Below are 61,987 nucleotides of genomic sequence, written 5' to 3'. Positions count from 1 at the left end.
ATCATTTTTGACCTGCAGTAAGAAGATCCGACAAGCTCAGACTCAATAAAGAAGTTGCTTTCCTCTTAGCGGTGTCTCAGGAAATCAATCATGCATTCTTTCAATTAGTTACCCCTTCATCCCATGATTCTTCAAGTCTGATATCTTAATGAAAACATTATGCGCATACAATGTAGATGTAGACCTTAATATTACTGGGCGTGCTTTGTGTGACAGGACTCTTTGTTCTCTTTTTATATTTTATCTTCAGTTTGATTGTTTTTTTTATATCTTTTTTTTTATATCTCAGAAGACCCTGACTTGGACTTGTGTCAAACTTAAAGCTGCTGTAATCAATGTTTTTATATTATCAATGGATCAAATGACTATGTGTAACATGTTGCTCATGCTGACAAACCCATAGAGCATCATTACGCAACTCTTCAGTTCCCTTCAGCTCTAGAAAGCGTTTTAGCATTATTCAGTCCATTGTTTTGGTTTTACAACTGGCAACTGGTGAAAAAGTCTGGAACATTGGTAGAGCATTCACTTGCTAAAGCGCCTGATATTTCAGGAGTTGGTGGAGATGATACATAGAGCTAAAGGGAGATTATTGAGTTAGGCAAGTGAGCATGACTCCAAATGAATGCTCATGTTGCTGTCAATTAGCAACTGCATGCTACCACGTTGATGATGTGGCTTGATGATATGTGATAATTTGTCAATGTTGTGTTCACAGTGCAAGTTTGTGAAAAAGCATATTGTTGAATATAATCTTGAATAGATTTCTGTAAAATCACATCTTTTCCATTTGTGTCTGCAGTTGCAGTTAAATTACATTCTGTCTCTTGACAAATCAAATCACAGTTTGCAATGAAGATCCAAAAGTTAACTGTAAACTACCTTATTTGGGGTAACACCTCTTTGAATGCCATTTCTAGAAAGACCCAACGAACAGGAGGTAAACAGTCTAGAGTTTGAACAAACCCTCCTGTAACACTCTTGGTGTGAACACACCTTCAGCTTTTGTGTTTCACAGCGGGGGTGCCGCCCTGTGTATGAGCAGGAAGAGAGAGGCAGGTGTGATGAAAGCAGGGGCGGCTTCTGGTGGTGGTGGGGGTGGGAGGTGGGTTCGGTGGGGGCTGATCAGGAAATGGTGTAGGGAAATCTAATTTATTTTTCATACGCTGCTGAGATGGAATGTCATATATCATGCTATGCAGCAATTTTGTGCCGCTCTCAGGCCCACAAAAGATGAAAGAATAGTGATCAAAGATACAGAGGGAGAAGTCAGCTGCTGGAGTTGCTAAAGGATCCACCTCCACTGAGAACAATATAAACTGTGTTGAAATAGTCATCCAGTATACTGTCACTGCTGGTTTTCAGTGTAGGACAACTCACTTCAAACATCTAAGACATGAGGCAACAGAAATGAACTGTAGCCCTTTTTTTCTCTTTTTTTTTTATCTTTCTGGTCATGAACGCACAGTGGAAGTGACAGACTTTGGGCTGAGTGGATACGGCTTGAATCCCTGGACTGACTGCAAATTTACACAAAGATAGAATATCTTGTGTCCCTAAAATGCAACTTAACCAAGCCAACTTTTTTTAAAATTGCATATACCCAATGAATGTGGATTTCAGGAAGCCATCGTGTAGGTTAAAAGACAGAACACCGCCCACTGTCCAAGTTGTACTATTAGGAATATTAAGAGTTAGAGACAGATATTGCTTCTGATTTCTTGAATTGATTCCATTCCGATTCATAAGGTCCCAATTCAATGCGATTTCCGATTCAATGTTCATTCGGTTGGAGATATTTCAGTTACAAAACCAATTTTGATTAGATATGAATGAGATTCCCTGAGAACTAATGCTGTAAATTCTATTTCTAACGTGGTTTTCAGGGTTTTAGCTTCAGACATTCACAGGAAAAGGCCATAGACTGTAAAAGGTATATAATAAAAGATCAATTTCATGAATCAATGTCAGATTATTCAAATGAAGATCGATTTAAATTATTAAATACATTTTTTGAGATTAAGAGGTCGTCTGCGGTTGAGACTAGTTGTGACAGTTGGACAGTGTGTGAGAGTCTTTCTTTTGTCATAACTACTACTACTACTCTTAACAATTCAGCTAGCTTGCTAAAGTCCCAATCATTAATACCTCGATTTGATATAATCTAAAAAGACATCAAATGTGACTCGAGTCCACTTTTTGCAAAAGACCATAACACAGTTCACATATAGTTGCAGGGACTTGCTTATTTGAGAGACTTTGCAAAAACAACCACATACCATCATGACAACCAGCTGATCTCTTCGTCTAGGGCTATACGTATCTCTGGTTCTAATGGTTTCCCTGTATTGCATGTTGGCCAATGCTTGGAACTAAACTGTTCTCCAAGAGCTGAAACCACCACCACCATAAAGTGCTGAAAACCCCAGTGCAATTAAAACATTATTACTCTGTGTATGTAAGTTGCAAATGAAGAAACATAATTGTATATCTGCAAACATCAATAAACGGGGCTGAGCACATGCAGAAACTGTCTGGGGAATTGTGTGAGAAATAGCTTCATTTATTTAGAAGTCAACTGCTGTACTTCTGCAGGTATAAGATGTAGATACTCTACACATCTGAGAAGTGAGAAAGAGTAGAAAGTAGCATTTGCAATACAAACAAAAATATGAAATTTGAATTTTTAAGAGCCATTTAACAGTTCTAAACTTTTGCCTTTATATCACATCTCATCCTGGGTTAAAATAGTCACACAGCAACCATTCAGCTATTTACACCCGCGCAACATAAACACTGCATTAAAGGCACGGGTACAAGTCATTTCATGACGTAAGTCTATGGATACTTTCTTAATGAATGAAGGCACCAAAGTGGGGTGCAAATGTAAAAGGTAGGATACATTAAACACTTAATTAATGCTATGTTTTCACTTTATAATTGAAAGATGAAAATGATCCAATGTCCAGACTTGCTCTGTGGTGAGCGATTACAGCTAGTAGCACAGCTCCTTTTAGGAATAGTTCAAAATGTAGGTTCTTAGTGGGTTGATAGCCGAGAGTGTGTAGACTTAGTAGAAGTTAGCAGTATAACATGACAGCGCCATGTATGTGCAGTAGAACTCCTTAAGACCCAAGTTCCCACTTCTAAACTACAGTCTGGACGATGAGCCAGTAAAGATTAACAACATGGAGGCAGGAAAATACAGAATTCTGCATTGTCACTGGCATGTGAAGATTGAAGATTACAATAGAAGGGATTCTGAGTTGTATTTCCTCTAACCTATACTGCACATCCGATATGTTAAGTGTTAAGGAAAGATCCTCTTCAGCCAGGAAGGAGTTCAGAAAGGTGAAGACGTCCAATGCAGAGTGCAGCAAGATGCAGGAGAGAGACTTTCAGCACAGGAAAGACAGGCAGCACGAAGTCATGAGACAGGCCAGACCCTGAGTTTAAGAGAGGTTTGGTACTGCTACTACTGTCTTGAAAAGGTATGTTTCGGTGTGGTCCATATTTTTCTCGTTGGCTGAATCGCACACTGAGATAGTGTGTGTGTGTGTGTGTGTGTGTGTGGGGGGGGGGGGGGGGGGGGGGGGGGTGATGGTCATTTAGTAGGAGGACTCAACATCTGACCAGGTTAACTGCTTAGATTAGGTTTAAAATGCAGCCATGTGTTAAGTTGAAGCTGAGACACAGCTCAGCCCGAAGTCCAATAAGGTCTATCATTATATGGAAATTTATTACCTTTAACCTCATATGTGATGACCTCTTGTAGCATTTATGTAATTTTCTACAGGACAAAGCAGCTGGACTAAGACTAGACCACAGATAAAGACCACAGATGAAGTTTAAACAGCAGTTTCTGAGAGCACAGCAATGGGGTTTTAGAGACCATGAAACTAGTTTTAAACCTTAAACGGCAGCTAAGCTACTGGCTGAAAATAGCCACAGTGGGTTTATAGTGTTTAGTCCGGAAATTAGGTTGGAAATGCTGGAATTTAGAGCTGTAAGTATAAAGCTAAAACTCAAAATGTTTTTAGAATACCAAATAGTAAAATTCATTATTAGACTTTTAACATAAACATGAATATATTTTCTTTTACTTTTGCCCACATCAGTGGATCTGTCTCTACCAAGCTATTAACTGAGACAATGTGGTGACAGTGATTAAAACAGAGAGAAAAAAAAAATCATTTTCTGCTTCATTTATGTTCCATCAAGCACACACATTGTCTGTATCATAAACTATCTCTTAGATAAAATGTGTTGTTGTTTTTGCATCATTCATTAAACCGTGACTGCTTTTGAGATCCACCAGAAGCTTTCAGAGCTATACAGATTTTATGGAGTTGGCTGTGAATGTTCATAGACAAACACATCATAGTTTTTGTCCCTACTCAGTGTTTCATCTGTCCTGCCAGTTTGTTTGTTTGTTTGTTTTTCTACTTTCAGCTCCTATAAAAACACTCTGTTAAAGGATTGTATCCATTACAGTTTTACCACTATTGAGTCCTCAACTTTACACTTCCTAGAGCATGTACTTATGTATGATTAGAAAAGCATAAATCATGCATATTAAAATGCGTAAGTCAGAGAATTCCCTTATTCCCTTTCAATTACTATTTGATTTATTTCTCCATTCAGCCAGCCTGTCACTGATTGGCTACACCAACATGGCAGTTGTCCTTTTTTTTTTTTGCTTTAAGATGTGTAAATTTCCACCATCTTGTTACACATCAGAGATCAACCAATTACAGTGTCTATATCAGGCTTAGAAGCTGTTTCTACTTCACCGGTGCCATAGAAAAGTGTTCTGATCTGTACCATTTTGCACTTTATATTATTTCCAGAGGAGATATCGAGCAACATAAGCAGCATATTCATTGCAGAAATATCTTTTTTTTTTTTATGGCCATTTGTTCTCCAAAATATTGTTACTTTTTCTTTTATATAATTTGCTGGTGGGTGTGTGTCCTTATCTTCAAACAAGAGATGTTGATTTGCATTGAGAACAAGCAAAATCTTATCCCACTGACAGATACGATATATCACTGAAGATTTTAATACTCAGCACTAGATTAATTGACTAGCTTGGATTTTTTTTGCAGTGCACCATACAATTATAGATCTAATTATCAAGATACAACACTCAGCAAACCCACACAGCACTTGTCTTTTGCTTTATGAAGATGAATACATACTAAATTGGTGAGGACAGTGGGTGGATGTAATGCTTGTTTTTGCCTTCTCAGTCATTACTACATTAATTTTGAGCTACTTCATAGAGTTGAACATTACCCACGTCTGAGTGCTACACAATCAAAACCCCTGAGTCTCTTTGAGCAAGGGTGGGGGGGCTCTATTTAACAATCTAAGCACATGATCTAAAGTGCATGGAGCCCATGCGCTTAGGGCGTGTTCAAATCCACAGGTGCATAGTTCAAATGGGTTGTAGTTAATCTCTTAGTTAATATGGCTATGTTTTGGGCGTAACAATAAACCAATCAGAGTGCCAGGTAGTTAAAAAAAGACCGCCCCCACCTATGTAGGTACATTTTCCTATCTTGAATATGTGCCCTTAAATTAACAGTGAAATACTGCGCGATTGACTTAAGATCATTGTCCGCTGCTTTAAGATAGCAATGTGCCAACAATGCACCTGACCACGCCTTGTTTTAAGACCAACATGCCAATTGCCGCTCCGTTGGGCACAAGTACATTTACACTGGATAGGAAAATGACAACTGCATCGGTCTGAAAGGAGAAAAGACACTCATGTTCACTTGGCACTACTTTGCACCTGGTGTAAAATGGGGCCCGCGGTGTGCTTCACATCAGTTTGGATAAAGTTGAGATTGGTGATTCAAAATAATATCTTGACATGAATACCAATAAACATAAACTACTGGGATTGATTCAAGATTACTTAAGGTGCCTTTTCTGCTTTGTTCCATGGTCAATTATTTAAAAAAAATGTGTGGAAAAAACAAGAGGGAAATGGCATGCAGCAAAGATCGTATTTGTAGTATCCACCAATTTTACATGTCGAAGTCAATTTATCAGTCCCAGACAGGACCACTTAACACCTTCTGTCACGTCTGTGAACTCACGTAAGGTTAGAGAACACACAGCGATCAAAAAAGTGTGCGTTATACACTGAGGGCAAGAAGCTTCTAATACATACACCTAAAAGGAAGGAAATATCTAAGAAAAGACACTGTTGAGTTATAAGATCCAATGTTTTTGGAGTTTGAACCATTCTAAAGACAAAAAGTCAATATACTTCAGCCTCTGCTGCATCAGTGTTGACCATTCACTTTTCAGTCTGGCTCTTGCAAGTTTCAACTTAATAAAAGTGCAATACGGTTAGATACATACAATACATTAGGCATTTGATACTATAAGCAACAATCAGATAAACAAAGCAAAAATAAAATCTTATTTCAAACATGTTGACAAAAACCATAATCAGTGGGCTTTAATATTTAATGAAGTGCTAAAAGTAAATGTAAATCCAGTAATTTATACGAGATGTGTGTTGTATTTCCACTAAAAGGGCTTTTTCTTGAATCTTTATTTGAAGTTTGACATTTGAAAATGGGACTTTATAGTTCAAACTGTCAGATTAGAGAGGCTGAAGGAACGAGAGCTCATGATCAATGTTGCTAAAATTAGTATCATTTGCTGACAGATAAAAGACATTCTGTGCATTGCACTAATGTTCATGTAGCGTTTTGAGCTCTCGATAAAAAGAAAAGCTAATTTGCTGCTGCCATTGATATGTAAACAACCCCAGGTTCCAGGTGTCTACTTTTAACAGCATTGAAATATTTATGACAAACCGCCCATAACTTAGTAAGACTTCACATAAGTGTGGGAGGACTCATAAAATTAAAGATCCATTAAAGAGATTTAAACTAACTTGTATGCTATAAATGATGTGGGCCAAAAAAACAAAACAATGAGCTGAAAAAGGATCAAATGGTCCTTAAAGTCTCCAGTCCTCAATGTAGTTTTACATCTCCTCTCTCAGGCTTCCCTCTGGAGCTCTAGTAACAACAGGTCAGTGAGCCAGTCAGAAGAGAGGAGGCTCTGAGCCTTTCCTCTGATTGGCTGACTGTTTTCTGATCAAATAAAATATAGCAGTTTTCAGGTAAACACTTAGAGAAACCAAATCCTGCAAGGTTGGAAGGTGAGTCCAGGTGGGCGGGGTTTGGGGCATTGCTGAGAGCGGTGACCGCTTCGCTGTGATATCACAAAGTGGCAGAAGTCCTGGCGGCTCATTCTAAAGCTCAATTTCTGAATGTGCATTTCTTGGTGGACTGAGCGCTTTGATACATTCACAGTATTAACACAGAACCCAGACCTGCTTTAAAAAAACATGGACATCTCACTTTATACAATATGGGACTTTTAAAGCCAAGGGAAACTGCTTCGTTGGTTGATAACTTTCTTTGGGTTTTTCACTTTGAGTGACCCCTTTTACATTACACATAACCAAGGGCAACTGTTGATGTGCAAATATTGAGTAGTGCAGCCTTAAGTGGTGCCTTTAAAAATGCAGAGCCACAGTTGTGAACCCAACATCAGGTCTCATGTGTAACAGCGTGTGTAATTATCATAATTACAAAGCAGTAATTAAGCAAAATTGCATCTATAATGACCTGACTGTAGTTTAGCTCCAGCCTGGAGGAGCCAGCGAGGTGTTTCAACCGAGCCTGTGTTGCAATCATGCCCACACATCTTAAAATCAGTGAGTCTGCGGAGGTGCTGAGAACATGATGCAGGTATTTTGTAAACACTCCCACACAATGGTTCTATGTGTTATGACATTTTTATGTTGCATGCTGACATTAACTGTACGCACCAGGCGGTGTGATATATCTGCGCGTTATGTAAGTGCGAATCGAAAATCTCCCACATTGATTTTTTTTATTTTATTTTTATTTTGAGCCCAGCGGGGATCCCTCAGCCCGGTGATGGAGAAACCACGACCCCGGTCTTAAATTCATTAGATCAGAAACATCAGATAATCTCAATGAAACACTGATAGGTTGTTTCCATCGCTGCCGTTGAACATTTTCATTGTAGCATTCCACTAGAACAACAACAAATATATGTCTTTATTCGCCTGCTTTAATTGCCTATTAGCTTGGGATTACTTTGTGTTTCTGCTGAGTGATTTCACATGATAATTAATCAGTTTCAGAGCACAAATGGAACTCCTCTCCAGCAGAGCCCATCAGCTAAACAAGCTTATATGAAGCATCGCAAACTAGGCCACATCTGATGCATGTTGCGCACAATGCACAGTTCCTTAGAAAGGAGGAGCATTGATCTGCGCTAAGGTTTCCTATCCCCAACCAATCTGATGTGACCGACCCACTGGAGCTGAACTAAAGCTGTAAAAAAAAAAGTGGCACCAGCTTCCATGTTGCTTTTGTCTATTGTGTTTTCCTTTTTTTCTTTGCTGAAACTATGGAGGTAAGAGACATAGTGAACACAGAGCTGAGTCAAAAATCTGAGAAGCTCAACCTTGCCAAGAAAGATCTCGTTGATCTCTTTTGTGATGCTTTTTTTTTTTTTTGAAATCCCACCTGTAGAAGCAAATCCATTTTGCTCCTCCATCTGTTTGCTTTATCATGTCGTGACCTTTACCTCTTTTTTTTCCTTCACCTGTCTGCCCTCTGTTATTAGCTGTTTCACTTTTATTACAGCATCAAGGGTAAAGCTTTTGTGGAAGTATGAGGATAGAAGTACATTGCCTCTCATTGCATCATGACATCAGCATTATTTTCAGGCCTTGGAAATGTTTTCAGAGGGATTCATCAGTGCAAGGTCCTCTGTTATCCCCCAGAATGCATTTTTTTAAACAAGTATGCAGCGGGGAAACACGAGCACTTAGAAAAAGCCTGTGATTGAAGTGATCGATGGAGTAAAAGGAAAAGGTAGAACTGTTTTTTTTTATTTTTGAAAAAACCTGGCTTCGATTTGAAGCTTAGTGGCAAACCACTTCTTCGTGTATGAAGGCATTCTTCTGTCTGTCAAACTGTATGATTATGAGATTTGCTTTCTTGATCCAGCTAGACAGGTGCGATTACTAGTTACTGCGCATTATCCCACAGCTGCTGTAGACATGCAACATGAATGTTTTTGGAGCAGGATGCAGCCATTAGCATTGTCATTGCTGGCTGTGTGCAGGCTGAAATGTGTCGGTACAGTGATTCACTTTACAATAGAGCATAAGAAGAGTATGTCCATTTGGTGCTGGTCAGGCCATGTCCACCTTATGATTTTATATTTGAACCTGTTTACACCCAGGATTAACACACTAGTTGCAAAGTGTAAACGCAAACAGAATGAATGCAATCTGTGTAGCGGGACGGCATAAGAGAAAAACCCATGCAGCAAGTTGAAAGGTCAGCTTAACCCTGCAATAGCACAGGTGCATCCACTTCCATAATAATTGACATTTGTAAAAAAAAAAAAAGCATGTTTTTTATATTTTTGTGTGTACACAGATTTTTTTGTCGTAAATCACCGGCTCCTGGTCAGAATTTCTTCTGGAAAAAAAAAACAATTATCCCTTCCAGACATAAGGTAAAGAAACCGCTTTGTATTTACTGCCACTCTTCATTGACCTTTCAGCATCTGCTTCATGTCCATTGCTATGGGAGATAACTTAGAGAAAGAAGGACACTATGACAGACTCTATGAACCACTGCCATGGCAAAAATCTGTAAGGGCTACATGAGTCTTATTTTCTCAGAAAAAAATAGTCACATGTGATCGGCATCATTGTATCGTAAGAACATGTGGGGTAAAATCAAATCATGTCAGAGTGAATGGGGATGCAATCTTGAAAAAAACAGTTCTATGCCAACCATTAATATACATCTTAACATGGCATGCATTATGATTACATTCTTAAAGGTGCTATATGTACGTTTTTCCTATCACTACATAGCCTGCCCTTAAACAGACATGAAAAAGTTTGTGTTTTCATCTTAAACCAGAAAACGAAAAAAAAAACATGGTATTTCTGTTTCTTTTTTTTTAAACTGTTTTTGTTGCCAGAATTAAAAAAACAAAAACAAGGACATCTAATTGGAAGAAACAGTCCAATTTTAGTGTTTGCTCATTTCTTTTTTTTCATTTTTCCTTGTTGAATTGAGGAATGAAGAAAGGTAGTCAGGTGACACAAAGGTACACTTCCATTTCCATTTACTACATTTGGCAGACGCTTTTATCCAAAGCAACTTACAAGTGAAGGTCAGTAAGCTTCAGTGCAGCGGGAACCTTAGTGTTAACATCAAGTACTACATCTATTTTATAATTGCAAGGAGATCGTATTAAGGAAAATGCATCGAAAGTGCATAGTAAGCGCAATGAGACATGTAAGGGTTTTAGGAAAGGAGGTGTTCTCCGAAGAGATGAGTTTTCAAGAGAGATTCTTGAATATAGGGAGGGATGCCCTGCGGTAGTTCGTTCCACCATCGAGGAACCACAGATGAGAGCAGTCCGGACCGTGGCTGCCTCGTGTGCCGGGGCGGCAGCACCAAATAACATTCCTGGGAGGAACGCAGAAGCCAAGAAGGAGCATAAGGCTGTATGATTGAATTCAAGTAGATGAGTGCACACCCAGAAGTCACTCTGAAGGCAAGTAAAAGTAAGTATTTCAAAATAAATGCCAAGAGGAAAGAAAGGCCATTCTATCAAAGTGTAACACTATACAAGCACAGATAGAATTGGACCTTTTATTCCAGTTGGATGTTCTTGTTTTTTAATTGTTACATCAAAAACAGAAACACGGCTCTGTTTCTTTCATTTCTGGTTTCAAACAAAAAAAATGAAAATACGATGTTTTTTTTTTTTTTTTTTGTCTTTTGATTTAAAACCAAAAAAAAACAAACTGCCTGAATATACACTAATTCTATACGGGGTAATTTATCACAACAATGGCTGAAGCTTTTCGCAAGCAGCCAATGTTTGCTGGCAGAGAAAACTTACATATCGCACCTTTAAAGAAATGGACCTCTCCCTCAAAGAGTAAGATTTGAAATTACAGGAGACACAGAGAAGAGAGGCTGTTATAGTTCCTCCTATGGTGGACTGAGCGTAAGATGTACATAACTTTTGAAGCAAAATGCGTCACCGATGTTCTGAGGATCTCACCTTGTCAGAGAAAAGCAGTGAGCAGCCAGTGATGATCGATAAATGGATTTCAGGAGCCTGCGGAGACACAGGGCTGAGTTTGACCGTACTCACATTCCTTTCTCTCACACTCCTCTTGACTGTTATGTTTCAATCAATGGACTCCACAGACAGGACTTCTCTGGTCAGTGCAGCCGTCCCAGTGACCTCATACCGAGATCAAGTTGCTGTGAGCAGTATGAATTCTGCAGCTAGGATCCCTAAGCAGAATTTTCATGTACATTGAAAATACCCAGTACCACTGTGCATGACATTGAATGATTGATATTTGGGCATGGGTCAACATTCCCTATATTGTCGGTCAGCAATATGTGGATCTATAGCACCGACATGCACAATCAATGAGCTTACTGTGCAGTTTGCATTCATTTTTCTATCATATTCAGCTTGAAAATATTTTTTTATAATGCATAATATGAAAAGGGTCGCTCATTACTCACTCAAAGAGTATAATCATCCAACTCTGCAGTTTCCCTTCAATGCTACAGAGCCATTTAGCATCGTTGTGTTCATTGTTTTGGTTTTACAGTAGCAGCCTACAAACGACCAGCAGACGAGCTGTTGACAGTGAATCGTGGAGCATTTAGCAGCTAAAAGTCCAGATATTTTTGCCAGGAATTGTTGGAGAGTTCCATCAACAGAGCAAAAAAAAAACGGATGTAAGTTCATCAGATTGAACACAGCTCCAACTGAATTCAAATGTGTCTGCTGGATGTGTTGATAGGCAACCATTCACTAAAATATTCACTATTGTAAGGCTTGTTGTGCTGCTCCCAGGTAACCAAAAAGTAAGCGAATTCAGCTTTAAACGTCTTCCTCGACATTTGAATGCTTCATTCTGTCTAAACTTAAAAAACCATCAGTCATGTGGTTACAACTAGACAAGTGACAAATGGGACATTTCAGGAAATTTTGAAGCAGAGCAACAGTGCAGTAACCAGAGCTATAGTCAAGACCAGCCACAGAAAGTTGAATTCAGGAGTTAAAGGTGATTGGAGCGTTCTTGTAAACCAAGTTTCTGTGTACATTCCATTATTCTCCAAAATTATAATTTTTTTTAAATAAATGTTTTCTTCTTTTTTTAAACAGAATTGTGTACATCCATATTTACTTATCAGCCATCTTCTTTTCTCCTGCCTTTGCTGGCATTGACCAGCCCGCTTGTGTGCACGCAAAGAAAGGTCTTATAGTGGTCAAAAACTTTGACTATGAAACAGCGTGACCCACTGTGGACAGCCCGTTGGATCGATGATGAGTAAATGACATGAGGAGTCGTCGTCTATCCTAGTGGTACTGTTGCTTTACATGACCAGATTTTTCTGGTGATCTGATCAGCTTGGCCACGCAGCAGCCGACTACACCTCCAGAGATTATACAGCTATTTCTAAACATGACTGGAGGCAGGGGTTTAAAAGTGAGCTCCTCATCTCCTCTGATTGTTTTGTCTACTGCAACATTGGGAGAACCGAGGGCAGACAGGGCTGGATTTTAATGAGTGACGAGACAGAGACAAGTCTGACACTGGTGTTCATCTTTTTTAAAGTTTTTTTTTTTTGGGGGGGGGCTTTTGTGCCTTTATTGGACAGGATAGTAGAGAGAGACAGGAAATGGGGAGGCAGCGAGAGGGGGAATGACATGCATCTTTAACTGGTTTTCGGGGCCCATTCCTAACCCCACAGGGGTTAGGAATGCTGTTTCCAGTGTCACCAATGGGTGAAGGAAACCGGGAGAGGTCGAAAGGAAAGGACTCTAGCACTGAGCTTTAGTGAACAGCTTCAGTGGCCTCAGCGTGCACTGAAGAGCTTCACTAAGCTCTATAAATTACCAGCTGCCTTTGTTGTACAAGCCTCTGCTGATGGGAGATTATTATTTTTTTTTTTTTTCTCGACTTTGGGTGAGTCGAACGACAGCATCTGCTCTGTGACAGCGATGGTTACTGTACAGAACATGCAGCAAAGTGCATCTCACATCAAAGGGAGCATTCAGTATCTCCAAATCACTGCCTGCTTTAATCATGCATCACTGTGAGTACTTTTATTATCAGAATTTCTGAAACTAATTAAAAGGCGCCCTTATCAGGCTTTGAAAGCAAATCACGTATTGAGCAGGAAACAAAAGTTAATCCTATTATTGTAACCGGAATATTGGCTGACTGAATCACATGCAGATTATTTTTTGATTTGATTTGAATCTTCTCTATCGGCTCATCTTCAGACAAATTTGAAACACAGTGCTTTCGGTCCACAAGGGAAGCCTCACATCACACATGTTCCTGTTCGACAAAAAGGTGGCTGACAGTCGGCTGATTGGTTTTCTGCCCTTCACATTCCCTTCCCGGTGTGTATCCCCGTACTGGGCATATTTCTCCTGAATGACTCTTTCCTGTCAGCCATTTTGTGAACATGCCGGCACACTGTATACGAGGCCACTATTTCAAAGCTGCTTGTCTCTCATTCAGGAAGCATAAGCTCTTTAACACCTGCAATATGAATTATATAACAGTCCTCCATATGGACGCTCTCCTGCATAAACACTCACACATCTTGCTGGCGTTCGCACACTGCAAATGGAGACTAATCACTCAGTATCATATCTGACCCCCCCGGTAGCTGTATCTCAGGCTGTGGACAGACTCGGGTTCAATTTATATTTGCCAACACTTGCCTGTGTTTGTTTTATTCTTCTTGGAGTGGCAGATGGGTGGAGTGCTTTCTTTACATGCGTCAGATCACACGTCGCAAGAGCTAGCCCCCGAGTTCAGTTCACAAAGATTCAAATGAACTAGTGCGCGTTCATTGAGTTGCTGTATGATACTATAGAGTGCAGAAATTACGTATTTTTGAAAGCCAACACAGATGTTAGTGTCACATTGTTTTTTTGGATTATTGTAAAAAAAAATAATAATAAGTTTACAATATACGTGCAGGTTTTGTTCAGCACGATAATCTTCACTAATGAACACAGCTTTTATGAATTTTGAAGTCCAAATACTAATGTTTGGCAGTAAACGGAGTACACCACCGTCCCATGACTTCAGTGTCACCATCACTAAATTTACAACTACTAGCTTACCAACAGTTCGCTAAGGTGTGAGTATAATCAGAACAACGCTGTAAAGGTGGTGTTTGACACAATGGCGTTTTACGTCCCCAACAACCTCTGTAGTCTCATTTAGCCATGAGCTAACTTTTTACTAGAGATTCCATGACAAAAAACAGTTTTATGTGTTCATGCTTTGCGGCTGTTGGCTTATGGTCTCACCCTTTCTTAATGATTTATTGTGATCATCATTCAACTCTGGTCGGATGCTTCAATTCCATGTGTCGTTTTAAATTTGTTACTGTTATGGCTGTTTTATTCAAAATTAAAATATGACAGTATTTTTCCTTTGGAATACGTACTGATTTATTCAATTAAATATTAAATATATCAAATATTCAACAGTCATTCAAACGTTTGTTCGAACTGGCTTCAGCAGAACCAGTAGCTGAGCTGTTTCTACTGTCAGCGACACCTACTACTGTCGACACCGCACCAAACACACACACCGGGTGCTGCTGTAAAACAAGAACGCAATTCTTAATCTTCCAATGTTCCTTTAGCGGTTTGCAAACAGCTTTTTGGTTCACTACCGCCATCTTCCTGTGTGCGAGTGACGTTAGCTCTCGCCAGACACTCGCATTCAAGTTTGTTAGTTGCAAACAGATTCAGAGTTCATCGTTCACCAAAAAATTTGTGATTGATTTTATGAATTTATTTTTATTTTTTTGGTTGAATTAAAAACTTGTGCAGTTGCATCTTTGCCTCATTTTGCAGCACTGTCACAAACCGGGCCGCACGGCCATGACAAAAAGAGGGAGATGCACGCAATGAAACAAATTAACAAATATAAAAGAAGAACCGAAACTAAGAATGGCATGTGTAATCTGTAGGATCAGCAGTGTAAGTGAATGCATGAGTGAAGAAGTGTGTGAATGCAATGTTGTACTTTGCAACAACAGAAACAACACAAACCAAATGCAGACCAAACCAAACATGGTTTTAAAAGCACCAGCACACAAGGCCCAGGTGTGTCAGGTCTGCTGACGAGCCCAGGTACTGACAACCCTTGGCCACACCCACCTCTAATACCTGTAAAAGGAAGCAGCCACACACAGGAAGCAACAGGTACACAGGTGGAGAGGGTTGTCACACCACCTACAATTGTATACAACACAATATGTAGTCACAGCACCTCTCTAATAGTCTCTTTGCATATTTTAGCTAATGAATTACTAATGAAGTGAAACCTGCAGATGAGTTCAGGCTTTCACTTTAATGGCATTCTCTTCTCACATCCAATCCAGTGCTCCTTTTTTACATTATGGCAGTGCACTAACACAGTCAGTGCTTTGCTCACTTATTTGCTGCCACACCAGTCCCATGCTGTCCCCCGCTGGTTCCCCTACTCCACACGGTGGGGAGTGTTGCGTCCGAACCTTGACGTAAATCACAAACACTGTAAAGATCTACGTTCACATAAACGATCTATTGAGTTCGTTCTGAGCAAGTGTTTAGGTTTAATGTCATTTCACTTATGGCTAATGTAGTGCTCATACGGTGAGATGCTTAATACATTAGTCAGCTGACAGAAAATGAATCATCGATGATTAAATCATTCATGTGAAGTGTGAATGCAAAAAGCTCATGTACCAGGGTCTTTGCTGATTTCTCTCTTGTATATCATTGTAAATTTAATATGTTGGAGTTTGGAGTGTCGGCCTGAGAAAAAGGCTATTTGAACATGTCACTTTTACCTCTTACAAACTAATTATCATTAATCAGCCCTGGATTGATGGTTCTACCAGTTCAATTTCTTTTCGCTCTCTCCCCTTCAAACAACCACATTAAGCTCTCTCTCTCCGTTTCCTTGCTTTTCTATTTGAAAATTATGTTTTCATATGAGGCTCAGTGCTTTTCATGATGGTTTCTTGTCCGTCCTTGTCCTCTCTCTGTTTTTCTCTAAAGCTCAAACGTTATGCTGCTCACTCCCTCCGCCCGCTCTCCGCTGTTTGTTTGGAGGAAGACTGCTGCTGGTAATCAGCTTTCACTGGCAGCCCCCCCCCCCCAAAAAAAAACAAGTTAAAGCAGTGAGCAGCTGCCAGCCATCGTGTGTGTTTAAGTGCGCCCGTCTCAATGTCATCACGGATAGTTGTCTTCACGCAGAGCACGTGAGAAAGGGAAACAAAACAGTCTGAACCTGATCACCGATGGCTCGATCGGACAGTGCATCTCACTCTGGTGAAAGTGCTTCTGCTTTCCACATGTAAAATTTAGCTTCCACCCACAGTGATAGACAGCCTGTGGGCTTTTGCATACAATGTGTGCATGAGTGGCTTCGCTGCCGGGCCTTTGCTCTACATTGAAGCTGTAACAAGGGTGATGGATGGAGATTGTTACTCACAAGTGATTTGCATCATCTTTACTGCTGCCGCAAAGCTGCCGTGGGAACCATCATAAAGCACATTTTTTTTCCTCCTTTCTCTTTGTAACAGATCACACTCTGTCAGAGCCCATCTAAAGTTGTTTCTCCTTTCTTTCCTCTTTAGCCTCTCAGGCACGGTGGGGAAAATAGAGATTGGCCTTCGAGGCTACCGATCCACTTTTCTTTTTTTTTTTTTTCAGGCCTCCCTCCGCTCCAATTGACCCTCCTCCGCATAGTGATCCACTTTTCCTTTCTGAATGTTCCCAGGCTATACGTCTCTTTTTCCCTTTTCCTCCCTCTTTACTCTATCTCACTCTCTCTCCCTCGCTCTCCCTCCCCAATGCAATGTCTTCGTGTTGCGATGCGCCTTCAGGCTGTATGTGGGTTGGTGTTGTGGGCTGGCATCTGGCAGCCTCTGATAAGAGAGCGAATGAGCTGCTATTCCTTTTGAGATGTTTTTAATTTTTTTTTTCTTTTTGGTTGTCCACTGGGGACCATTGGCCAAGGTTTTTCCCTGTGTCTGAAAGACCTTGAAGAAAAAATATTATATAATGGACACAGACCACAAAGCTAACACAATGACCATCTGTGGCCCCCAGTAAGAAATGTCTACATATGGGACTGTCATTACTTGCTCTTTTCTCATTTGCTGCAACAAATTTTAAAGCTGCATTAACTGATTTTCTGCAGAAGCAGAACACGTTGAAAACACAGCTTATGACATACGACCATATAAACTGTAACAAGCTAGCAAACAACTGACGATTGAAATCCAGCAAAACAAAGCAATGTTAGCATTCATCTGGAGATGTGTTTCTTTCTGAATTTAAGCACAATATTCACTGTCTTTATAGCTCTGTTTTAATCTCTACTCTCTAATTAGATCTCATATCTGGCACTTGGGGCACTCATTCAGCAGCTAGTTGCTAACATTATGTGTGGTGACTGTGTAGTATGATTGTTTTATATGAGCTTTTCTTCTAATAACATCTGTCTGCTGAGGTTGTTTAAAGCAGGATTTAAGGGCTGGAAAACCAAAATATTGATCTAAAAGAGACTAAAGTTTGGTAGAGCTAAGGGGAATTGCACAGTTAATAATTATCTGTGGGTTAGTCATTATGAGTCAATAATATTACACATCATTTGGTCCATTGTTTAAAGTTCCTCCCCAGACATGTTTTAAAAACCATCTGCTATGATTAATATTTTGTTTACTTTGGTTTTTCCACATAAAAAGTGAAAATAAATCAAAAACTGGGGCCGGACGCTCGTCTACTCTTACTTCCTCATTGAGACATTCTTGATCAGGACATGTGCCCCGCCCACCACCACTGCTTGCGCTAGGTTGACAGGGTGACGAGAAGACTCTTGTCTGAATCTGTTTTTGGTTCATTAGAGTTCAAGGTGAAAATACTCAGTCATCATGTTGACAGATTAATTTGCTCATGATATATCTTGTATTATATGGATGTTAACGAGGTTAAAAACTTGATTTTCATTGGAGGGGGTCTTAAATATTAATATATTAATTAATGCAGAGGTTGAAAAAATAAATGGCTAAACTTTAATTGATTTTAGTTTTTAGCCACTCATCAACACTGACATATTACCACCACATAAAGTTTCTATGGAGAACATGATAGTAACTAGTATTTCTTTACACATACGAAGCAGCACTAGCAGTTATTTGAAGTCTTATTTCTGGCTAAATCCAATACTCCCCACTTTAGCTCTTTGTGTCTCCACCGACTCCTGATGGAAACATTTGTCTATTTAGCTGCTAAGTGCTAAATTCCAGGAAATGTATTGCTTCACCATAGCTTAATTATGTGTTTGACCTGGGGGTGTGGGAGCAGAATATATAGGACTAACATTATTTCACACTGTGCAATTAATTCCAAATGTGACTCTGGGGAAAGAGCCAGACACACCTAAATGCTATAATCCTCCTCCCAATTCATAAAACCCTATAGCATTTTCTAAGCTCGTCACCAGTGGAGTCTGTGGTTGGTGGTTTTGGTCGCGCTCAATTTAATCACTCAAAACAGTTGTTCAAGTATTCACCCATGCACCTTCACAACATTACTGTCTGGGTTCCAATGGCTGTATTTATTAGTGACATCATATCTTTCTATAATCAAGCAGTTATAGGGGAATGTGTCTATAGGTGCCTGGTCATATATCTCAATTCTGCATCCTGCAACGCACCTGCAGCTCTGTAAGGGCATGTCACGGATGACTTCAGGTGAAAGGACATCAAGCGATGAGGTCATCAAGAGATGAGTGCCTTGGCAGCCAGGTCATTTTATTTATAGCTAAATTATTAATAATTGTTAAATGTTCCAATTGACAAGGCCCATGAGCAGGCCTTTAAAAAAAAGAAAGAGTAATGATAAAGAAAAGAAAAGAAAACATAAAATACGCCTTGACAAAAGGTCCCGCTCTGCATTTAAGTCGGAATATGTGACTTTAAACTATCTTTCTGTGCTCCGCATGAACTTAAACCCTGACTTTTAATGGAGTTACTCTGTGAATAAATGCTTTTCTTGTTTTGTTTTAAAAGTAAATTGGTATGTTACTGCATTTTTCCAGAGGTGACCCCCCCACACACAGGCCACCACTTACCTCATTATGGAAGTTGCGCAATAAATACAGTATATAGGCTGCAGCTTAATTTCGGTCTGATGTTTCATTTACCATTTAAACCTTTGGGCTTCCAATTCATTCTTAGTCGAACCACCATAAAAGGCATTATCACTTCACGCATACACTTGCAGGATCTTTACCCATCTCTCATCCTCAGGGCTCCTCTGTTTCTCCAGTTAGACATGAGATCAAGCACTTCATGGAGCACAAAAACACACCATCACACACACACACAAACACACACATAGTCCTGGCCCTGCGTATCTCACCCTTTGCTCCATCTCACGCTTGAAAGGTTCAGAGGCTCTGGCCGGAAAGTTCAGCAGTCATGAGCGATACAGTGTGCCGGGGCGGCAGCCAACCAAATATTAAATGAATAAGAAACACAAGTGAGATGCTTTGACTGGGTAAAGGGAGCAAAGGCGTGAGGCGTAGGCAATGACTTGTCTGTTGCCCATTTATGTCTGATGTAGCACAGAACCTGTGACTTGCCTAAGGGGGTGTGAGCGGTACCATGTGATGGATCCACCGCTGGAACTATACGTGCTCATCTTTAAACTCCTTTTGAGTGGGAGCTGTCTGAAACTGTACAGGAAGTGAGTCATCCCCACATTTTTCCTCTTGTCTTATACTGTGTGCTGGTTACATATCAGAGCATGTACAGCCCTTACTGAGCAGTTATAAGCTAAGTTATTCAAGTAGCCATTTTCCTTATACACTAGGAACCTTTTTCTTAGGCACCCAGAAACCTTATTCACATTTTGGAGGAACTGGAGCGAATCAGGAAAAATGTAGTTCCTGGCTCCTTAAAATACAAAATACACCTGCTCCGGTTGCAGTGGTTGAAAACAAGCCACAAGGTTGCTACAACTCGTGGCCAAAAAAAAAAAAAAAAATCATTGCTTCTTTGGAGATTGACTTTTTTTTGTCAATTTCATGCGCGTTACCACTGCTTCTTTTTCCAAATCTGAACCGCTCTTCAAACATTTGGAAATGATTAAATATTCATTCTTCAGTGATTCAACTTTTTCAGCGTTTGCAGTGCATGCTGTGCTAACTCCGGCCTCACCGCTATAGATAGAGAAAGTTGAGCGTGCATGGTACTGGTAGGTAGGAAATGTATGTTTGTTTTCACCTTCTGTTTGAAACCTGAGTCCTGACCAGAGTTGAATCGACCAATCAATCATGATGTGCATTTTTGTTCATCAAGAACTTGGCTGAACTAACCTGTGAGGCCGTCCTGGTGCTTTCCCCCCTTTACTTCATTCCTAAAGTATCCTACACATTGTAGCATTAAATATCCAGCAACACGTGGGGTCACTGAGTGGTTGCGTTCACCACAACCTTAGAAATTTAAGTGTCATTTCCGACCAGTCTCTGTTCATTGATAATCATGTAAACCATCCCCTGCGTTCATTTTTTCCCCATTTGAGGAACATCGCCAAACTAAGATCGGTGGTAACTACGGCTGAGTTGGAGATGATTAGTCATGCTTTTATTTCTGCTCGCTTAGACTATTGTAGTGCTCTGTTTCCCTGTCTGAATCAAACCTCTTTGACTCGTCTCCAAACCATCCAGAATTCATCTGCCCGGCTTTTAGCCCCGAAAAAACAGGAGACCACTCATCAAACCAATTTATCCTCCTTCCACTGGCTCCCAATCAAATTTCATTTTAAAATACTGATGCTCACCTTTAGAGCCTCTCATGGTCAAACACCTCAATATATCGCTGATCTCCTCCTCCCTTACACAACAAATCCGGCTCTCAGGTCTTCCCACCCAATTTTTATTCAGACAGGATTTTGGTTAGTCTATTTGAATACCTCCCCCTTTTTATTGTGCTCCTCTTTATTTACTTTACTGCTTTTATTGTCATATTTCTTCAACTTGTGTATGTTTTATGATGGAAAGCACTTTGTGATCTGTGAAAGGTGCTACATAAATACATTTTTACTAACTAACTTTAGTTTTCTCACTTACACACAACAGCCTCATTATTTGCTCAGAGTTGCATGAAATAACCGGCACTCCTTGGTCAAACACAGCTTGAGCAAAAATGTGAGCGCAAAATAAAATGAAGTATTAAAGGTGTTTAGGAGAACAGAGAATTGAGATGCGAGGCACAGTCAACAGACTTTATCACCTCCGGATAGTGCTGCTCAGGGATGAAGGGGTGGGGGGAGGGGAGGGTTTTCCTACTCAGCTTCTTCTTTCTTTGTTTTTTTTGCGTGTGTGTGGGTGTGTGCATAAACGCGTTCATATTGCTGTGGTTGTTTTTCTTTGTTGTCGGCGTTGCTATTTGTTTATGGGTCAAATGAAGCACTTTGCCTGTTCGATGATCTGTGCATGATAACTTTGCTCATGCTTCACTATGAAAATATTTGAAACAGCGAACAATGCAGGGCCTGCCTCACTCGGTCGGTACATTTATGGCGCAAAGTCTCGGACAAATTGGCAATTAATCGAATTATGAAACAGCAGTTAACACTGATTGACCGAGGCTTTGCACCTGTTTGACACAATGAGCCGTGTGTATTCAACAGTCGCAGCGGGCCGGAGTGAGTGGGTGCACCTCGCAGGATTGTGCAAACAATGGGAGAGGACATTTTAACAGAGGATGATTATGCATTCGGCCGCATTTACTGGGGTCGTGCTCTTTGCCACCGTGGTGGTGGAAATGAATTTGCATTAAGCACAAGCTTATAGCAAAGCGTGATGATTAGAAACAAAAGTGAAGCCATAGGGCAACACATCATTAATGAGCACTTAAGATATTTTAAGTGCAGGTTTGGCTGCGTTTACCTCAGTGTTAACATCCATATCAACACCATCTCCACCTCCACCTGCTCTGATCTGCTGGACCTGCTCCATCTGCCTCTCTCTCCTCTGGTTTCACTGCTGCGTGTAATGTGCATAATTTTCTGTGTCTTTGATTTTCTCCTGTATTTATTAGATGGAATGTATTACAAATTAGACATATGCTAAAGATGATATACAGTATAATACATTTTATGAGTAATAATGACAGTTTTTCTCCGGTGGGGTTGAACCATGGCCAATGTAAATATTTTGTAATTGAGAACACCACATTATGATTTCTTTTTTTTTTGAGCTTAGTGATGATATAGAAATGCTCTTTTCACAATGTGGGGAAGCTACAGTATGTGATGCTGCCTAAAAACATGCTTGTAAAATGGATTTAGGTAAAAAAAAAAAGTACATGCAGTTTTCAGTCGTCGTGTTCGTTCCTCAGTGTCAGTAGCAGTTACACTTTAGGTTGTTTTGAGGAACTGGCAGATACTAAAACTTTTTATTTTTTTTCCTCCTTCTGTTGGCTTGTTCTCTGCCTGCTATCAGTTACAAGTGTTGACAGCCAGTTTGTTGCAACGGCAAAGCAACACACATGCTGTAATGTGATGTCAGCGGACAGCCTGCTAATAGTCAAACTGTTAGCATTCAGCGAAATGATCTGATTAGTTAAAACAAGCAAAATCCTTTTTAGAAAATGTCAGTGACCAACAATTGACTCGAATCCCAGCAACAGCCATTCACACCACCGGGGCGAGTTCCGTCAACGTGCGACAAACTCCAGATGGTTCGAGCAACCTGCATCATTATCGGTGGTTGAAGAGAAAATAAAACCCCGTCAAAGCCTGATTCTCCATCTGCAGGATCCACATCTTAATCACGCTCCTGGCATCTTTATTGCAGAATATCCCTGACAATTCAGTGCAACCTGCTCTGCTCAGATGACTCAGGTTACCTCCACTGGCACATTTGCTGCTGAATATGAATTAAGCTCAAGTCCCAGACATCCCAGACTACCAGTCCACATTGTAATATCATCACAATGAAACTTCCTCTTTCTTTGCTATTAACCTTAAATTTTGCCAACTCATGTATCTTAATTTCTCTTATGAATTATTAAACTCCTTTTAATTTTTTTTTTTGCGTCTTTATTTTTCATCTGAAGGCCACGAGTATCCCCAGATAACTCCTCTGACCTTAACATCTCCATCCTAAATAGCTTTAGAAATCATTATAGTGTAATTTCAGCAGGAAATTGATAAGAAGCATCGGATGAATGTAAGGAATGAGGTGCATTCAGGGACATAACAGCCACAGCAAGCTAAATATTATGCCAGGCGAAACAAGAAAGATAAATAGACACAGTATAATGCGATAAAGGTTAATCAGGTCGGCATTGGTTTAAAAAAAAACAAAAAAAACAACAACAATAAAAAAACAAAAGAGAGAGAGAGAGAACATTGTAATTTCTTAACTCTTGGCCTCAAGCAGCATCAATTAATTTGATCCTGTTCCGGGCTACATTATTATGCAAGGCAGGCTTTTCTCAAATACCAAGCAGGGTTTTTGAAGTGACGTTCGGTTAATCAGCGAATGTGACAGTGTGTGTTTGCAGTCGGATGTCAGAGGCATGTAAGTAATTAGCACGAGACAAAGGTAAACGAGAATGAAGAGGGTACACAATCTTAATATGTCTGACCTTTCCCTCCATGACGGCTTGTGAAAAGAACAGCTGTCTCGTTTCATTAATGGAAACATCACAGATGAACAATGAAACAAAGTGTTAATTATTAGTTCATCCATAATTCGTACATATTCCATCTCACACCATGCAAATGATTTATCATGAACATGCCCGTGCACACACACACACACAGATTTGGTTCACAGTTTTAGATTCAGTGATTTATGAGTAAATGTCCTTCAACCTGCTTAGAAACAGGAGGATGAAAAACACCCTATGAATGATCACATTTTTAAGCTTTTTTCAGTATCAAATAAATCCACTCAAAGTTGTCTGTTCATCCCTTTGGTACATTGCAAACAGGAGTTGCTAATAGCTTATTCAGTATAATTTTAATTGTGGCAAATGCGGCTCAAGTTGCAGCCCACAGCTAAACCACTAAAACGGAGCTCTCTGGTGTTATGAAGGATATCTGATGTCAAAAGTTCAGCTCCTTTCCCGAAAAGCTACTTTACTCCACAAAGAGTATAACCGTGGCCTCGGTTTCATCAAGTTCTCTTGTTAAAAAAAAAAAAAAAAAAAGGAGACAACGTTACAGCTGCACGTTGCTCAGCACCACTCATCCATTTCAAGACTGTGCAACCCGGGGCCGCCGAGGCTATAAGACTGTCAAAGACAAAATGTATTTACCAGTGAACTCAAGGCTGATTGTAGAGTTTTCAAATGTCTCGTGGAAAAAAACAAACTCTGCTGTTGTGGGTTTTTTCTTTGATAGCCGAACATTTTTGTCTCTTTCAGTGATATTACATAACAGAGAGACTATGGATTCTTCTGAATAAAATCTGACTGTGACAGAGAAAGACAAAGAAAATGTGCTGCTGCAGGTTGAGAGTTTGCAACCTCCAACCCGCCTACAGTCGGTGATAATGTCTGAAAGCCGAATCGGTGGCAGCCTGAACTGGGCAACAAAAACATCAAACTGTGGACTTTTGGCGAATGCAGTGGATTTGTCGGGGAGACCAGGGGTGCTTGTAACAAAGGGATGGTTGTAATTAATTCTGTGATATAGTTGGATAAATTGGAACCATTGCTAATTGTAGCAGATAAACAAAGGTATTTCTTGTCCAAATTTGAGAGCTCTATCACAAAGATTCTGTGAGTTATAGCCGCTGAGACAAAAAGTGTTACAACCGTCCCCGGTGTCCCCTACTCAAGACTCAACTGGGAGACTTCACATTGTCTATATGTGGAAAATGAATTGTCATTTACTCCTGCAACTGTGGGCGCCTGTAATAACTGCAGCCCATGCTGCTGAACCTTGGTGAACAGCACCTTTGTTGCACAGGAGTGAGAGGCTAGAACATAGACTAGTGTTAAAGTTTTGATAATGACCTGCCTGTGTACTACCCAGAAACCACCGTGCCGTGATGAAACCTCAAATGCAGTAACATCAGTTTATGTGAGCAGCCCTCAGAATTCTAGATTTCTCTCTCTATATAAACACCAGTGCAAACTCCAATGCCTGTAGACAGCCTGTCCTTTGTAGTAACAGAGTAAGGCTGAGTTATCCTCTGAGCTTCAAACTGATAAAAGTCTGCATCAGTTTCAGAGCTTCTGAGAAGCTTGTCAGGAAAGGTAGCAAAGAGACAAAGAGACAAGCTCACAGCTGGTTGATGTTCTAGAAAGGCAGAGCCATTCAGGTCTTTTCTGATCCAGCAGAAGAGAGGCAGCATTGTGCAGTGTGTGTGTGTGTGTACGTGTGTGTGTGTGTGTGTGTGATTGAACAGAAAGATTACTTTGGTTATTATCCAGGGAAGCGTCAGGTTTCCACCACAATGTGCTGCCTCCATTTCCCACTCTGATAATCTCCATCTTTTGTGGAGATTTTCCATGTTGGCAAGATCCATCTTCTAAATCCTGCGAGCGATTTCCCACGTACACTTACTTAAAGATGCCAGATTGTAGGTGAATCATATGAAAGGAGAAGAACTGTCTTTGTCAGTTTAAAGCTGCATGAGGCAACTTTATGCGCGCCGCCTCCTCCAAATAGCAGTGAGAGGTAACTGTTGTTACCACTTTGAGCGTCAGCGCCTGCGTATGATGCAACATGACATCAGTGGATTGCACACAGCACACTTACGGTCACCAGGCTGTCATCCTGTGACACGTTTTTATCAAAGCCTAGCAGAAGAAAAGACAAAGATGTGACGTCGGTGAGTCCAGCTCTCTGTGCTCGATGCCGGCTCCGTGTTGTTTAGCAGACAACTGTAGAGTATTTCATTGTGTGTGAGTGTGTGTGTGTGTGTGTGTGTGTGTGTGTGTGTGTGTGTGTGTGTGTGTGTGTGTTGGATATACGCACCTCACTTCTGGGATTTTGGACACTGGAAAGATCCAAACAATTCACTGGAGTCTGGGCGACATGACATTTTCACATTAATGCCTGAGACTGATAAAAAGAAGCTACTGCTTTGTTGGTGCCACAGAAAGAAGAAGCCGTCGCTCTGACTGTCCTCTCCCTCAGGGCCCACACTACATGTAGTACACTTTTTTTGTCGAACAGATGGCAACACAGCTGTGCAGGCATGTTCATGTGAAGGTTATCCTTGTACAACAGACTCCCAATCATAAAACACACCTTATTTTTTGACATTATCTCACTGTCTCTCTGCTGCGACCGTCTGCCTGTCTTTCTGTTTCTCTTTCTCTTTTTCACTCATGGTGTGTTACAGGAAGTTCTCTCAGCTAAACACCAAAACCACTTGTTTGTCGTCACCTTCCAAAATGTTATGTTTTCTGATCTGCCCGGCAAGTGAAAGTTAAGGTTTGGCCTTTGCTTCTCAGATCAACCCTGACCCTCACATATAACATTTCTATAGTACTAATTTGCAACAACAAATACGTAATGGCACCAGGATTATTATTAATGTTGGGGCAGTTGTTGCTCACTAATCGGATGGTTGGTGGTTTGATTCCCGGCTCTTCCTGTCTCTGTGCCAAAGGGTTGTTGGGCAAGATAATGAAGCCCAAATTGCCCCAATGTAACATCAGTGTTTGAATGTGTGTGTGAATGTGGCTTGTAGTGTAAGAAGCTTATGAGATCAATAAGGCTATATAAGTGAATCCATTTACCTATTATCATTATTATTATTATTGAGGACATTTTATTAAAGGTCCATATTTGACACTTTTCCAGTGTTTTATTTGAAGTGTTGATCCATAAGAAGGTATATATGTGGTTTTAAGAAACAAAAACCGTCTCAATTTAGTTTAACATCTCCTCTCTCAGGCTTCTCTCTGGAGCTCTAGTAACAACAGGTCAGTGAGCCAATCAGAAGAGAGGAGGCTCTGAGTCTCTCTTCTTATTGGCCGACTGTTTTCTGAGTGATTAAATAAAAATATGGCAAATTTTTGCTAAACACTAGAAACTAAATCCTGCAAGGTTGGATGGTGGGTCCGGGTGGGCGGGGCTTGGGGCATGGCTGAAAGCTGTGACTGCTTCTTTGCGACATCACAAATTCACAGAAGTCCCGACGGCTGGTTTTAAGGCTCAGGGTCTGAATACAGGCTGTGTGCATTTCTCTGTGGACTGAGCGCTTTGATACTTTCACTGTATTGATATAGAACCTAGACCTGCTTTATAATCAAAATAAGATAAGACATGGAAATCTCACTTACACTTACACTTACATTATGACACCTTTAATTAATGTTGATACTTTACACGGCTGTTGGACACTTATAGCAGGTTGATAAGGTTAGGAAAAACTTGTAGTCCTGGTTAAATATTCATAAAGCCAACACTGACTTGAAGCATGAGACACATCATCAAACACAGCATCATTTTATTAAGATCCAACTAGCACCACAATCCTTTACTAACTTTACCCACAATGCTTCTGTTGGCTAAATCGAACTACGTGTGGATCTCAGGATGTGAACCCTGGTCTTTAGGGTTAAAGTCCTGCACTTTGTACGCCCACCATCCATATACTCACCACTTCCCTACAACTTGCGTGCTGTACATAAATATAGTGCTTCCTACACTATCAAAAAATGTTGCCAGGAGACATAAACCAGGCAAAAATTACATTTCCTTACAAAACACAGTTGTAACTCTTTATGAGATTGCCCAGACAGTACAGTCATATTCACATTGCCTCAATCTGGGCACTTAAACAAATGCCCAATGCTGTCTTTTTACTGGAGAGGGCAATCTCATATGTGAAATAACATGGAGGTCTCAGATCCCTTAATTAATACTGAGGAACTAAAAACCTTGAAATATAAAATATAAATGTATAGTACTGTTATGGGCTCTATTACAGAGTCGACAGTGGCAGAGGACAGGAAATGAGAGAGATGGGGGATGACATGGATCAGAGGTATCTGTCTGGACTGAAGCCCCAGATATAGACCAATTAATATGTTAAACATTTTAGAAATCCCCCTTCAAGCTTTTAAAGTGCAATAAATAAAAAACAGTCTCTATGCAATATAATGCACAAAGTCCTAAAGCAGTTCTACTATCACAGACAAAAAGAATATAAATAATAAAAGAAACAGAAAATATAATAAAAATGTGACTGTGCTTGGCCCACACATCATTTCAGAAAAGATCCTCACATTTCAAATCTCTTGTTTTTGAATGTTTTTAGTAATCTTTCTCATTCTCTTTTTCATGTCATATAGTTTGGTTTTTACTACTAACTACTCTGTTTTGGAATTACTGCCCAGAGCTCCCAGCTGTCACATGCTATCCTGCCCACTGGTTTAGACTCGTTGGAAGTCCACACAGACTCAGCAGAGCAGTCAATCTGACAAACCACACTGGTCCACTCACACCAGTTGACCAATCAATGTCCATCAACAGTCAACAGTCAATAAGATATGTCTGCTCCGCTCCTACTGACAGGAAATCAGTTCCATAAATACATGTTCCCTTTCAGGAAATGGACAAAGAAAAATTGATCACTGTATTCTAGAGTTTCTCCATGCTCCTGTGTGTAATATGTGTTTAATATACATTAATAAAATCTGCAAAAACTCATGTGAAGATTGATCTGTGAGCCTAAAGTCAGGAACTCCAACAATCCCTAAAATGTTAAGTGGCACTGGTGTGATATCAGTCTATATCATAAAGCTTTAAAGAAACGAACAGCTTTTATTACTCCAGACTTTTTTTTTTCTGCTGCTGCTATTGGCTGCGGAACCTAGAAAGAAAAGATGTCAGCTGGTCTTCCAAAGAATCAAAGTGTTCCTGAATAATATCTCTATTTGGAAAAGACAATAAAAAGCTTTGCTGGAGAGTATTATGATGATAATCCATAGATGTGGAATATAAACAAATGTCTGTTTACTCTTTTTTATATTGCCAGTTGATTGATGCCAAACAAGTGGTTGAAACAACGGCCAATTCTTGAAAAGCTTTTCTATTTGCTTTTCCAAACACTGAGATATTTTTTCTCTCTGTTTTTCTGAGAAAAGTGATGTGCTTTTACTTTGCACTGAAGGAACAACAATACTTTTTTATTTTGTTTAGACTGAGAAAGCAGAATGAAGGTAACACTGGGTGCACTGAATGCCTATTATTCTTTTTGGGACCGTCTCTATAAGCAGTCAAGTAAAAAAAGAAAACACAAAAGCAATGAAAGTTGCTGTCAAAATCAAGAAAAAGAGTTCTGCCCTTTTGTTCGTTTGCATTTATTTCATGGTTTGCTGTGTTGTAAAATCTGCTCTGATCAGCTCTATTATTCAAGAGCATGCAGGGTTTTAGAAATACAGAGGGCCAAAAAATGAGCTTGGTATGGGGGTTCAAGGACATGCTGCCCGAAAAATGTCGATTTCCCTGATCTACATATTCACATTTTAAGACATTTGGATATCAATAGCTTGTTATTATAAAAATGTGAATCAAACATTACACATCAACAGTATGTGTTTTATATAATAAAATATGTATACGAAAATACTATGTTATAACACTATAATCACGCTTAGGTTTGTGTTGTTAAACCGAGCCTTTAGCTTCCACTGCAATTACCAAAGTACTGCGGTAATTAAGACTACATCGTTTGAATGTGATCAGGTCCATCAGTTTTTGTTTGTGTTGAACAGCAAAGGGACATAATGCTAATGCTATTGCTATCCTGGCCACTGCAAAACCGCAACTTTCAAAAACAAGAAAAAATGTAATACAGTAGAGGAAATATTTCTTAGTTTGCTTCAAAAGTCTGTCTGACTCATTTGTAAAATGTAACTGTTCAATATGCACATGGTGGATATTTTGTTAAAAGGCTGAGCCTGAAGTTACAGCTCACCAGCTGGCGATCCATATAGAAGATTATTACAGTGGAATAAGGAAAGTGTAACTTCTCTAATGTCGTTTCTGTTATAGATCAAATTTGCTGTAACATGATCCCCATGTGAATGCTCAGCTTATGAAAGTAAAACATACTTAGACAAGCAACAGTGGTCAGATTTATGATTTAATGTTCATCGCATTTACAGTTTGAAAAATGTTCCATTATTTGGGTGAAAGAGTTGCAAATGTTAGCTTAAACTCTCATATTTCCAGGACTGGCCCTCATGCAAATGACCAGGATATCAAAACTCCACTCCTGAACGTATCTTGTAACCACACAAAATAATCTAGGCTAATGTTAGCTGATGATGTGCTCCTCTGCCTTTTTGATCATTACACTGCATTTGCATTTCGTTAGTTTCAATGCTCACAATTGCAGCTAATGTTCAGTGTAGCATAGAGAGCAGACAAGCACACTATTTAATGAATGAATGAATAAAAACAGAGACACCAAACGCTTTAGATATTGAGTATCGCTCTAACTACAGCCCGATGCACACTGCTTCAGCATGTGGAAAAATCCAAAGCTTGTCAGGCCTGCTGTGCCTGGTAACAGAGCTATTATTGGACATCGCTGTTAGAGAAGGGGTTTAACTTATGATCAATTGCTATCATATGATGATAACACAACAAGTGATATATATAAAGCTAAATCTTCTGAAATTCAGTATACACTGCATTTTATAAATAACTTACGTAAGCATGTACTTAAAAATGCTATGAAAAAAATAAAAAGCTCAGTAACCTTGCTGTTTTTCCACAGATGAGATTAAGGCAAGCACAGTAATCACTTAAGAAGCCACAGGGTCACATCCATTCAGATGAGTTAAAAATGAATTTCACAGTTCTGTATATCACCACCACTAATGCACTGTGGAAGTGTATAGAATGAGTCCCTGTCAGTAATTCAGCTACATCTCCTGACGTTGAATGGTGCTGTAGATGGTGTTGTGGGCTTGGTAAAGGCCACGAGTAAATAGATGTGGACCTTGAACATCATCCCTGGTTCTCATCTCTTTGGGACTTAACCTCTTCTGTCCCTCAAAGGTCACCTCAGCCTCTCCTCAGCTGGGTTTTCTCTTCCCACTAACCACAACGCTCCCCACAAATAACATTTGATTTAATAGGAAACTGCTGCGAAATTGGAAACTATACTGAACTTTTCAACTGAACCCAGCCAGCACTATGCATTTCTGCAAATGTTCTATGTTCTCTATATTTTTTGGAAATACCCCACCCACAATTGTCCCTTTTCAAAGGAAAAGAAGATCAAAAGAAAATTTTAAAAAGGCTGCTTACTCTGGGTTTGCGGGGCTTTTCGTTTGGTGTTTTGTCAATGCTGTCCATTAACAGGAGTCCATGAGAGAGACTGTCTGTCATCACTGACAGCTCTCACCATGAGGCCTTGTGGGGATTTGGTCCAGAGTGCTGAGAGGGTCAGAACTGTATGCATCAAGTCTGTGATTATTTGACTAAAATAAACCTTTCACCGTTTCCTGCAGTGCTGATTCAATTTTAATAGAAAGGGCTGCTCAGAAACGCGTCACAGCTGAGAGGGAAGGGCTATCTGTGAATGTACATGGAATGTCTGTGCTGAAATGCTGATTTTTCTGGTCTGGTCATTTGTCACCACCACAATTAGTGAAGAAGAGAATTCAATTCAATACAGCTACAACCTGCTCTAGCATTTATGGTTTCCAGTGTTAGCTAATGACAGTAAACCTTGCATAGATATTGCTGTGTAAGGGACATTACTGAGTCAGTTTGCCTACTTTCTCACTGCTCTCTACCTGTGCTACTGTTACACTCTGCTGGAGCTTATCTTGAAATTACCACTGTTGAGCAAAAGTTATATAGTTGTGCTTTAAAGTTGAAAATATAAGAGCTAAGTTCAGCCAAATAACTTTTTGTGCCTTCAAGTACTTGTCGTATGACTTACATATTTGTAATGCTCCTTCTCTTCTTTTTAGATGGCTTTCATTTCAGTTTTGCATTTTGGCCTTTGGCTCTTTTTTTATTTATGATACTTTGTATTGCATTTCTATGGTATTAAAAAGCTAAACGGTAGCACAATAAACTGAAACTGCAAACAGCATTTGGTCCCATCATAAATTTGGCTCATTTTATGGACATGATGTTTGTGAAAATGTCAATTTCTCCACTTTTTTATATTAATTTCCACAGTTTTAAGTCTCTATGAATCACTACTTTTCCCGCCTGCCATTTCATTGTAATTATCTCAGTGTAACACACAGTCTAGTTGCAGAGGCACTTCATGATATAATTGCAAACTGGTATTGAAGGAAGAAGAGGGGTTACTTATACATATTGCTTCTTCCAATTATGAGTTATTGAAAAGCAGGGTCTACACATGAAGGGGTTTTACATGCAAGTCGGAGATAAGAAGTCCTCATGCCACAACCAGCATCTCACACACTTATGAATAATAATGAATGATAGCACAAACATATGGTCAACATTGAAACATTACAACTGTGCCTCCCCATGGCACGAGTGAGAACCACCCAGACCAGAAGGCAGAGCTTTCCATTAATAAATGTTGCTGGTGTAAAAGAAAAAAAAAAAAGAAAAAGAAAACGATGATTGAAATTGATTTTTAGGTTTTTAGTTTATTAGGAATTAATGATACAAATGTCTGGGGGAATTAAAAGCTCGTTGGATGAAGCCAAGTGTGGCCATCCATTCAGAGGAGTCAGCCAGGTGTGAGGGCTGTTAAGACGTTCACAGAGGCGTGCTGATTTTGTCAGCCAAGTCTGATCAGTCTAACACCTGCGGCTCCTGGAATATTTTTTCCAAATTGCATTATCCTTTGCCAAAACGGTGCAGAGACAATGGAGAGACATGCACAGAGATACAGAAAGAGGAAGACAGTGTAAAAGACCACGAGCAGTAATTTTAATCCTGCAAGTCTCGTTCAAATGAAGAACTCCGCATTACACATGCATGTGCCGTGCACTTGAACTAGTTTCCACTGCATGCATGTTAGTGTATCAGTAATGACCAGCTTATAAGCGTGCGTCATTAAAAATAGCTTCTTAGCACTGTTTAATTCAGAGCTTCATTCAGACAATCCTCATGTGATTTCTCACCTGTTCTTTGCATTGCAAAATAAATGCATAATGAATATTATAATAGGGAATATTAATGTGAAAAATTCTCATGGAGGATAATCAGACCACCTCAGCAAGTGAGCAATTTTTGCCTACATGGTCTGAGGACCATAGTGGAGTTTTATCTGACCTGTGTTAATGGGAAGCTTCCACACACTATTTTCTTGCGAAAAATGGATGACTAAGTAGAAATTTCTCTGAATGTGAGGATCATCTTATTTTAATGTAAGAATGGACAGAGGCACTGGATCTGAAATCATCATGCAGCCAAAAATATTTAAAGTGGTCAAATCTTAAATCATTAAATTTAAATTAATCATGTTTTCTTTTGTTTTTGCAGGTCCCCTTTCTATGAATTAACATGGACAAAGTGGTCATCAGTCTCCTGCTTCTGGGAACCACAGTTACGATGGTCCATGCATGTCCAAAATACTGTGTCTGCCAGAACCTCTCAGAGTCTCTAGGGACTCTGTGCCCCTCAAAAGGCCTGCTCTTCGTTCCACCGGACATCGACCGGCGAACTGTGGAGCTCCGGCTGGGCGGCAACTTCATCCTCAAGATCTCCACTCTGGACTTTGCCAACATGTCAGGCCTGGTGGATCTAACCTTGTCCCGCAACACCATCAGCACCATCCAGCCTTTCTCTTTCATTGACCTGGAAACCCTGAGATCCCTGCACCTGGACAGTAACCGGTTGACCGAGCTGGGACCGGATGACCTTCGAGGGCTGATCAACCTGCAGCACCTGATCCTCAACAACAATCAGCTAAGTCGGATCTCCAAAGCAGCCTTTGATGACTTGTTACTGACACTGGAGGATTTGGATTTGTCATATAATAACTTGCGCAGTGTGCCTTGGGAAGCCATCCGCAAGATGGTCAACCTCCATCAGATGAGTCTGGATCATAATCTCATCTCCTTCATTTCTGAGGGGACTTTTACAGATCTGGATAAACTGGCCCGTTTGGACCTCACCTCCAACCGTCTGCAGAAGCTCCCTCCGGACCCCATCTTTGCGCGCTCCCAGAGCAGTGTTGTGATGAGCACTCCTTACGCACCTCCGCTTTCTCTAAGCTTTGGTGGAAACCCATTACACTGCAACTGTGAGGTGCTTTGGCTTCGAAGGCTGGAACGTGAGGATGACATGGAAACCTGCGCTTCTCCCGCCAGTCTAAAGGGGCGCTACTTTTGGTCTGTTCGTGAGGAGGAGTTTGTTTGTGAGCCACCTTTGATCACACAACATACGCACAAGTTGCTTGTTCTGGAAGGCCAAACGGCTAGCTTGCGCTGCAAAGCTGTTGGCGACCCAATGCCAACTGTTCATTGGGTTGCTCCTGACGACCGTTTGATCAGCAACTCCTCTCGAGCGACAGTATATGAAAATGGCACCCTGGACATAACAATCACCACATCCAAGGATTACGGTACCTTTACTTGCATAGCTGCTAATGCTGCTGGGGAATCTACAGCCTCCATCGAGCTATCAATCATTCAACTCCCCCATTTGAGTAACGGTACAAATCGTACCACGCAGCCCAAGTCTGGGCTATCTGACATAACTAGCTCTACCAAGATCAGTAAAGGGGAGCCTAAACCTCCACCAGAGAAGGTGGTGTCTGTATCAGAAGTGACCGCCGCCTCTGCTCTGGTCAAGTGGACTGTTAGCAAATCAACTCCAAAAGTAAAAATGTTTCAGCTTCAGTACAATTGTTCAGAGGATGAAGTCCTCATTTACAGGTAAGAAGGAGTGATATAATTCAATTACATCCAAGTAGGAGCTGAGACCTTTCTGGTCAAAGTGGTAAATTAAGCCTGAGGTAGTCTATAATATATAACTTCACAACATTCACTGCTCAGCTTCTTGAGTCGATTGCTAATTGTTTGCTGAGTGAGTACTTGAGACAGTAATTTTCTTTGAAGTGTTACTCGGAGATCAACATTCATTTTTCTAATCCTTGATTTTTTTTTTTTCTTCTTTCCTTAAATTGACAACTGGTGAGCATGCTGCTTTCACATTTTTAAGAAAACCCAAAGTGAAATCCTCACCCTGAACCATTAATTAGAAATCCAAGAAGAAAAAGGATTATAGACCCTCATTTTAATGTATCCTTCTTAAGCTGCTCAAGTCCATGAAGTGTAAGCTTGGAGACTGCAGCTGGAGATCTCCAGGCTCTGTGTAATCAATTTCCTATGTCAAATGAGACAGTGAGTTTGGAGACATTAGAAAGGACCAAATGTACTGAGCTTGTGTTGTAAGAGCAAACAAATAGATCGACCTTTCATGCATCCTATATGTGATTCTTTATGATACATTTTATCTGACATCATATCACACATATCATTTTGGAATTCAGTATCCCCTTCGGGTTCCACACATTAATGGATCCGTCCAGAGAATGACTTCCTCAGTTATGCTAAAGGAGATATTCAATGCATCAGAAAAGTTGCCCGTCGTGGATAGAAGTAACAGTAGTTTTATATTTGTGCCTTTGTGCAGCACCTCATCATGAAAGTTAATTTATTCAGTGCAACAGTCCTGCACAGTTTACCTGTACTGTATGTTTCCAGCAGGAGCCATTTACTAAAAGGTAATTGACAGAATATGGGAGGGCAAAATATCTGGTTATTAGCTGTGAATAGATTAGAACTGTACACTGTAATGACGAAAGATATTACTTTGTTCAAACACTGTGAATCCAACACACCATCTCTGCAAATTCAATAACAAGTTGTTTATCTGATTTCCTTGCCTGCACACTCTGTGTCAGTTTGTCATGCCAGAGAAAAGACAACAATAGGAATTTTTAATACCCTTTTTCTTTCTTTCCAGTGACAGAAACATTGGATGACTCATCCATGTTTCTAGTAAATGCCTTATGAATTTTCTCTATTGCATACAAAAGTGCAAACATAACACTAATGTGGACTTTGTAAACAGCATTTATTTTCTGTGTTCATTGATTTGCAGCATTTACGTAATTTCCAGAAAAAATTATTATTGTTAATTCACAGAATCATTACTAACATCAATCTTCGCTGTTTTAAATGCTACTTTGAGACATTTAAGTGATACATACTTTACACCCCTTTAAGTTTGTTGTTTTCTCATTTGGTTCACTTTCCTGCACAACTGCTAACTATTATGTTAAAAATGCTAACGCTGAAGTTGTCTTTGTCATGTGTATTTGATGCTTTTAAAGCATCTCTACTTCATACTCATGGAACATGGAGTGTAGTGTATCTACAACAGGAAAATGACCTAAAGCAATAGATCTGAGTGCTTATAGATTTATGCCCGTGTGGTTCTTTTGCATGCCAGAAGACAAATTAGGAGCAGGGAGGAAAAGATAATGTGCATAGGGAGGCCAACTACTGTTTTTGAATTAATATTGATATGACTTCATTGCCTGCACATGCACACCTACTGTGCTCTAGTTGGCTGACACAGTTTCCCAGGGTACTGTCTGCACTCAAGCAATAGCATGATTAAAAATCAATCAGAGCCATGTGGGGGAGGAGAGAGATTGCATGAGTTCTCCTGAACACGTGAGGTAGAACAGCTTCTTCCTGGTTATGGAAAAAGGCAATTAAGGATGAATAATGGACTGCAGCCATGCTGGTGTCTGGGCTCTGTGGTGGAGGCGCTTCAGATGGATCAAAGCTTTGGATGCTTGTACTATCGGAGAACAGCAAGCCAGCAATGGATGGATAGATGGAATCTATTCATAGATAACTACCAATATGGCTATCAAGGGCCATTGTATACCCATATGGTTTAAATTTATTTTTCTCTATTGAACACTATTAATTATATAAAAGAGGCCATTGTTACTTTTGATTCAAGACATAATATTCCTGGAACCATTGATGCTTAGGCTGGGCCTCTTTTTTTCTGTAGGTTTGGTCACATTTGCACTCCTGCCTTTTACCACTAGCAGAGGCAGAGTCTCAACATTTCAACCATGTATTCATGCATTACATTTAGCTTTCTATTTCAACTTATCCACTTCAACTGCAGAAGTTCAAATACCCCTGGTTGGGAAGCACTGATATACAGCATAGTGCAACTAAGACACGTGATTAAGGTGTGGATATGGTTTGCATTTGGTAATTAAAACTGGTGAAGTGGTTAAAGTTGAATCTATAGTTGATGAAAAGGCTTGATAGGACTGTAGATATAGCATAATTTTTTAGCTCAGCATCAAATTTTCACACATTTACATCCTCACTGCATCAGTAGAGGCTTTATCTTACATTCAAATTCATCCAATATGGGCATTATCCCTTGCAATATTCTGGTCTGCAAATGGCCCACTTTAGTTTGACATCTCAATGATGCTCCATTCCATCGTGAAATGGTCAGTATAGTTAACTGCAGTTAAGAGAGAGCATACAGCCACAGCATTGATCCAACTCCTTCAAAACACAGCTTCTACCAATCAGCTTGTGTAATGTTAACAGTGTAATTGCAGAATGTTTGACAGGTCAGGCGCCACAAGAAAACCGCACATCAAGACAAACGGCATTAACTATGATCCGTTGCCAAGTCAAGACGAGGTGCTAAAACACTTGTGTTGGTAATGACAGGCGGAGGAATAAATCTCTTTATGTCTTTTACATATAGCTTTTGATTGAAAGGGCTTTCATATAAGGAAACAAAGTTTTAAATACTGTAAGGTGTATTTAAAGCTCTATGATAGCATAATGTGACAACTCTAGTATTTAATTAGATGTCTTTGTGCGATGAAAATTCTATAGACAGAGGTGTTTGATGGATAAAAGCTTCTGTTACTTCTTGTTTACACAACAAAAACAGAGGTTCTCACGGCATTTTATTGATTGCCAATACATCTTGAACAATTAACATACTGCAGCATTGGCTTTCAGCATCAGTCAAAAGCAGCGAGGCGTAGCATAATGAAAGAGTTCAAAACAACTTAATCAGTGTTAAATGGAATATACAAGAAATGATGTTTAGTCAAAACAATGCACAAAACGTGGCCATTCAATTCTTATCTCATTCCTCTTGCTTCATGCATATCAAATGGAATAACACTGGGACCAATGAAGTCATCTTTCTGAATTACTCTGTGCATATAAATAGCTACTTAGCATGCTTCATTTTTGCTATTTCTTTGATCTACCCGGGCATAACAAACAAAGACAGTGTTGCTTTTAACACCACTGTTCTCTGGCCTTGTGTTGAACTCCCATAGTAAGAAGTCTGCATTGTTAACGCTCGGTCTCTCTCTCTCTTTGTCTTCTTGTAGGATGATTCCTATGACTAACAGAGCCTTTGTAGTCACAAATCTTGTCCCAGGGATGCAGTATGACCTGTGCGTCTTGGCCATCTGGGATGACACTGCCACCACCCTCACTGCCACCAACATTGTCGGCTGCGTCCAGTTCATCACCACGGAGGACTACCCGCAGTGCCAGTCTCTTCACAGTGGATTCCTGGGGGGCACCATGATCCTGGTGATTGGCGGCATCATTGTGGCCACGCTGCTGGTGTTTATCATCATCCTCATGGTGCGCTATAAGGTGACCAGTGGTATCCAGGCTAATAAATTACCGACTGTTAGCAACACGTACTCGCAGACCAATGGGGGATTGAACAGGTTCAACGGCGCCCCGCCACAGGTCAAGTCTACGGTGGTGGTCATGCGTGAGGAAATGGTAGAGTTCAAATGTGGCTCCCTCCAGAGCAGCCTCTCCTCATCCTCCTCCTCTTCTAACTCATTAGACAGCCAAACAGTTCGAGGGGCTGGCGACCGCTACAGCATGCAGGGCAGTGAATGCAGCACCCTTCCCAGCAGCAAATTCAGGAGGCACGGGCACAGCGCCAAAGCACGGCCAAACCTGGACCACCTTTTAGGGGCCTTCACCTCGCTGGAGCTGCGAGGGGTAGCGAGGGACCACCAAGGGACTTCTGGCCCCTCCACCGCTTCCAACGCCATGATGACAGTGGCTATGGCTCCCCCTTCTGATAAAGAACCCCTGCTGGGAAGGGCCGAGTCCACCACCATGCTGGGACGTCTCCTAGGGCTGCCCCAGGAGGGTAAGCCCAAGAGAAGCCACTCCTTTGACATGGGTCACGTGGGGGCCGCACAGTGCCGCAGCAACTACCCTCGAAGGATCAGTAACATCTGGACTAAGCGCAGTCTGTCTGTGAACGGCATGCTGCTGCAGTATGATGACAGTGAGGACGAGAAGCCCACTTTTGAGAGCTCGGAGTGGGTGATGGAGAGCACAGTTTGAGTGCAGCCGGTGTAACTGTGAGGTCCATGGCCAAACTATAAATCTATACTAGGAACTACAGGAAGATGAGTGCAGAGGGAGGGACGCTCCAGCAGTAATCCACCTTTGGGTATTGCATGAAGTTCATCCATGTGAATACTGTCCAAGTAATTATGTGCAAAAAGACACTTGAATCGATAGATTCCTGGCCATGACCTCAACTCTCTGACAGTCTCTAACTGTATTTGAAAAAAAAAACTGTTCCCATTTGAAACAGCACAGCGTCGAGGATTGTGCCGATATATGGCCCAAATGGAATAATTCCCGATCCACAGGGTATGTGAGAGTATCTCCAAGGAAAAAGGAGGGGAAAGCAAGATGAGAAATTCAAAGTGGATTTGCTACGTCTGTATCAAAAGAACACCAAGAGGATTTGCCTCGACTGTGGTGAACTGAATGCGCATCACAGTGTCGTGGATCCTCAGCATGAAATGGGACTACTGCAACAGTAGGACCAGAGGAGCGAATAGAAAAATTAAAACAAAGTCATTTTTATTTTCATCTGGTTTTTTCTATCATTTTTACTATTTATTATTATTTGAGGTGAATCATCAGCAGGCAGAGCTCTGTAATGAGGTTGTAGTTGTCAGTGATTAAACATACACACACACACACACACACAGTGTCCCTTCACACACACACACACACACACACACACACAGCAATTTCCCATCTTTAGACAGCACTCCGAGTCAAATTTCAATCAGCCACAAACGGACAACATGACATGTTTTCAAATAGCAAATCCTATTCTCTAGAACCATTCTTCCCGTTCATTCTCTGAACCACAACAAGCCAGTCTTGTATTTCTACCTCAGGTTATGTATCGTATGAGGTTATTATTCTATGACAGTGAATGGAAATACAACAAAAATCCAAAAGTACCAGATGAGTCACAAACACAAAAACAGCTTCAAAGAATGATTTTGTCTCCAGCCAACCAGATTCAGTAATGTTTCCAGCTCAGGTTGAAATCCTGCCTCTCTGAACGCTTTGATACCCCCCCCCCCAACTGGGTAGCACTGGCGACAGCGGTCCCTGTAGGCGAAGAGGCCATTGATGTAAACAGAGTGTTCTCTCAGGGTTTGGTTTCAGATGCTATCAGTACATATTACAGTAGTCAGACATGAATGGTCTTTGAAATCCATCAGGCCTCCTTTTAATCGTTCGCTTAAACGCACAGCGGGACGTATTATTCAGCTAATTCTCTTTAGGCAACACAAACAAGAGAGTACGACAATTACTCATTTAGCCAGGTTAAATAGCAGAGTCCAAATTGATGTTTATTAGCCTGATAAAGGTCATTATGCTGCTTCAGGGAGGACATTAAGTGGAGAAAAAGGGGGAGGAAGATAACTTATTAAGGGCCAAACGGCTGAAAACTCGATTTGGTAACACATACATAACCGTGGTTGGTTTATGTATCGTTTGAATTGATTCATCAGCACAATCATTTATCTTTCATCCTCTGTCATACCGTGCTGTAAAATACTATAAATTAGTGGCTGTTCAGATTAGTGATCAACCAAGACGTCCGCACACATTTTGATGCCTTTCTTAATACCCTGTTGGTCTCTGCTGCATTTGAAGATGTGGGGTGTTCATCATGTTTTGTTTTGTTTTTTTTTATTATTATTATTATTATTATTGTTTTCTTCCCTAGGTGTACTGTTATGTATATTGGCATTTTTTTTGTACAATAACTGGGTGAGAATGTAAAAGCGGGAAAAATCGTACAGTAGTACTTTTATTTTCATGTGAAGCAAACCGTGAGAAGGTGCTTTTCTGTGGTGTACCAACTTGGCCATTGTTAGTTGGCTCACTGGGAGGGTATTTTACATGTTACAGCAGGTAGAAGGAAGCGGATGACTTGTTGTTTTTAAAGGGTCAATTCACCCAAATTGAAAAAAAAAAAAAAAGCAGATTGTCCTTCTTACCTCTAGTTGTACCCACCATGTAGATGATCTTGGTTTTCTTTGCTCTGGTTTTAAGATGTCTGTCTATGAGATTTCTACCTTTTCCTTCAATATAAAGGGGTTAGGGTGTCCAAAATCATAATCCATCCATCCATCCTTCCATCCATTATCTATACTGCTTATCCTTGTAAGGTTGCGGGGGTGGGGTGCGGGGCTAAAGCCAGTCCCAGCTCACATTAGGCAGGGGTGGGGTACACCCTGAACAGGTTGCCAGTTACATACAGAGACAAACAATCATACATGCTCACATTCACACCTATGGGAACTTTAGAATCGCCAATTAACCGCAATATGATAATACGATATGACAATATTTTGTCATAATGTTTATATCATAGTAGCTGTCCCTTTAATATATCTGGCTGTATTAGGTCCTGGGCAATTTTGCAAATCACCAAGGCAATATTGGATATTCATATGATGTCTGCATTAATGCAGGTAAACACATTAAAAGATAAGGACGGCAATATTATATTCATATTATATATTTTTCGAATTGTCAACAAATCCCATGTAAAGACCAATGATTTGATCCGAGTACCAAATACTGTGTATCCAGTCAAAACTCTCCACAACTTTGGGTAATGGGATATTTTTCAATGCATCCATCCACCTCCATTATGCTGGGGTGGAGGCGACAGTCTCAAAGACAGATATCTCAAAACCTGACCAAATGAAACGAAAACGATCGTGATGTTAGATTCCACCAGAGGTAAATGAAAAAGATCTGTTATTTTTTTGTAATTCGGGTGAACGGACCCTTTAACCTGTTGTTCTGCTCGTGGCATCATGTAAAGAACCTTTCTAGTCTGCTAACTGAGAATGCCATTTAAGTGTGTACTTGACTCGACATAGTCATGATTCTCACCTGAGGTTCTAGGAGAAAACAAAAAAAAAAAATAAAAACTGTTTCTGTGTGAAAAGATTTTGCTACAAAAGAATATAAAATATTGATTAATTCCTATGAACCAAACTGGCTCTTCTGTGTTTTCTCTTCCTGCGACATCTCACAGACACACAAATGATCTCATGTGCTTTGGATTTCATTACTAATTACGTCTATCCGAGCTGCGACCGCTGCTTTAGAGTGTCCTTGCTCCCTTATTGTCTTTGTTTACCGCGGATGAGCCAAGGGTTTTCCTCCTGAGGTCCAGCTGCTGTAATCAGGCCAGTTGCTGCTGACTCACCTCAGCACTGCCCTTGTTACAAATCATCGGTACATGCAGCTCCTGGCCAGAGCCCATAATAACGTCTTAATTCATATAATCTGTTAGGCAAGGTGCTTACGGCAGCACAGAGTAAATATAATCTGCACAAGGGCCAAGCGTTATATGATAAGACAGCGATACGCACCTGCTGTCGGCTCAGGAGGAACATGACCGCTGGATGCTGAATGTAGGAGGGTTGTTATTATTGGGCTTTGTGCTGTTATGATAAAGAACATATTCAGATCATTCAAAAGACAAAATAAAGGTGTGGATTGAGAAGTGATCTGACAGCAACATCAAAAACAAAAAAAGCAGTGGCTGAATTATCCTCTTAGATTTGTGTGTGTGAGCAGGTGATAATATCAGTTTAAACCAAAGGTCTATTTACTAAGCCGGTCCCCAATTACCACCAAGGTCACAGAATTTCGTTTCAGTTTAGCGTGTTACTAACCAAGACTAAAGATGAACATGAGCCCAGCTGACTAAAGTGCTGCTAAATAAGACCTGATGCTGGTCTCATGTACGTCTTTAGAGCAATGGAGCACAAAAGGAAAAGTGTTTTCTGCTGCTGAACCTGGAGGACTGGTTGAAGAGGAAATGTTAGATAAAGAGTCTGATGTTGTAAGCCTCACAAAAGATCAGTGGTTTAATGACGCATGAAAAAAAATCAGTGAGGGAAATTTATGGATAAACCTTTTAAACTCTTCTGGTTTGTTCAGTGTTTTTGAAACAAAAAGGCAAAGTGGTGCTGAGTGGAGAGCCGCGGTGGAACAGCTTCATTTTAGTTAAACTTTATCCGACTTTAGCCTCTCTTTCCATTTGCGTCTGATAAAACAGTGCAGCGAATTTTTACACCTGCTTTTCTCTGACATTAAATTTCGGAGTCAGTTTCCTGTGCTGGAGGGGTCAGTCTGATGATAAACCAGGTGCAGCAGCAGCTATTTGCATTTCCTCCACCAAGATGCTCTGGCTCCGAACAGGAACGTCTTGAAATACATGAGACTGAACACGATATAACATTTTACCTGCACAAACATTGGTCCTTTAAGTGCAATTTAACAGTTTAGTTAAGGACAACAAATCAATAGTGCTTATCTCCGAATGTGTCCACAGCCATATCAGTGGCTCTGTTATGTCAAGCTGTACAGTGGTGCATTGGGCTAAATGCTGAGGTTTAGCGGTTATAAAGTTTAGCATGTCCACCATCTTAGTATAATGAATACCATTTACTAATCAGCACTAAAAAAGAGAGTACAACGGAGGTTGTCTTGTAGAAAAAGTAGCTGGAAGTAGTATGTGAACACTTTTTGAATGACCTGGTTTGAGACGTGATCTGACAAACACAATGTGCCTTTTTCACGTCTTTATTGAACATAGCTATTAAACATTCAGAGTGCTGGTGGAAAAAGTAAGTGAACCCTTGGATTTAACAACTAATCGAACCTCATTTGGCACAATAACCTCAAACCAGCTCTTCCAGTATCTGCTGATCAGACCAAGAAGAAGTTTGGAGCATTTTTCCTACAGAACTGCTCCAGCTCCAGATCCTCAGGATGCCTGATGAGAGCGGCTCTCTACAGGTCAGTCCACAGCATCGCTACTAGATTAACTCTGACTGAACCTGACTGGAGATGGATTTTTTTCTTCCTCTTAAGTAATTCTCTTATAGATATAAGTTGATGTTCAGGGTTATTGTCCTGCTGCATCACTCAGCTTCCACTGAGCTTCAGCAGCTGGACAGACACCTTGACCTTAAGAGGTAGGAGACCTTCACAAACTTGGGAATTCATTTTCTCCTCAATGATGTTGAACTGTCCAGGTCCAGAGGCAGCAAAGCCTGAAATCATGATGCTCCCTCCACCATACTTTACACCATACATAGCGCATCATGTTCTACCCAAACAATTCAACCTTAGTTTCAGGGCGCTCTGGTAGCAAATATATTAACCCTGAGTCCTGACTGCAGTGGCCTGGGCTTAACTCCAGCCTGGGCCCTTTGCTGCATGTCATCCCCTCCCTTTCTCTCTACCCTGCCTTTCCTGTCTCTGCACTGTCTCTGTCAAATAATAATAATAAAAGCGAAAAGAGAAAAAAAATATCCTTGGTTTCACCGGTCCACAAAACAATTTTCCATGGCGTCCTGCCATGGACAACATGCACCATGCCTGCATTATGATTTGCATGTGGTGGTAGACTCATGAACAGAGATAACCAGAGTTAACCAGCTCCAGTAATTCCTTTAAGCCTTTAGTTGTTACCCTGTTTTAATTTTTTTTTTTTACCTCACTGAGCATCTGTGCCTTTGGAGTCGTCTTAACTGGGCGCCTACTTACTGGGAGAGTAGCCACAGAACTAAATCACTTCTGTTTGTCTGACTGTGGACTGATGAATATCTTAACTCTTTGAGATTACTCGGAAACCCTTTCCAGCTTTGTGCAAATCAGCAATTCTTCATCCTAAGCCTTCTGAGATCTTTTTTTTTTGTGAGCCATGGTTCACATCAGCAGATGTTTCTTGTGAATAACAAACTCAAAATAGTTTTTTTTTTAAGTCAAAGAAGCTCTAACCCACTGCTCCAATCTGGACTCCAAGTTGGATAACTCATGACTCAAGTTAGCTTTTGTTAATGTGATTAGCTTACCAACCTATACTGTTAATGTTTGAATTATGTTTTCAATATGGACAAGAACAATACAATGATTTGTGTGTTATTAGTTCAAATAGATTTTTTTTGTTCATAATTTTAACTGAAATTAATTTCACTTCACTTCATTTTTCTTACCACTGTACTTGGTCATAACTCAAAGTATTGGACAAAGTTTTGTTTTTTATTTTTTGTTTTTTTTTTCATCTTCATCTCATGGAGATTAAAATCTTTTTTAAAAGGGAGATCTGAGAACAGGAAGCAATCACAAAGACAACACAACTACACAAGAAACAAAGCATTAAGGAAAAGTCAAATAATAAATCTTTAAAATCACTGAGAGAAATGTGAGACTCTAGTCTGAGGACAGTTTGCAGTTCATTCCATTTAAATGGTGCATAGTACCTGAAACCAGTTCTGCCAATGGGGATATCGAAGGTTAAGTAATTTCTGGATCATGTTCTGTGGATACTAGATTTAAATCAGAAAAGAGATGAGAGGTAGCGCCTAACAACTGATGCCATTTTCAATTCATCTAATTTAAACACCACGTACAAGAGACAACAGTCTCATTTGGCATGAGGCAACTGATTTGGCAGGTCTTCTGCACACAAACAGATTCAGTGTCATCACTTGAGTGAAATCATCAGCTTGTTATCCTGCCTGCTCGGACAAATCATAATAAATACTTCACTGTTAACAGCAGCTGTTTGATGGATACAGAAAAAAGAACAGTAGAGTTGTTGACTAGTGTTGGTGATTTGACTGCGTTGCCTACTGGGAACGTTCATACTAATTATCTTGTTCTATCTCTTATCTCTGACCCTCAATGTCTTTGCTTTATTACAAGAACTATGAGAAAGTTATGTTTTGCAGGGCACTAACCCCTTTTAGGTTTTGTGAAGTCCTTTTTTCTTTCACTTTTAAGCAGCTTTTGCAGAGCAGCAACCCGGCAGTGCATCTATCCATCAATTTTATGCCTGATCACGGCCTGCAGCAGTGTATTTTGTCTTTTTATAGAGGCAAAGCAGACAATATTGGAGGTCATGACAGGAGGTTTGCATAGAGGGTGGGGGTTGTTCTATTCCTCATAAAAGTGGATGTCCATTACAGAGAGCTCTGGGAAAGCAAACCTTATCTACCGTCTGCTTCTGCAGCCTCATCGCCACATTCATGGGGATTATTTAGTCCTAGAGTCCTATATTAATAACCTCATTATTAGTAAAGCCTGAGGGGAAGGCTGACTTGGTGTGGGGGTTTGTTTATGTCTGAGACAAAGTCGTCTGGGTGGAAAAAAAAACCTACAGCTGGATTGAGTGAAATTTGAGCCTGCCAGTTAATTTTGTCTTCTTTCAGAGTTCGTATTCCCTCACTCAGTATTACTAAATATCTCATTTGCTGTCACTCCTCCTCTCTCCCTGTAACAAGCAATTAAGTGATACCTGCTGGATAGTGTAATAATTTGTCAGACGGGAATAAAATGCTCCTCTGAATGGCTAGAAAAGGCAATCACATCCCCACATTATTTTTTGATAGGGGAGTCACATTTAACTGCTAATGTAATTCAATCTAGTTGTACTCACGTCTTGCATTATGAATAAAGAATATTGGAGTTTTTAGTTATTTGAGTGACTATGTACTAATGTGGGAATTAAGACATTCCTTCATACTAAAATGTAAAAACTCTGATGAAAGTTAAGCATTCAAAATTTTTATTGAAACTGCACTAATAAATATTCTTATATTAATAACAGATCAAATAACTATGTATAAAATGAAATAGGTCTCTTGTATAGTGACAGTAAGGATGGAAAAATATAACCCATCTTCCCTTAGCTTCCTTCACTTCTCCCAAGGATTTTGGCATCTTTCAGCTCATTGCTTTGGTTTTACTGCCACCAACTGTAATCATCGAAAGAACTCTTTTGAACAACCTGTACACCAGTTAGCAAGTAGCTGGTGAATGTAGTGGAGCATATTAGCAGCTAAACAGCCAAATGTTTTTCCTAGAAAATGTTGGATACTGAGAAAACATTGAACTTTCATTCATCTGGTGGCCAGAAACACAACTTCAAATAAATGCAAATGTTGCTCCTTGTCTTTTGGATTAGTCAATAGACAACTGTTTGCTAGTGGCAGCCATGACAACTTGATAAGGTATATATTGAGGTCACAGGACTCCTGCAATATTTTGGGTTTGACCCTTAGCTCACCTTATACGTGATGAGAGATTAAGCACTAAAATCACCTCTGTGTGCTGTCGATACCACTATCCAGAGTAGGAAACCTCTGAGCAGAGACAATAAAGTCACATCTGAGGCATTAAGCTTTCCAGATGACCAGTGTTAACATTTAAGGACGGATCATCACTTCTTGAAGAAAGCAGAAGATCAAATTAAGAGACAACTGCTAATGGCCCTGGAGAGCCACATCAGAGATATCACAGGCCCCTCTGACAGTGCGCCACGACCGCTGTTTAACCTCGAGAACTACATACAGAAGAATGGAATATTTTCCAGGATGGAATATATATATATATGCTGTATTTATCCCCTATGGGAAATTCAGGTAAATTAGTTTTCTTTGTCGCAGGGGGCAGGTGGTGGTGATTATCACAAGACTAGAGCTCCGGCCATTCTTGTGTTTGCCAAACAAGAAATTCTAATATGTCGTCGGAGCAGCGCTGCGTCTTCAGCACAGATTGGAGGCTACAGAGAGTTCCTATCAGAAAGTGGTGAGACGGGCTGGGGCTAGCTGGTTAGCGTGTTAACAAAAGTTAGCATGGATGTTGCTGTCCACCTCTGGACACAGCTGTTGGTGAAGGAAAGGAATGAAGTTTGTATGTTGTACTCACAACATTTATTCTAGACTGGTAAGTAAAGAGCTGTTACTGCTAATGCTGGCTATGTAGCAATAGTAAAACTTACAAATAGCTCCTTTGAGAGATAAACATATGTGGTTTAGTCTCCTTAAAATAACCTAAACACCAGGATGCCAGATTTGTAGTCATTTTGTTTTGAAACAAGTTAAAAGTTCATAACTTTTAAGTAACTTGTAACTGCAGATTTCCTTTGTACTGGGTTTCATATTTTGTCTCCACGTTGCTCCACTTCTCTCATTTTCATCAGAAAGTTCACCTCCACACCTCCGCTGCTGCTTCAGCATCAACTTCTCACTCACCCCGGACACCACCATGCTGAATCAGTCCAGACACGCAAGTAGCATATACCTTCTCTTCTGCAAACCGGGTGAATTCAGAAATTACAATTGACTTCCGTATTCGAACGTGATTCTAAATTTACCACCTCTTTTACCAGCTGCATCCCAGTAAAGGCCACGTATTGCTTTATTCCCCTTTTAAACTCCAGTATAACTTCATCTCTTACTTCACAATAGCATCATTGTTCGTGCAGTTAGTTTTTGTTGTGTTGTTGTTACAGTAGTTGTTATTAGTAGCGTGTAGTAATATATGTTTTTAAGTATAAAGTCGTTGCCTTTGTTTTCTGTAACTTACTTCCAGTCACTTCACATACCTGATTCCTGAACCTAAGTTCAGGTTAATTTGTGAGTTACAGGCATTCGTGACCAACCAAGACATTATATCACTCAAATAATAATTAAACTAGTTCCACATCATAATTCTGATTAATGCCATATTTCCCCAAAATTGAGCTACATTTTCTCTGCACCAGTGAGCATGTCAACAGGACCCACTAATCATCACGACAGGCAACTTGCAAAACTCCATGAAACTGAAGCATAAATCTCCTGTCAAATATCCTTATCAACAAACACACATTGCAACAAGTTAAAGTCTGTTTGTGTATAAGGTTTTAGAATTGTATCTTTTCCATGGTACAGTTATGCACCTGCCAACACAACCTATAAATATTTAATTTCTTACCTGATACATCTTTCACTTGACAGCTGATCATAGCAATCTGACTAAAAAGTGTTTACCGAATGTACCCAGGGGGAGGATGAAATACATATAAAAAAAAGAAAAAAAATTTAATTCTCCACGTGTGAAGTTGAAAAGCTTCTGGAAGAAAAACTGAAACATTGGACTGTGTTGAAAACCCTTTTGAGTCAGAGTGAAACAGCATTTGGACAGCATCTTGCTTTCTGAATGTTTTGTTTTTTCCCTCTGAAACACAGAAATAATGCAGGGAGGCATTATTCCACAGCTCACATCAGTGGGATGCCAGTTTTGTTTGAGAGAAGCAGAGAAAAAAGGATTGTTTAAAAATCTTTCAGTGTTACTTGATTTAGATTAAAATGTATACAGGCACCAATAATACTTTTTTACTTAAAGATTAAAGATTTTTATACCAATTATGAATCAAATGGGTATGCATAATATTATATAAGGGGTCGCTTATTGTGATGATCTCACAGAGAATTATCACCCAATTTTACCAAATGGCTTTTTAATTTATTCAGAAAGACATAACAATGAAATGCTAGAAGAAAATCCATCATGTTAGGAGAGGATTACACTAACAGGCTATTGATTTTCTGATTTTTTTTTTTACAGATTTTTAACAGTGTGAACGCATCCTGTTTAAGCGCCCAATGACGAGCCCATAGAACGAGACACACCTGCCAAATCGCAAGTTGAACATAAAAAATAAATAAATAAAAAATATTACCTGAGGTTTTATTTGAAAGGAAAACGTAATGTTATGTATTGATTCACATCTGAGCTGTATCTCAAACAGTGAGCACAGAATAATGGGGCTCAGTATGACATCTGGAGCGCGGCGTGATGCCTCTCAGCAGCTCACCTCAGCACACCTCTTAGTAGAACATTGTGTAAATGTCACTCAGTAAATAGAGCAGAGGAAGTGTGTGTAACCTTGAACCTTTTCTCTCGGTGGCTCCCGTCCCCGACGCAACGGCGTACACCTCCATGTCATCCAGCTGGTTGGGATGATGAATGGGACTAAATTATTGCATCCAACTGTAGCAGGTATATGTGGTAAACTTGTTTGCAAATCTCATGCATAAAAATTGCCTCTGTAATTGAGGAGAGAGATTTTCTTTCGCAACAACAAACATTATGAATATTTTATGGCACACTTTCAAGTTGTAAATGGTACAGGAAATAAGCTCCATCCACAAATTGTATTAACCGAAATCATATTTTCTCAGACCTATCTGCCAGGTAAACAGTCATCCTCTGGTTATATCTATTTTGTTTGCTTTTGCCAGTGTGGAAATTGGACTGAGACCAGCAACTCTTCCGATTTATTCTGGTGTTTTCACATATTCTCCAAAGAGGAAAATGAGCAGGAAAATGAATTTGAAACAGTGTGTTTGATGTACTCAGGTGAGATGAGCCACATTTATAACGTGTATTCTCTGCTCTCTGTTTTGCCTGTGATTTTCCTCTCTTGACTATTTTTCATCATATTGATACCACATATAGTATATATTTGATCAATCGAGTTAAGGCCAGAATCTGACTTGACATCTGGATTTACCATGACAAATGTGACAACAGCATGCAGTGACAGACCTAAAACCATGCCGTTGGACCTGCTGCACCCTCTGACACAAAGAAACAGCCAACTAAACTGTTGGCTGTGGCTCGGGAGGTAGAGCGGGTCATTCACTAATCAGAGGGTCTGTTGTTCGATCCCTGGCTCCTTCAGTCCGCACATCGAAGTGTCCTTGGGCACTCTGTGTAGAAAGAAAGCGCTGTATGGATGTGTGTGTAAATGGGTAAATGTGGCTTGTAGTGTAAAGCACTTTGACTGGTTGATAAGATGAGAACAAAGCTATATACTGTAAGAGCTGCTAAGATATCCACAGTTTGACCCTATAGTTAAAGTTAGTTTACTTTTACTTACTTCTTTCATCCCTAGTTTTATCTTTAAATAAGAAATGTTCATTTTGATAAATCATCCATCCACCCATCCATCCAATTTTTTTATCCGAGATCCGGTTCTCGTGGCAGCAGGTCAGGCAAAGTAGTCCGATATTCCTCTCTCCAACATTTTTTCTAGTTCCTCCTGGGGGATGTTGAGGCGTCACCCAGGCCAGATGAGATAAATAAACTCTTCAGCGTGTTCTGGGTCTACCCCAAGGCCTCCTACCAGTTGGACATGCCTTGAAGACCTCCACTAGAAGGCGCCCAGAAAGTTTCCTAACCTAATGCCCGAACCACCTCAACTGGCTCCTCTACTCTGAGCGCCCTCCAGATGTCAGAATTCCTTATGCTATCTCAAAGACTGAGCTCATCCACCCTGCAGGGGAAAACTCATTTCAGCCGCTTGTATCTGCAACCTCATTGTCTCAGTCACTACCCAAAGCTCATAGTTGAGGGTCGGAACGAAAACCGACTGGTAAATCAAGTGCTTTGCATTGCAGCTCAACTCCATTTTCACCACAGCAGTCTGGTATAATTTGCACTGTACTGCAGACACACCTGGCAATCTCTCACTCCTTCCTACCCTCACTCGTCAATAAGACCCAGAGGTACTTAAACTCCTTCACCTTGGTTAATCAGCATCTTAATTATTCAGTTTGTCATCCAACATAACTAAATGAGGCAAATCTTGTCATGATGAAGAAAAAACTGCTTCACTAGTTACTGCTACAAGTTACTAGCTTAGCTTAGTAGAGAAGTAAGAACTGTCTCAGCTTTTTACTCTGATGGATTTAACAGGTTTTTGTGTGTTTAAGTTACCTTTGAATGGTAAATGGACTTGCACTTATACAGCGCATTTCTAGTCTTACTGACCACTCAAAGCGCTTTACAATACTTGCCACATTCACTCACATTCATTCATTCATCAGGGGCAATGTGAGGTTCGGTATCTTGCCCAGAGATACTTGGACATGCGGCCTGGAGGAGCTGGGAATCAAACCACCGACCTTCTAATTAGTGGACAACCTGCTCTTCCTCCTGAACCCAACCTTAAACCCTAAAGCACATTAAAATGTACATTTACATTCAGTAGACGCTTTTATCCAAAACGACTTAAAAGTGAGGGGACAACGCTGAAGCTTTATTGCAGTGGGAGACCTCAGAAGAGGTGAGGTAGAGAGGGACACCCCTGCTCTGATAGTATTTGGTGGCTCGTTCCACCATCGAGGAACCACAGATGAGAACAGTAATTGCCTTCTGTGCATGGATGGCAACGCCAGATGACATTCCTTGGAGGAACGCAGTGGCCGAGGAGGAGCATAAGCCTGTATGATTGAGTTGAAGTGGATGGGCGCAGAACATAGATTGTATATAAAGATGGATGTAGCTTCCATGACGTCACCCACAGGTTTCTGAAGAGCGGTTTTAAAGCTCAGACTGGGCTGCTCTGCCGCCGCCATCTTGACAGTGCCTAACTCCTGGCTAATAGCAAAATGGGCAAAGAGGAGGGGCGTGTGTTGAGCAGAGACTTTGGTGCACGCCAGTTTGTGGCAAGCATACGCTCACCCACCTGACAAACAGTGGCCATGCCCTTATGCTGAGCTTTAAGCATTACTAAAATTTAAATGGGTGAGTTATATAAAAATTCACGTACAGTTGCCACAAAGTTAAGTCTTTGAGACTTCAAATTAGACACGTTTAGATCTAACTAATGTTAAAGCTTGTACGTAATGTGTCTACATTTCTCGAAGATCTATCTTTCGGGCAAACTCTGCTGAGAGATAATTATTAAAACACAAACAATAACTAATGATCCATTTCTGTGTGCAGCAACATGAGCAGTAATGAAGAAAAAATAAAAGATGCAATAATACAGTTTGTCTCAGTGTGTCAAGAAATAAAGACATAAGGGTATTAACACATACACTACAACGCCATATGGCCGTTGTTTAGTGCTGTTGTTTGCATCATTAACCTGCAGCAGTTAGCTACAGCAGGCATTTATACAGTACATATAGGTAATTAGTGCTTTGATATTTTTGTATTTCAAGTCAGATAGTGAATCAGATGCTGTCTTCTTCAGCTTTGTGTGGTGAGTGAATATACAGCTGCATGCACAGGCAGTATTTTTAGAAAAGCACATCAGAAAACTACCCCCGTCTTTTACTCTCAGCTGAGGAAGTCTTGGTGCATGCAGTAATAAGCATATCAGTGGGGCGTACATGAATAATCAATCCAAAAATAGAGCATTCAGCATACAAAATGGTGTGATTTTCCAGAACAATCATAGGGCGAATTTCCAGGAGCTAAAAATGTCTCCTGCAAGACCTACAAATTTTTGCATAACAGAAACTGATGGAAATAACTTTTAACAAAAAACAAAAAATCTGCAGCAAATAAATAAATCAAAAGAAAGAAAGAAAGAAACTCTTTAACTGCCTAGCCAGTGTATATCCAGTATCAACCCACCAGCAGCAGTCAGATGTACCAGTCCCCTGAGACAGTAACAGAGGTTAGGAGAGTGTCTCTCAGACAGATATGTAGCTCGGGTCAGAGTAAAGCCGCCTGTACTTCCTGTGTCCTGCAAGCGTACCCTCTGGCCATGTCTTAAATCCCTCTGGACTACCTGTGGAATTTGCTGACAAACACAGAGGATAAGTCAGAGAAACCGGATATAGGCTGGATGGGAAAGGCAGAATTATAAGGCTTAAATGCCTGCAGAAACTCACTGTGGCAACTGCACTGAATTTTAGATGCGTCCTTATTGACGTCAAGGGCAGGAAGCCCCCTGACCTGCTTATTCATTCATTTTCTATACCTGCTAATTGGTGTTCAGGGTCATCTGAAGCAGGACGTTGTTCAAACAAGAAATTTTCTAGCTCTACCCCCTTTATTTTTTTTAAAGAAACAAAAATCAAGATCTTTTCTGCCTTAAGCTCATAATTCTTTGATGGGGTTAATAAATGTGTTAATTAATATCACTGACTCAAATAACTTTCAGATGCGTGGATGAAAGAGACTGGTGTAAAAGATGCTTGGAGCGGTTTTGTTAGATTTTAGTGCAGCATTTGATATAATTGATTATACATTGCTATAGAATAAGCTGAACTGGCTTTGAACCATCTGCAGCTGCATGAAACAACTAACAGGAGTACATACAGTACATTTTAATGGTGGTTATTCTGTGGTAAGAGTAAAGGGTGATGTGTTATTTAATTAACCTTTTTTCAATTTTTGCTGTTGATTTGCAGATGATTACACAATATTAACATCTGTGGCCACATCTGGAGTCCTAGAAATGGTCTTAAAATGAAGAATTCAACTTAGTAAATGACATTAAGCAAATTAGTTCTTAATCTAAAGAAGATAAAATGTAGTACAAGAACATGAAACAATATCAGTATTGAAGGATTCTGGACGATTCACAGTTGATACCTACATTTTCAAAGATCCTTTTTTACTAATGTTCACTGTCTGCTATAGACACTAAGTAAATGTATGGAAAGATTGTAGCTGATAAAAAGTACATTACAAGCATCTAACACATCAAGACTCTCACAATTTCCTGTGTTAAAGTTCAATGAGATAAACAATACCTGTGTAAGTTGTTCAAATGCCAAAATGAACTGTCAACATGTCGACATTTACTTAACAATTGTCACTAGTGGTTGGTGAGTGATGTCTCTTGTCCATCAGGAGAAGATGGCCACTGCAAAAGCCTTTTAGGGAAGAAGTGTCATGGTCTCAGCCTGGAGGCTCCAGGGTTTTGGTTTTTTGGACTTTTTTGGACTTTCTTGATTTAGTTTTCTGTGTTTTGGGTTTCTGTTCTAGGTTTTGGGTATTTCTAGTGTCTAGTTTAGTCTTCCCTGTCTTGTGCTCTGTTTCCGCGTGCACTTCCTGTTCTATTTTGTAATTTGTTTCCTTGTGTGTCTCAGTGTTTTGGTTCCTGTCTTGGTCCTGTTTTCTGTGTGGTGATTGTCTGCCCCGCCCTAATGTGTTCCACCTGTGTTCAATCACCCTTGCCTCCCTTGTCTATATAGTCTTTGTGCTCCCCTTTGTCTGGGTTGGTTTGTCTGTTTATCTCTGGGTTTGTCATCATCTGGTCGCGTTGCCTGTTCATCTCCGGTTTGTCCTTAGTCTGTTCATGTTGCCTGTTGTCATCCCCTGTGCTTCTCGTGTTTTGGCCTGCTGTTCCTTGTGGTTCCCTGTGCTTGTTGTTTAAGTTCTTTTGTTTAATAAATCTGTCTGCACCGTCTCCCAAGTGTTGGCTGCATTTTGGGTTTCCCCCTACTTACCACAAACCTTGACAAGAAGCCAGAGACATGGGAACAATGTGCAGCCAATAGCAACTCCCTGTAGCGTCCACACTGCCTTGAGGATGTAGTGCCACTCAGAGGGCGTATTATAACCTCTTGTCTCGCAAATGCAACAATGGCCGAAGCCCCACCATCCACTCCCTGCAAGAATCCACGTTCGGTGGCAGAGAAAACTTACAAATAGCAGCAACAGACTAGACAGTCTAGAATTAGCAATGTTAAACATGCCTTAAAGTAGCTATCTCGGTGGTTTTCATTTAAATAAATGTCTATTAAGTCACTACCTGTTGCTGAACAAAGTAACATAATGTTGACTGAGCTAGCTCACATATTTGCAGTATTACAAACTGTGTCTGTGGCGACATTCCTGGAAAAAATACTGTATTAGGTTGCTGCTAATACAATCTGAACATTTCCTACTGCTGTAGATTCACATTAGAAGTATTTAAGTGGTGAAACACGAGGGGACTTTTATTATGAGGTAGTCACAGGAAATGCAATGTGTTTGTTAGTTAGTTCAGCAAAATATGAGACACCAATTATTTAATTTTTAATTTTCTGACAGTGGATCAGTTTGAAATATTGCAGGGAGTAATGGAAGAAGAAGGAGCAGCCACAGTGAGCTGTTAGACGACGAGCTGCAGGGACGAGCGGCACACCTCCAACTTCTAAGTGAGGTGACCAACTCTTTTCACTGTGTCCTGCTGTTTGCAGACTCCTGCCGTGTGTAGCATGAAATCAGATCATAGTTTCTCTCAGAATGATGGAAAAAGGCCAATTATTGACTGACTTCTCTATTAAAACATCAATAGTTTATTTTGCTGTCCCCAGAAATCTGTGACCTGTAGTATTAAACTGCATTTTCTCTTAGCGCCAGCAACTACAGCTGTCTCTAAACCAACCAGGACTGAAATCTTTAAGAGTGCCACTTCAAGGACATAAAGACCTTGATGACCTGCAATTTTCTGCTATTAAACTCAGATAAAACTGAAGTTATTGTACTTGGCTTCAAGCACATCAGAAACACATTATCTAATGCTGTCGCTTCTCTATTGCCCTGGCCTCCAGCACCATCACAAGGAATCTCGGAGTTACTTTTGGTCAGGATATGTCTTTCAACTCCCACATAAAACAAATTTCAATAACTTTTTCTCACCTATGTCACGACATCCTGTCTCTAAAAGATGCAGTAAAACTAGTCCATACTTTTGTAACTTCCAGGCTGGATTATTGCATTTCCTTATTATCAGGCTGCCCCAACAAGTCTATAAAGACTCTCCAGTTCCAGATCCAAACTGCTGCAGCAGAGTCCTGACAGTAAATAGGAAACGAAATCATCAGTTCTCCAGAGGCGCAGCTTGTCAGCAGGCAAGGCAGGCAACTGCTTGGTACCCCATGGCTGTTAGGGGGCCCCCCCGAGGGGCTGACAAACTTTACTCAACACACCACACTCACAACAATGTGTCAAAGTCCAGCTCCTCCCTCTTAACCACCCAATGGACCATTTGTAACATCTCAGAAGCAGTGTCGCCAACTATTTTCAGTAAAGCTGGCACATACATATAAGATTTTTTTTTCAATTTAACTAAACTGACTGTAATTAACTAATTAGCTATTTTTTCAAGCAGCTCCTAAATCTATCACTCTGCCATTAGGTAAACCCATTCACAGCTCATTCATGTCTCTGTCTGCCTAGTGATTGGTGTAGTTGAAATTATAATTATTTATTTAGGTTTTTATTGTTCTTTATATTAATATTTTGATTATTTTTGTGAACATTTGGAATTTCGCACATTTTTGTATTGTCATATTATTTGACATGACAACTGGCAACGTTTTGCCTAGGGCCCCAACAGACTCAAGAATGGCCACTGTATCTCTCCCTTGTGAGTTTCTCTGCATTGGCTCCCTGTAAAATTCAAAATAGAATTTAAAATCCCCCTCACCTACGAAGCTCTTAGTGGTCAGGCACCATTAAATCTTAAAGAGCTCCTATTATTGCCCCACTAGAACACTGTCCTTCCACAGTGCAGGCTTAGTTATGATTCCTAGGGTGTCCACAAGCTGCCAGGCTCCTGTACTGTGGAACCATCTTCCAGTTTGGGTCTGGGAGGCAGAGACCCTCTCCACATGTAAGAGCAGGAGCTTAAAACCTTCTTTTTTGATAAAGCTTATAGGTGAAGCTGGCTCAGACTTGCCCGACCCGTCCTGTACTTATGTTGCCACAGGACTGGATTGCCATGGGATCTCCTCCTCTCTCCTCCTCTCCCTCTCCATCTGTATGCATTCATAGCCCATAAATACATGTTGATAACTTGACTTCTTCGCTCTCTTGTATTTTTGTGCTTTCTCGTCTCTCTCCTCCTGTCACTTTCTGCAGGTATCTCTGTAGATAGATAGATAGATAGATAGATAGATAGATAGATAGATAGATAGATACTTTATTCATCCCCTAGGGGAATTTAATTTGTCGATTAGCTCATTGTTGATAACAATAATAAGAATAATAATAACAGTTATTAAAAAATAAACAATAATAATGAAATGAGTCCACTGTCTTTGGCTGAGTTGTTGTATAGCCTGATGACAGTGGGAACAAAGGATCTCCTGAACCTCTCTGTTCTGCAGCACAGTGAGATGAGACGTTTGCTTCTGTAGCTGCTTCTCTGTCCTGCCAGAATGTTGTGCAGAGGATGGTTGGTATTGTCTAAGATTATTATTAGTTCTTATATTATTACTATAATACATCTCTATGTAGAACTCGGATTATGCTTTGTTTTCTTTCCTCCTGCTCGCTCTCTCTCTCTCTCTCTCTCTCTCTCTCTCTCTCTCTCTCTCTCTTGCTCCCTCTCTCTCCCTCTTTCTTTCTCTCTCGTGTCAAGGATAATACAATAAATAAATGAGAGGAGAAAAATAGAATACAGAAATAAAATAAATAGATAAACAGAACAAGAAAATGGCAAAAAACAACAACAAAAAAACACAGTAAACACTGACGTGTTTGGATTGTGGGTCTCTGTAAAGAGAGAAAAGTCCCTGAGATAACTTCTTATGATTTGGCGATATATAAATAAAAGTGACTTGATTTTGTATTTGTAATGGTTTATGAGCAAACAGCCCAACGGATGTTGTCATGACGACAGGATCACCGTGCAGTATCAGAAAAACACTGGTGGCAACACCAAAGGCGTCACTTCCTCAGGAGACCTGGTGCTTAAACAGGTTGGTTGAATAGTCTTTTCAAATAAATCAGTTAGTGTTGCCAATTTGTCTTTCAGCTTTCACCACACTGCACGCCTACAAACACCACCACAAACTACTAAAATATTTAATATTTGCAGTGCGCCTACATAAACTTTGAATATGTGAGAAAGAAAAAAAATCCCTTTCAAGCCTGAATTGAATCCTGGAATCCAGCTGTTTATGATTTCTTTTTTTTTTGTTTCATCTCAAAGTCTTATATTAAATTATTGATTGACAGCACTAATGGCTCACATTAGAATGTGCATCAAACATCTGTCTTTATTCTCTTTTCTCTCAGGAACCAGCAGACACTGGTCCTCAGCAGCTGAGCATTAATGGTGCATGCTGGGAAAACTGTGCAGGACTGAAACCACAGGGGGCCATAAGACACTGAGTGCCTTTATTGTGAAATGTTATCCCACAGTAGCGTGCAGCATATAGCTTGGTTTTGTGGATGTACTTGTGGTGTCTTTGTGTGTGTTACAAAGCAACTTTTCCTTCCACCAGTTTTCAGTGATGCATAAAATAGTGGGGTATTTCAGATCACTGAGTCAACTTTTCTCCAAACTGAAAAGAGCAGGTCATATTCTGGATTTTAAAATCTTGCACAGGCATTATGTTCTCAAGTAAAAGTTCAGCATTTCCTGACAGAACGAGGACAAACAGAGAGGAAAGTACTATTTTGGCATACTGCAAGCAACCCAAGAAACTAACTTATTGCTACAGTGGAGTGTGTGCTATTTACAGGACCCCCCTCCCCCCCAACAAAAAAAAAAAAGACAAAAGGCCAGGAAGGATCAGTTTAAATCTATATGTTAAATGATGCTACTTAGCTCTGCCAGCTAAGTCATTTATCAAAAGGTCAATCCAGACATTCATCTGAGGGGTGTTTAAAAAAAGATCAATGACAAATTAGCATAAATTTGGGGATGTTGAGGAAAACAATCGATTCTTCAATAAAGCAGTTGGAGTGGTCTCAAAATGGCAAATAAGAAGCACTAATGAGCAATGAATTTAAAAGTCAATGAGCAGGCACTGGCTTAGTCTGTCAGTGTGTGTTTACTAAATTAACCTGTGAGTGAACAGCACTGTGGGACCGCTGTAATGTACAATATGACAGAAATGCACAGATTTAATCTATTGAAACACATTTCTTTTATTCATTTTATCTTCTGTGGCGTCTCTAAGGTTTAATGGGATCATGACAGAAATCATGAGATGTATGTCTCCCTCTAGGCTTTCCAATACGGAAAACACACGAGCAGGAGTGTAAGGACTGGATTAAACCGTACGCTCTAACATAAGCTGCAACATTAGTATGTATTATAATACTTGAGTTGCAATACAGAAGTAATATTAGGTAGTCTGAAATCAAAGACCCACTTTTTGGATCCATTATTTGAAACTGTATATTTGACTTTAACAGGCGTTGCAACATTGTGGTACAGCCAAATTTCAATTTGTTTTGCTTCTTGTCCCAAATAGATGTGAGAGAGATGAAATTTGGTACATGAGAATTCAGTGATCAAGGTTTAATGTTTACAAAATTTCACTGGCTCATTGTTGTTGTTGTTTCCTCGTTGAATCGGTGCTAACAGAGTGCATCAAACAAAAGCAGAGGGAAGCGTCACGGCTTCTCTGTTTATGATCCTACAGCGCTGAACACTCAGATCAAGCAGCGTGAGTGGTTTTTCACCCCCCCCCACACACAAACACACACACACACACACCCAGTCCTCCACCACTGCTCTCTATGAAATAAGAATAAATTGAACTCCAGGCTAAAGCCCTTTCCAAGCCGTGCCTAGTAATGGTGCGGTGGGGGAAAAAATATTGCTTTTTCCATATACTGAAACTCCCGGGTGTATTACTTAACTTGTTACTGAAAGGTCAAGTCTCACAGGAATGGAGATGCGGGGATGGCAAAGATTGAAGGTTTTCAATGAATGTCAACAAGAAAATGCTTACCAGTGCAAATGTAGAAATGCTCCTGTGGTGTGAGATGCAAGCAGTTTAACCGCATATTCCACATCTGACTGAGACCGTCCCAACCAGTCCTCCAACCAGTCCTCCAACCAGTCCTCCAACCAGTTCTCCAACCAGTCCTCCAACCAGAGCAACCACACAGGTCGTTTTATTCAACCCTCTGATAGCGCCCCTACGGCGGCAGGCATACCGGACCTTGGTTGTCATAGTTGGATAAAACAAACAAGATAAACTGCTGCTTTCCCATGGAAATCAAACATCAGTCTCCTGAGTTTTGATGACCCACCCATCCACCCTAACCTCCTGCTAATGCAGACTGTAGCTGTGTCTCAATCCAAGGGCCGCATCATTCAGAAGACGCAGTCCACAAAGGTGTGGCCCCTTCAAAGCCATCATAGAACCGAAATGAGACGTACTGGTCAATGAACGGTTTCCACTTTGCGTCACCAGCTGTGCCTGTACTTGCCGTTGCATTGCAAAGCGCGGTTCCTGTTGCCTAGCAACCTTGACATCATGTGACTTTTTCTTACAAAACGAGAGGTTTTAAGGCATGTGGTTTTAACAGTTTTACCTTAAACTGTTGAACTGAGCTGAAACCCAGTACTTACATTTAAAAGTGTAATCCTCGGGATCTCTGTCCGTGTTGTTGCTTTCATTACTGACACGCAATGAATCATGGGATAGGTTGGGCCACCAGGAACCACCAGTTGCTAGAGGCTATCAAACTTCAACTCAACATACAAGCGGAGGGACACACTCTTTGACTGACGTGATGTCAAGGAAGTGTCGCGCTGAAACACCAAACCAAATCCAACATGGAAAATCAATGAGTGTATCACTCAGTACGTTTAATTTGATTGGTGTAATATTTCTGTTGTAAGTAATAAACAGTTGCCCTTCTTCAAAGTACCACAACACACACAACAGCATATTGCTTGGTCCCTGAATGCATCGCCAAACTCCACATCCTGCTTCCACCTCAACAGCTCAGTTTATTGCCTTTCTGTGCGAGACATCTCGCACTTATTAAATCACGCAGAGACATGTGAACTTGGTGAGTTGCAGCTGAGCGCTACAGATTAATCATGCCGGGGGTCGACAGGGAAAAGAGAGCTCGTCCCGCCCCTCCAC

The 61,987-nt window shown here is 40.4% G+C and overlaps 1 protein-coding gene across 1 annotated transcript; it reads left to right on the top strand.

Moving 5' to 3' along the window:
- Nucleotides 1-33,659: 33,659 nt before the first annotated feature.
- LOC111656287 (leucine-rich repeat and fibronectin type-III domain-containing protein 2) lies at nt 33,660-42,539 on the top strand. Its single transcript, XM_023407949.2, has 2 exons — nt 33,660-35,045; nt 38,579-42,539. The coding sequence occupies exons 1-2, from the start codon at nt 33,670-33,672 to the stop codon at nt 39,567-39,569; spliced, it is 2,367 nt and encodes a 788-aa protein (XP_023263717.1). The 5' UTR covers nt 33,660-33,669; the 3' UTR covers nt 39,570-42,539.
- Nucleotides 42,540-61,987: the final 19,448 nt, after the last annotated feature.

Source organism: Seriola lalandi, unplaced genomic scaffold (assembly GCF_002814215.2).
Source record: "Seriola lalandi dorsalis isolate HSWRI2012SDOR001 ecotype SW California unplaced genomic scaffold, Sedor1 jcf7180002054352, whole genome shotgun sequence".
In the NCBI taxonomy this organism is placed as follows: domain Eukaryota; kingdom Metazoa; phylum Chordata; class Actinopteri; order Carangiformes; family Carangidae; genus Seriola; species Seriola lalandi.
This window is presented reverse-complemented; position numbering and strand designations above follow the sequence as displayed.

Coding starts and splice junctions, on each gene's coding strand:
- LOC111656287 (XM_023407949.2), top strand. CDS start 33,670: ATGGACAAAGTGGTCATCAGTCTCCTGCTTCTGGGAACCACAGTTACG. Junction 35,046..38,578: donor GATGAAGTCCTCATTTACAG/GTAAGAAGGAGT, acceptor GTCTTCTTGTAG/GATGATTCCTATGACTAACA.